Source organism: Haemaphysalis longicornis, unplaced genomic scaffold (genome assembly GCF_048455015.1).
Source record: "Haemaphysalis longicornis isolate Haplotype H1 unplaced genomic scaffold, Haemaphysalis longicornis Haplotype H1 scaffold_3, whole genome shotgun sequence".
In the NCBI taxonomy this organism is placed as follows: domain Eukaryota; kingdom Metazoa; phylum Arthropoda; class Arachnida; order Ixodida; family Ixodidae; genus Haemaphysalis; species Haemaphysalis longicornis.
The window spans coordinates 42,120,851-42,192,939 of NW_027526335.1; positions in this window are offsets into that span (position 1 = coordinate 42,120,851).

Genomic DNA, 72,089 nt, shown 5'->3' on the forward strand with positions numbered 1-72,089 from the left:
ACTGCGCAGGAACTGTGATGGCATGCGGTCACCGAGCTCTTCGTTCTGAAATAGTAGACACAATTTCTGGTCTTCCAAAAGGGAAATCCGCCGGATAAGTTCCGTCCTCAAACGCAGGTAACTATCCTGGCCGGAGGAGTTTCGAGAATGTCGCGGAGCTCAGTGGAGTAGCGGGGGTCCAGATGGGCGACGACGTAATCGTAGGGCGTCCGGTCCTGGGCGATGCATGCCAGGGAAAACTGAGCCTCGACTTGTGCGAATCAAACTTCAGGTGAGTCTGCCAAAAATGGTGGTAGCTTGACGACAACATGGCAGATGTCCGGACTAGCGACGGCCGCAGGAGTGTGAGCGCCAGCGTTGACAGCGACCGCGCTTGAGCGGGACCTTGGGGTGCGTGGTCCGAGCGGGGTCGTGAGGAATCGTCGGGCGAGGGCAGCTCGTTTTGGGTGCGCTGCTGCGTTTCCTGAAGTTGCTACTCTTGGTTTTGAATCCCCTGTAGCTGGTCTTGGACTTGCTGTTGAAGTTATACTTGCTGGGGAAGAGCGTCGAGGGCTTCCTGAACGGCCATGGCAGTGCGAAATGTCCGATTTTCGAGTCACCATGTTGTGGAGTCGCATAGCTTTTATTGCTCCTATACTCGGAGCGCATTTCGGCAACTGCCCCTCGCGGGGTCTGTACACACTCCTCTCTGGCAGAGGAAGCCGCTGGCGCACTCGTGTCTATCAATATCGTCTTTCACACCTGAATGGCGGGTAGGCGTTTTTTTTTTTTGTTTTCGTCGCCGGCGCTCCCTTTGAGAAATACCGGCGCAGTCGTCGCCACACGCTCTTCGGTGCGGAAAATTGGCCGATTAAGTTTAGCTTCAATGAGAGGCAAGGTACGCCTTCTTCGCTACCAAACGCTCGGTGGCACACCCGATTTGTACAGTCGTGACAATAATCCACTAGTTTAAGCAAGAAGCGTCACAACGACGGAATACCCGACACTTCTAAACAGAAACTGCAGGAGAAACTGAGACAGGACATAGCACTTGTCCTGTGTCCTTTCTTGTGTACCGTCTTTGTTTTTGCGCTAAAAATATTTAAGAATCATGAACCAACTATCCCACCAACAAGTTTTGTTTAAAAAAAAAACAAGACGTCCGACTCGCTTATATATCCACCGTATAAAGTCGTAAGGCTCCAAACTTGTAATCGGTGCCAAATATAGCTAACTTACTCACGACCTGATACAAAGGTCGTTAATAACGCTGTTCGTTTCATTCCGTTGGGTTCTAATGATGCCACCATGCAGCATGGAACACTACATTATGCGTGATTTATAGTCTAGTTCCTAATAACGGTCCTTTGTTTACTGCAATCCTTCTAGCTAATTTCCATAACAAGTGCGGTGTTTTGCTACGTAAAATGGTTTCGGGAGCTTCTTATTTCTAAATACCATCGATCATTCCAAAGCCAGTTCGTGACAGTGTACTCGTTTATCTCATTTGGCACAAAGCCGACGGGCGGTTTTCAGGCATATTATTCCGTTCTAGATGCGCCTAGCGGCACAAACCATTGTCGAGCAAATATGACATGTAGGTGCAGTAATGCATCCCAAGCCCGGTAGTCGGATCGATCCATCTGGTTCGCTCCTTTCTTTACCCTTTGCTGGTGTTAGGTTGGCGTTTCAGTTCTGTAGCATAAAAAAAAAAAAAAACTACCATTTAAGTTCGCGTGCGCGAGAGTAATGTGTTTGTATTCTCCACCCTTGAAGGCTCTGCTGCACAACAACGAAGATTGGAACACAGGTGCAGATGCTGGTAAACAGTTTTTCTGTGTCACGACGCAGCACTACCGGTGGCTGCAGGGGTGGTATGGGGGCCTTCTATGCTGCGATGGACAGTACAATAAATTTTAATGCGTAGCATTCTTTGCCGAGTACCCCCACAGCCAGGACAGTGTGACGCCCTGCATTTCCGCAAAAATGCAGATATCGTTGCAGTTCCACCTGTAGTCGCTATAATGGTGTAAATGGGGATAACTGGTCGCCCGAAATTTCAAAAAACCAAAAAAAGAGAGAAATATATTAGAAAAATTACGGAAAATGGCGAAATGCGCAAAGCCCTGCATTTCCACAATAATGTAGATTTCGCGAAAGTTCCGAATGTAATCGTTATAACAACGTAAATGGATATAATTGATCGGACAAAATTTTGAGAAACTAAAAAATACGAAAAATATTAAAAAATTGCGGAAAATGGCGAACGTATAACGCATGGCATTTCCACAATAATGCAGATTTCGCGAAAGTTCCACCTGTAATTGTTGTAATAGCGTAAATGGAGATAATTGATGGAACTAAATTTTATAAAACTAAAAAATAGGAAAAATATAAAACAATTACGGAAAAATGGCGAACCGTGTAATGCCCTGCATTTCCACAATAATGCAGATTTCGGGAAAGTTCCACATCTAATTGTTATAATAGCATAAATGGAAATAATTGGTCGGACAGGATTTAGAAAAACCAGAAAATTGGGATGGAAGAAACTCACACAAAGACAAGCGGCATAACAATGCTACGCATTAGTAGATATTTCTCTGAATTTCTGCTGAATTTTTTTAACTCCACTAATACTACCCAGTGCAGTTTTGAAACGACAGATAAATGAAAACAGAGAGAGAGAGAGAGAGAGAGAGAGAGAGAGAGAGAGAGAGAGAGAGAGGAGAGAGAGAGAGAGAGAGAGAGAGAGAGAGAGAGAGAGAGAGAGAGAGAGAGAGAGAGAGAGAGAGAGAGAGAGAGAGAGAGAGAACTTCACTCACCAAAGGGCTAGTGCAGTTTGATGGCCGAAGACCGCAGTGCTTTCGACGACCATGGCTGCCCGACCCGTGAGCGCCTCCTGGAGATCCTGGCTTGAGCAACTTGGCGTTGCTTCCCACTGGTCGAGGGAGGCAATGAGAGGGAAGGGGTCATATTTGAAGACCCACATGTGTTGCACTGTGGCCAGTTCTCCGCAGTGCTTGCAGTGTGTTGTGGGATAAAGTGAGGGGTGAATGTGATGAAGTATGGCCGAACAAGGGAGGGGTTCGGTTCGAAGCTGACCCCAATGGCGTCTCTGTTCCGCTGATAGGGATGGGTGGACGGGAGCGGCGTTATAATGTTCCGTGATATCTCTGTACGTGAGCAGACTACCACGGATTGACCTGGCTCCCTGGGAGGCAGTGCTGGCATCACAGGTCCGGGACACGATAGCTAGGCCTGCGGCGTGTTCCACTTCACTTCTTCCGATGCCCTTGTGGGCTCAATTCTACACGGTCAGTAGGCGGCTTTTGATTAAGAATTTGATTAGCTGCGGCCTCTGTCATAATTTAGAACGGCCACTTTCGAATCTGAGAATAAGTGCGGTTGGTACAGGGCCTGACTGAAACCAGTTGAAGTGGTTATACTGTTGGCCTCCTCTTTGACTGGAGGGTGCAACGCAAGCGATTGCTATTACAGTACAGAGCTCTGATTCCTTCGTTTTTCTCTCTTCCTGGCGGCTGGTGCTTACGTCAGATATGGTGTTTTGGGAAAAACGAATGTAAGATAGTGAAAACAGCGCATCCAAGACGAAGACAGAGAAGGGAAAACACAAACACAGCGTTTAATTTGTGCTTTCCCTTCTCTGTCTTCGTCTTTGATGCGCTGTTTTCACCAGGAACATTCACCAACTTGACAAGTTCGCCGCACTCGTAAATGTAAGATATTTGCAGTAGCTTGTGGTCTTTGCAGCCGCTACATCTCCAGTGATGCGGTGATATAAACCATTGCAGATGCGAATTTTAGGACGCGAGGAGTTCTTCTTCGTCAGCGCCTTTTCGTGCTTACCACACAGTTTCACACATGCAAAATGTATACGCAATCTAGGGTCGAACGTAGCTTACGCCACTGAACTCAGCTAAAGTGTTCGATATCTACCCTTGAATGTTGCACTGGCTCGCGTGTATGTACCTACATGCCCTTGGATCTGAAGCACGATGGTGAACGTAGAAGCAACCCGTTCTCCGCCACATTGTTAGTACAGTACAGGTGCCCTCAGTCAACCGGAGCGCTCGCTCAGTGCCGCTACCACCATTGCGCGCCAATTTTAAATCATACTTTAGCCTCTCCCACCTGTTTGGCCGTTGAAGGTACGCCGGGCGCTTAACTCACCTGCGAGAACCTGATTCAACTCTGGGACCCCTCCGTGGTGGGTCAGTGGATAAGGCGTTGTGCTGCCCAGCCCAAGGTCGCGCTTTAGATCCCTGGCGCTGTGCCCGTTTTTCTGATGGAGGCGAAAAGCGAAAACGCCCGCGTGTGGATATTTCGGCACACGTTGAAACCCCCTGGTACGGCGCGTATCTTTGCCCAAATGCAGCTTCGGTGCGTAAAACCACAGAATTTTAATTTGATTCGACTAGGGCTATCATTATATCCTAATAGAGACAGAAATACCGCGAATATTTTTTGCAACCTCTTCATGTGCCAACTAATACTGAGAAATGCGTGAAACCACGCGCAATTATTTTGTGGACAAATGTAACGTAATTTTTTCAAGGTATTTAAAAGGCGAGTTATTATACCCGTGCCACACGTACACGAAAAATGACATTAAGTGTTTAAGGCCTCAAGATACCGAATGACATTAATTGGTGCGGGCCGTGCTACACGCGGAAACGCAAAGGCATTAAATGTGTTACGCATGATGGTGATCATGACCAAAAACAGAAATTCACTCATATTTTAGAAGTGTTTAACGTAGAGAAAAACGTCTTGCATGGGTTAGAAATGTTTTTTTTTGTGAAAGAAAACGTTATGAGAAATAGTGTTTTCTAAAAAAATGGTGTGAGCCGTTTCTAAAGGCGGCTTCAGCAGCTGCTGCCGCATGCCAGCGGCAGCCAAATCCGAAGAATTCAGAATGGCCAGTAACACAATTTTTTGTCTTTTGCCGCTGTTTTAGGGAAATTCGTCTTCTTCAGAACTTCGCCACCAAGAGCGCACAAAAAAAAAAAAATCGTCTTATTTGGAAGTTCAGTTACGTTTCCGCGTCAACACTCTGGTGCTGAAAGTTTCGTTAGTTTCATTTGGTGTTCAACGCGTTCGAGAGTAGGCAGATTTAAGGCGTTCGTGAAGGTGAATGAGTTGTGCGGAACTCCTTAAAACCAAAAAATGACATTAAAGCGAATGGCGTTAGATTTCTGCGTGTAGCAGCGAATTAATGCCATTAAAACTTGAGGCATAAAGCACTTAATGCCATTTTTCGTGTAAGTGTGGCAGGGTATTACACGCGTTTTTAGAGCCCTTACTTCACCTATCGCGGTCATGGTTACGCCATTCCTCCTGAGGCTAACATTATCGTTAACCCAGGAAAGCGTCTTTCGTACGGCTCTCGCGGACAAATTTGCTACAAGATAGCAAGCTAGCACACTAGTTTCGAGCTTTTGTCACCATCATCACTGAGCGCTGTTAGTTTTATTGTCTCACCCCTAACTAGGTTAAAACCAGATTTTGAGTGTTCCACACGCCGAATGTGCGCAACGGCTATGCGGCACGCGGTGGTGGAGGGGTCTACGATCAGTTTAGACCGCTTGGAACCTTTAACGTGAGCAGAAATATCAACACACGCACGCTTTCGTTATCCGCTTCCATCTGAAAAACGACCACCACCGCAGCTGAGATTGAACCCACGTCCTTAGGCTCAGCACTCCCCCTTAACTACGTTGCCTTGATTTATATATATTTATTTTTTTAAAAGGGAAGAGGTCTGTGAAGTTCGTTTCACCTTAGTATGACATTGTGCAAGGGAAAACATCCTGTAAAGGGGAACCAAGCTGACAGGGAGGCGAGCAGACATTTTTAATCCGAAAGCATCACTTGAAATTGACGATTCGGTCTCGTGGCCAAGAAATGGCCCACAAACTGGCCGACAGATGACTAGAAAATGGCACATGCTCAGAAAATAAAAGTAGGTTAAGGAGTGCTCGGAGTGACTCCAATTTTTGCAGGGAAGCTCGTATCAACAAACCTAATGTAACTGAGTTGAAAAGAAAATAAAAGAAAGAGAAAAAAAGGACACTGAAGGCAACCACCATGTTGGTTTCAAACGAAAGTCTGACCCCCCCCCCCCCCCCCATAGCTATTTTAGCGTTGGTTTGGTGCCGAAAGATGCAAGATGCCTTAATTGCTGAGAAATTGCTAATCAAATGGGGATCAAATGTGACAAAACTGTGGCTGCAGCCACTGTTTGCGTCACGATGAACTGGTGAAAAAACACTTCGAGATAAAGGGGCCAAATACATGGTGCCCATGGAAGGTAAATTCACGGCGAAAAAAAGTTTCGACTTCACCGATATTCCGATGTTTGCGAGTTCGAGTTAAGGAGGAATTGCTGTATATCCAGCGCATACAAACGGTAAATCTCAGTCATGAACGTGCCGCAAAAGCAGCGGCGACAGTGGTGAGCGGGCTCGAGCCTCCCGCGACTGCTTTCGAAGTGGGCCGCTAGGGGGATTTCAGTGGCGCCCCTACAGGCAGCGATCGCGGAGCATAGCGGTATAGGAGCAACCGAATACGACGCCACCACGTGCCGAGCGGTTTGGTCAGTTTAGGTTACCCTAGTTTAGGTCAAATCAATCGTGCTTTCACCATCTACCACGTACTTCGCAGCTCCGGACCACTAAGCAAACTGTTCTTTCATGGGACCCGTCATCAGTATTGAAGCTTTGTTGACAAGAAACATATTGTACTTTTGAGGCCCCGCGAATGTTGGCGTCGAACAAACCGCTCGTGCGTAGCTCGCACGCTTCCTCGAAAAGCCGTACCGCCGTCCGAAGTAAGGACAAGTAGCGCCATCCAGAGGCAGTCAGAAAAGACGTTTCGTACGCTGGACGTTTTAACCTCTTCCGGTGCGAGTTGCGTGGTATACCCAGTGGCGGCGGCACCTGTCTTCACGTTTTTCCTATTGTTTGCCTTATTTTAAAAGTAAGCTTCGCGTAAGAATGGTATAGTATCCGTGTTCTCGGTGAGCTAATCTATCGATATAAAGCAACTTGTATTCTCATATCAGCGTCCCTTTAACCCTTTGCGACACGCATTAGGATGCAGCCGTCAGAAAAATTTGTAACTGCCTGTGTTTGCTTGTGATAACCAAAATTTCACTTAAAAACCGTAAACAACTCGATCTCATGAGCAGTTAATAAATTAGGTCGTGTCCTAATCGCAAACACGCCATCATAAATGTGACCACCGTTTCCTAACCATTGCTACAATAGAAAACGTATACACATTATTGTGATATGTCGCCCTCATATATTAGGGTAACAGCTTTTGTTTTGCTTTAATAAACGTTTCAAATAAACAGAAAAGGTAACACCAACAACACCTATAGTCTTGACGCGCCGTAGAACGCCGAAACGTCCATGAATGGATGAATTAATTGTTAAAATGGAAAGGAAAGGCCACCAGCAGGCGTGGTTTGTCTCACCTAAGGGTGGACACCGGAACACCTGCTGGTGGGGGGTGTGGGGAATGGGGAATACACGTATACAGGAAAGGGAGGAGAGAGAGAAGGGGAGGATACATATATACAGGACTAATAAGGCCATATATGTACAATATATACAAGCTAAACGCTAGGAACACTAAGGAACCCCCCCCCCCCCCCCCACACACACACACACACACAACACACACAAGAAAAAAAAAGCCGGCCACAGTTCAGTCTAACTGGAGAGAAGGCGGAGAGCCGGGATGAGTCCTGAGGCTTCCAGGTAGGACCCCAGGGCCTCATGGACTCCTTCCCGCTCTCTGGCACTGCCTGGCGGCCACAGAAATTCTTCGAGGGGCCCCTGAATGCGGCCAACAGTTCAGCCCTCCATGCCACGAACTGGGGGCACGCGAGGACCAGATGCGGCAGGGTCTGGACAGTTTATTCTAGTAACGTTGGTCTGGACAGCCGCCCGGCAGTGCTGGCACGACGGGTCTTAGACGAGCTCCAGGTGGTGTTTTCGCTCGGCCGTCCACACGCACCACACGCGGAGGAGGCGCAGGGCAGCCGAGCGTTGCTGTCGGGGCAACCGTGTGGCCCGCACGGGTGGTGGGGCCTCTCCACCGGCCAACCACGGGTCAGGGTGCTGGGCCCGTACATGCCGCTGAATCAGCAGGCGGGCGTCATCCGCAACTGCCTGGACCACCGTGGGCGCAGGGCGCAGCTCGTGGGCGTCGGCGGCCAGCTCGTCTGCCCGCTCGTTGCCCTCCAGCCCAATGTGCACATGGCTTGGCGTCCATCCGTCTTGCTCTCTTGTTGGTGAAGCACTGGTGGATGGTAAATGCGCGGCATTCACGAGATGGCCGCACCGTTACGTAGAGCGGGGAATGCGAATGCTGGCTGAACGGTTCAAGTGGGGATGACGACGACTGTAACTGAGAAAAATTATTTTAGAAGTCGCGTGCACAATTGTACATGCCGTGTCGCAAAAGGTTAAGTAAATTTGGGCCTGAGTCTGGGAATTCAACCGCCGCACCTCCGATGCGAGACGAGCACGCATACCGAGCACCACCCCAGCTCTATGAGTTCCCGCATCCCATACATTCTATGTATTGCACCCCATTCTATAGCCCCGGCTATGTCGATGCTGCGGGGCCTCTGGAACGCTCTTTTGTGTGGTATGGGGCTGCGACTCGCCCAATCCGTTGCATCCTTCTTACGAGCTTTTGGGAGATAGCCCTGACCAGCTCCGGTCTCGACGATTCGCGCCTGCTGGCGTTGAGGCTGTTGAAGCTGGGAGGACTCAAGGGGTCTTTTAAAGCGAGAGCTTTCCAGTGGGACCGATGACGTCCTGTAAGAAACAAATGCATCTACCCATAGACCAGATGTCTGGACACGCGGAGCGTGCGTGAAACCGGGATTCCATTGTGCCGAAACGGTTACTTTAACATCGCGAAAAAGGAACGGTTCTAGATAAGACAATACGCGCATCGATCACGAAGAATAAGTACAATAGTGTTCCTTTACTTCGTAAACCACGTATCGGAGTACATTTACATTGTTCGTAGATCCGTTTACTTAGGGCGCGAAAAATCATGGCATGGGTTCGTTCTTCGTTTGCAATTTGGATCTTTGATGGCTTGACGATCGATTGGACGCACGTCCAGCGAGGGTTGGGCGCTCTTTTAGCTTTTGCTCTTGTTTCAACTTTATTTTGGAAGGGGTTGGTAAATTTTGAGACTCAAGGGTCCCCCCCATCGCTTTTGGCAAAGAACACGTTTATTCCTCCTCTCTCTAGCATGCTAAAGGTGGGCGTAATGAACGCATTGTGACCTTGGACTTGCAAACGTGTGTTAGAGACGTAATTTGAGCGCGCTAAGTATAAAGATAACGATTAGCCGAGTGGCAAAGTACGCTTCTGCTAAGCGCTATATGCTTGACGATGCAAATACGGGCAGTAACCAGTAACTGGTATGCACACCGTGGTACGCCGATCATTGCACAATGAATCTCGAAATCTTGTTCATAGCCTATAAGCATTAAGGTAAAGTCATGTATTGGGCGCGCTAATTGCAATATAGGGCTGATCAGGAGCATCAGAATGACAGAACAGATAAACTAGCGATTACGTGAATTCAAATATATTGGCCAAATCTGGAAGACAAACATCGAGCCCTGACTCGTTTAGAAGGCTGCTTTCTCTTTGTGATCTGCGCTCTCCATTTGCACGGGCTCTACTGACTCTCATATTGCCGTATTTGTACTTGGAGCTCTTATCTGCTTTACATTGTTTTTAGGAGTCGGGGGCGAAGGAGGCCTGAACTGATAAGAGAACACAAGCCCTGCGAAACGGAACCCAGAAAAAGAAGCTCTAATAAGCTCGCGAAGCAAAAATGAGAAAGCAAATAAACGTTGTTGAGAAACGACTTCCATAAGGCTGGGCCAAGCTGATTTCGCCATAGTAGCAGCGACGGTCGTCGCGGGGAAGTATGAGCGTATATATTTGCACAATTTATTAATGGACGGCGCTTCGCAAAACTCGAGCAGGCCGCCAGCGAAGTGTTTGCTTTGCAGTGAATCAAGCTGCACCCACGCTGGTAGCGCCTGCAGTAGGCGCTTTGTTTAAGCGCGCCTAATTCCGAGCTAGCGGCGCAACCTATTCTCGCGGGACTCTTTTTAAACGGAGTCTGAGAGATACAAAAGAATCCGGGGAGCAGCGAGTTCCGCGCGAACTGTGTCGGCGTCCGTCGGTTATTTATCTTGTCAAAGGCCACCGCTTCGGATCTCCGAGGCAGGATCGCGAGTAGGCTTCGCTAATCGAAGTTTGCGTAGATTGGGGAAGAAAGGTACAGCGAAAAACGAACGCCGAACTATGCACTGCATTAGAACTTGTCTTATATTTTCGACTTTCTTTTTTTTTTTTTAAACTGAACAGCGCTTGGAAATTAATGATCTGCCCATTCCCGTTCATTTTGCGCCCCGCGTGTTTTTTACGCGCTTCGCTGCAGCAGTCCCTCTTATTTCTTGGTAGTAAAAACTGCCGGGACGGCAAATGCGTGCTTTGTTCCGACTTGCGCTCTTTTTACTTTTGTTTTCAACCCGGATGTACCTGTGCAACGAAGGGGTTTGCGAATAGACGCACCAAGACAGTGCACGTGCCAAAAAAAAAAAAAAAAATATTACCTAGTATGTGCGGGTCTAATTCTAGGGTCTAAGAAGTACCGGATATTTGGAGCCTTAAAGCGAAGAAACAATTGCGGAACTTTCTACGAGAAAGTACCGCAATCTCAGGAGGGGGAATCGGTGAAGGCATTTGCAATCGCGTATAGTAGAGCCTGACACAAAACCGTCACAAATAACGCTTTGCGTCTGCAGCGCCTCTAGCGGCCGTGCATTTCAAAAACTGCCAAGTTTTTGAAACGTGTTTCAAAAACTTTCTGTTTCCGTCACGCTCATTATGTTACTCTATTCTGTTTTTTTTTTATTTGTAGTTTCAACTGAGGAAGCCAGCAATCCACATAACGTTCGCAGGAACACTCCTAAATGTGCAGACGGAGCGAATCCGGGAGCATATTGAAATGGCTGCTCCTCGAATGCGTTCGCCGTGTAAGACTCCTGCGACAACAAAGTTGCGAGAGAGTCCATCGACTCTGTCTTGACTCGGGGGACTGATTGCCCGGCGGCAGTGCCGGGAACACTTTGTTGATCCACTTGAGTCGGCCGCGGAAATTGTCTCGCGCATCGCTCTTTTCCGCGCTGCTCCCCCCTCTCCTCCGGCTTTTGTTGCGTTGTTGTTGTTGCGGAACAGTTTTTTTTTTTTTTCAATACCGGCGAACGTAGAAATCTAGGTCACCATCCCATTCGCTGCTTGCGCGCGCTGCCGCTGGCCTGGGAGTCACTTAAGCGTCCTTCCCAGTCTCACTTCTCCCTCACTCAGTCACGCGAGATTTCACAGGGCCTCTCCTGGCTCGAAATTAAGGAAACTTCGTCTCCGGGCGCGCAGCGTCGCTTGGATGAAAGGGGTAAGAAAAGGGCCTCCATTCAAGGAAGTGCCTGGAAGACGGATGCGCGGGTCGCTTGCCCGCTCCCGTGCACGCTGCTCGCTGATGCCTTCTCCGCTCCTCCGCCTCCCCGCTGTCCGTGTTGAGAACCCGTGTGTCCCGACTGAAGAGGCCGTGCTCTTCCGAGCATCCGGCCCTCCCGCGCAAGCACATAAGCGGCGAAGTCGAGCTCGGATGCTGGGGATCTCAGTCGAAGCCGCGGCGCGAGACAGAGAGGGGAGACAACGGGACGGAGAGGATGGAAGGAGGAGAAGGAGGAGGAGGCGAATCCCGGTTTTGTTCCGTCTTCCGCGCCCCTTGGCTGGGGAACGCTTGGAAGACACACATTCCGCTCGTTTAACTGCGCGGTAGTCGTTATCAAATAAATAATGCCCCTCGCTACGTACGGGAAATGCTCAGCGGCCCCATTACTTCTGCAGCGCGCCTCGCTCAGATTTTTTTCTCCTCGTCGACACCACGTTTTGTCGTTTCTTTACTTTTTCTCCCGTTGTGGGAACGTAGCCTCGGACCCCGCAGGCTTTTTTTCTCGCCCAGCGCGGCTGCACTGCACAAACACCCTCTTAATAAGGAAGCCCCCGCATGGCCGCACCAAATAGCATGACAGTGACGGTGGTTGCGTTTTCGTTGGAACTAACTATAGATAAGCTTGCACTGAGATCTGGCTGGTTAATCCTAATGTGTGATGGGAAAAAGGGAGGGCAGTACACAGGCGAAGAACAGGCATTGTCATTATCTAGGGGACGTTGGCTCCGCTTCCTTGGCTCCTTGGCGGCGACTGCCGATCGCGGGAAAGGGTACACGGTGGAGAGCGCGCGGAGTCTGCGCCCGGTGTCGGAGGCGCTTGCCGGGCGGCGTCGTAATGCCTTTCAAGAGAGTAATTAGGGTGCAGCTTTGCGGGCTCTCCGGCGCTATTACTATTACTCGAATAATGATTGTATTAATTAACGGGCTACTTAAGGGGCCCTCCGGAGCCCGCAGAGGTGTCGCTCTCCTCCTCCCCTGCCCCTCGCTTTCCAGTGTTTTCCTGGCCCTCTGCTCGCCTCCCCGTCTCCCCTTTGCTCTCTCTATCTCCGCATCCCTCCTAAGATCCTTATACTCATTTCCGACGCGACTCTTGTGACCCAGAAGATGTTCGTTTCTGGGCCCTTGCAGCCACCAGCCTTCCTTTCCTCCGCCCTTGTTTCCGCGAGAAGCGGCTCAAGAGGCCTCCATCCTTCTCTCTTCGTTCGCTTTTCGTATGTCTCCTTTCTTTGCGAAAACGGAGAGAGACAAATGTGTTCGGCCTTCTCTTCCGTGAACATTAACGCTCCAAAGACTATTTTCAAGGCCGAAAAAGAGCGATAATACCGTCTTTTCTTTTCTTTGCTTTCTTTTCCCCCCGAGTTCGGTCAGGCGTGCAAGGTTACACTGGTGATTTGCAGAGAGAACTCAGGCTCCGAATGAGTCACGCCCGTTCTCAAACTTTAGTCTGTCAAAGGGCAAGAACCAAAATCATCCCGCATGTGTTGCTGCGGCGTTTTTTCGCGAGCCTTTCAGATTTATGATCGTGATGAATTCCCTGCACTGCGGCTGAGATCTGACGGGCGCAATTCTTGCGATATTTTTTTCTCGAAACACGTGCATTGTGAATGCACGTACGGGCGACTTGTGAAGTCGCCCGTATGTTTCTCACAATCTTCTTTGCGACTGAGTTTCAACAGCGCAACAAAGCTTCAATTTTGCAGCTTTTAAATTCTCTGGCTTTTTGCGAACGCAAAGTTGAAGCACCCAAACGCGATATCCTTTCTACGTTGTGATGGAGTGTTTCACCAGTGGCAAGGATTTACTTGTTTACCCTTGTTTTTTTTTAAACCTAACTTGCCAGAAGAAACTCGGTTAGCTGAGTTGACCCGGTGCCATTCGGGAGAAGCGGCGTAGAAGATTACTCAAGAACAGGGAAAGAAATACAGTGTGCACTTGCGATTCTCAACTAAAGTTTATAGAACAAACAAATGCATAAAGTGCGCACACGCGTTTCTCATTAAAATGATGGAAAGAATTTGGTACACACTACAAGTTAGTGAGCTTACGAACAAATGGCGCCATAACCAGTATAAAGTCCGGGTGTTGTTGCGGATTCGTCACTGATTAAAACACTGCTTAAAACACCGCCGAGATGTAAACTCGGGGACCTCCTTCTGTAATAATAATTGCGATTGTTATTTCTAGTATGCAAATGTTTCTCAATAAAACCTGAAAACCTCAAAATCCTTAAACCTGAAAGGTCCGAGACGACAGCATCCTAGTCGAACGTGTTCAAGCTCACGGTGCACCTCAGGCAACTACAAGCCCTATTTATATGCAGCGGCACGGGTTGAAGTTCTTGCCGTGCCGTCTGGGTCTTTTGACCAAAATAGAACGTCTGCTTACTCGAATGTGGAAGAATTAGACTGCGAAGCAAAATACATGGCCGGTCGCTCTTCTATGTTCTCGTCAACACGGACAACATCTATCGAACACCGACGGCTTACTCTCCTGTGATGCACTCAGGTCCTCGTAAGACACGCACAAGCGCAAATCCTGCACTCTCCAACTCTATTGGGAAAACTACTCGAGAGACCCGCCAAGAGGCTCAACTGTGTCACACTGGGCATTCCAAACTCCGCCGGGCGCCTGCTTGGAGTGCCCTCGCTACAGCGCTGTACGGGAACTGCACTTCAAAGAACTTCGTGCGCTGAGGCCGCAGTGCCGCCGGGACTTGATCAACCACTCCGTTAAAAGAAGTGCCAGCAATGCTGTTGGCCTTTTTGAGTCCCGCCAAGTGGCCAAATCAATTAACACGGGAAAGATTTCTCTCCAAAAATGTTTCACTCTTATAGTTCCTAATCGATCACACCATTTCGTGTATCTCTTTCTATATTCACCGTTTTTGTATCACGACCTGAGGCCGAATTGATGTGGAATGAACGTATTGCAGTCAACGAATGTATCAGTCCGCGCGCTCTGCTAGTAATCTTGCTATTGCGTGAGGAGATTACTGTGCTGTGTGAATCCGTACTACACTCACATGATGTGATGTAGGTCGCCAAATGAGAAGATGATGATGAAGAAGGTGGCCTATCGCGCTGTTTCAGTTGTGGCAAACACAGCGTTCACTCTCTCTATAAATTACGTTTTGTCGCGAAAATGAAACAGCCATGGTCTTGCATGACAGGCGCCGTTTTCTGGTTGTTTGTACTACGCTTCACCGGGCGTTACTGAAAAAAAACGAAGCTTTGTTTAACCTGTCCGTCGAAAAAAACACGCTACAGGTTCGTAAGCAGGAACGCATGGTCATTCGATGACGTCATTACCAAGATTGGTGCGCTGACAGGAGGAGGTACCTTACCATGGAGTCTTGTGCATCGATGCGTACGGGCTGGAGATTATGGTGACTGCTCGCAATGGCTGAATATACACTGGGGCCCGAAAGCAGACCTTGCTTAAAAGGACTCTGCAACACTTCCGATAAACGCTTTCACTCTTTCCGTCGCGTCTGGAAGCACTGCGAAAGCTATAGTTATCGCCAGCACGCAGCGGCACTGCGTGATTTGCTCGACGCAGCAGACACACCTTCCATTTCTCCTTTGCTTTTGTGGCGGTCTTTTTAAAGTGACTGTCGAATGCGTTCGTTAGTGCAACTGGAGGAAAGCCGGCCAATAGCCGCCACATGGCCTTTGTGACGTAATTCTAGTGGTAGAAGAACGCCAAGATCGGGAAGGAGAGAAAACTCTTTTGAGATAGTTTCTAAGTCATCTGATGGGCATATAGCAGTAATTTTGGCTGCGGTACTTCGCGACCCCCTAATCTAAGTACTGGGTGTGTTGGTTGACTATGTTCTGCAGGCATTTAGGATATAGATATAAGTGGAAAAAATTATTGCACCGTTCTTTTTCCTCCTTTTATACTCGCAGGTTAATGATTTCTCCTTTCCGCTTACGTTCAAGGAGTCGTGTCGGAGTATCGCGGCACAAAAGCGGCACTCATTGCCTTGCGCACTCATTGCCTAGCTAACGCGTTATCATTTCAGTTATCTATGTTAGGCGTAACAAATATATGCCAATGTATTTCCGAAACAGTTTGTACCAGCACTTATATACCCCCATTTTTTTGGCACATACCAAAAAAGCCTTCACTGCGGCTTTCTGTTGATCAAAGGAAAAAAAAAAAACGTCTGCCAATTTTTAACTGCGAATTCTCTGACAGCTATATAATAATCGTTATCATAACCTAATCATCATCGCCATCATGATCTTTATCTTGGTATCCCTATGTGAGGATCTCAATATAAAGGCCGTGTCTAAAGTTCCGTGCGACGGTATTATAAGCACTCCATTAAATCGATCTCCGCCGGCGTTTCGTAACAAAGTTGCCGTGTCTGGTAGTACATCGCTCTAGATAACGCAAAGCTAGGCAACTTAACCTGAACATAACATAACGTAACAAGACGGAACGCACATAAATAAATCATTTAAAACACCAAAACTAACCTAAGCCATAAAAATCGTAGTTCAACTTAAAGATGAAAAAAGGGAAAAATTAGGCAAGAGCCGGTCTCGAAACACCGTCCTTGGGATCAAGGAGCTAAGACGGATCCTCTACACTACAACGATAGACGCTTTAACCAGTGCTAGCGTAGTCTTAAATATTCGAATATCGTCGGACGGCACTCTAGCCATGCCTGCAAGCGATCAGCTAGAGTGCCGTCGGACGGCACTCTGCACACTGCGTAATATAAATGTGATTATTGGCGTGCGAAGGACTCATTTCAAATACTTCGTTGATTATCCTTACTCTATTGGCCCATCCTAGTGAAGGGGTGGAAATTCCCTGTGTGAACCCTCATTTGTCCCTCGCTATTTTGGCCACTGAGATATCACACCTGCCGTAATAGCTGCGTAATCTCATTTAGCCCATCTGTTGTGCAGATACATCTCCAGGACAGGATTAAGCCGAGCCCACAGGTAAGGTTTCAGGTCGGACAACGAAGGGAGCAAGCCGCAGCCATTATTATCTACCGCAGCAATAAATGAATTCCTTGAAATGAGTTGAAAAAATACTGTCGCATTCAAGGTAAGCATTTTTTATTCTGTACTTGTCATACAAACGCTCTGTGTTCCTGGGGAAAAAAGCCCCTGGGCTCCAAAAACGGAGCAAATATATATTTTGAATGATGCCACATTTGGTAAAGGGGGAGAGTGCAACATGGAGATTAAGGTGTGGTACGGACGAAAAGATAAGGATAACCTGATAACCACGAAGACTATGCCACCCTCCACCGCTTTCACATGTTGAAATGGCTAGACAATGTTACGCGGAGCAAAAACGCACTTATACCGTCTCGCTACATAAGCACTCCTAGATAGGATTATCCCAGCTGGACTTTGTCGAAGTTTACTCACTAAAATGCTTCCTCTTATTCAAAGCTCCATTGTTGCAGAATGACACCGATAAAAGACACTGTTGCACTGCCCCATTGTTGCAGAATGACACTGCCATCAACTCTCCCGTAGCATTATCGCAAGGAATAGGCCATATAGCTAACTTTTTTTTGCCTCTGAAAGCATACAAACTTGAGCAGGAAACCGCTTCGTTCCTGCCACAACCATTCTTATTTTTCTACGATACTTTAGCTTGCAAAGACCTCCACCCGCTACGCCGTAGGTATACCGTACCGGCGTATTAGACCTGACAAGCGAACAAAAGCCCCCGACGGGCCCTCATTAATTGTGACAGCGCTCACTTCGCTCGAGTAAACGGGCACCCGGCGCGCCAACTAGTTAGAGGTTAGGCAAACAGCGGTGGTGCTATAACGAATCCGTCTCCCGCACCAGCATTGCACAAGCTCGCACAACAGGCGCAAAGGGACGCTTGCACCAGGTCGTCACGTCGCTTTGCTCTCGCCCGAGGCATTGTACGCAGACCGAAAGAAAGGACGGCCACAGAAAAAAAAGCTGGAGCGACGGAGGAAAAAAGAAGGTTTTCGGTGAAGAGGGAAACTTTGGATAAAGATGAAGCACTCGTCAAGGCGGGGCAGATCCGTGCTGTACTCCTCCAAGAGCAACATCACGACGGACATAGGACCGTACCACAAAAGCAGCGCTTGCGCAAGATGGAACGCACCTAAGGTTCGTGTGCATGCGTGCGTGCACCGACGAGCTTACAACACGAGAACGGGGCTCTCCATACGCACCTTTTCTTTCCCTTATTCTCCGCGGGACTCCCAGCGCTGTTCGTAATGGCAACAGCGGGAGGTTGTACCGCGAGAGGCGATGACCGAGCGGGCTGAAAGCGAAACGAACTGCGATAAATCACGAGATGCTCACGTTTATGCGGGAATACTCGATGGGACGCGAAGGAAGATGGAAGTGCGAAGGACGGCCCAACGCGCAACACCCGACCCCTTTTCTTGCGCGGGATAAATTTGTTTCTGTATTTCGTTGCTCGCGCCTTATGTATCTTTATCCTCTCAGCGCAAGAAAAAGTGAAGCAAGGCCGGAGAAAGAAGCAGGTAAGAGGCTGTAAAATACACGCCCGAAAGTATAACGACTAACAAGCGACCGGATGGGGGGTGTGCATAAGGTGCACGTCTTCGAGAAACAGAGTCACCGAGGCAGAAGTGAGAGAGCCAGGTCATTCGCGCCTAAGCACGTCGTTAAGCTCGAAAAAAAATTTCCGGAATGTCTCCGTGCGGACTGTTCGTCCTTGGCGGGAATATAGCGGTTCGTGGAGTTCCTCTCCTCGTTGCAATGACGACTTCCTCGCCGTATGTCTTAACGCCCCGAGGTTGTCAATGTTTCCCTCGGTTTCTTTTTTGTGTGCGCGACAATGTAGTTCGGCGCCTTTTTGACGATTGGGAAGTGGGCCGTAACGTTATGTTTCGAGGTAGGGTGAAAAGCACCAATTCAGAAAGGCATAGAGAAGGGCTGATTATCTCGGACTGTTGCACTTGGTTTTAAACGAAAAAAAAAGTGTTGGTCTGCATGCTCATAAAACTATGTGAATACATTGGTGTTTGAGTGTGTTTTCTTGGATTTACCTTTTTCTTGTGCTTTACCTCACGTATATACAATCCTGAAATTTATTTTTCTGTCTAGGCTCTTAGAATCTGCGGCACTTTTATTAGACTCGCACTCGTTTATTTTCGTCCTTTGTTTTTGTCTTGCAATACTTTTCTTTCTATTTGATGTTCGCTCATGACTGTACGATTACTATATTATTCAAAAGGCCATTTGTTGTTGACACTTTGAGCACGCTCCCGGTGCTCTTCATTACGTTACCGGCACTTCTTAATAATCATCACGCTATCATAAGTGCTACCTCCGAAGAACTCGGCATTATCATCACATGCACGTAATCATCATCGCCGCTTGGGGGGTTCCTCCGCCCGAGTGCCAGAGTAAACCTATCACACCTACTATCATCTTTAAATAGTAATAGAAAATGTACTTCTGCGTCTGCAGATATAATGTGAGAACGTGCATTATCGTTTTGTGGTTAAAAGAGGTGCTAGGCTTCACGGGCTTGGTTTCAAATTTAGCTGCGACTCAAAATTAAAAGTTTCGTTCGCGAACCTTTTAGGTAGTTTGTTGTTCTCTGTATAGAAGGCAAAAACAGTGCGCTGGCAATAACAGTATTTTTTACAGAAATCTAGGCAACAAGACCTCAATTCTGTTTTTCGGGTACAAACTTAGAAACAATTCCAGTGTGTTATTTTACAAAATTTAAGCGACAGCTTATCTCTTGTTTCAACCAAACACACTATAACGACATTGTTTGGGAACTTTGGTGTTCCAAGAACTTTTCGCTCTGATCAGAATTTCGTGACAGCTGGTTAAGCACCTTACAAAATACGCCAAGAAATTTTATTTTCACGTCGGGGTGTTGTCCGCAGATACAAATGTGCCCTGGTTCATTGCATACAGCCATATTTCACCCCTGTTTGCCCAAGTATTTGCGCTTGGAATTGCAAACGGCGCTTTTGTTTTCACATTCCATGCGATTGCGGCTCTCAAGAGTGTCGTCACAGTAGCATTTTTTTAATTCGTATTCTTGGATTCTTGTGAAAGCTTTGCACAACATACCGCGACGCACACCACAGAGATGACGCGGTGCATTAAGTACGTCGTTTTTCAGCCGCAACGCTGCAAGGTACCGTTGTGGATGAAACTCGGAAACATTTCAGGCGGATTTCCACCGCGTGACCTTGACGCGACACTCGGTGGTGTGGGCGGTAAGAGACAACGAATGCGTTACTTATCCCTCGGTTGGCCCGTGGTTAAAACTTCTCAAGGGAAATTAGGCTGTATATCAGGCGTTAAAGTGTTAAAATAACATGGCAGAATAACCAATGTGGGCAATAGGCAATACAATAGCATACAGCCACCTGATAGGCCAGCCGAGTGGCTAAGGCAAGCACTGTATTCAGATAAAAAGTGCCGGAGAGCTTCCTGCGTGCCCTCATCAGTACTTAGCTTGGTCTAGCTATGTATCTACAATCATAGCTTGGGGCCATGAAGACGAAATGCAAGTTTGGTTCATTCAAAAGATTGCCTCGTTCGAATCACTCTGACACCGCTTCTAACGTCAACTTCGCTCAAATAAGCTGTATATTTAGGAAAAAAGGGAATGGCCATGCGACCCACTAGCTCATTTCCCGCAACAGAACCTATGATGTCATGCCAGCCAGCTCTGCGATTGGCGGAGGCCACAAAAAGCAAACGCAAATTAGGCTGAGCTTATAAGCTTGCAGAACGAGCTATTTGCGCTTACATTTAGGGCACATTCTTTTGAAAGTAATAATAATGGTGGGAAAAACAGTGGAAGTTACGAAAGAACACGTAAACATAGAAGTACCAATGCGCACTGCTGTTGGTACTGTGTGCACTATGCTTGATTTAGCTGCACAGGACGGCGGGGCTTTGGGGTTGTCTCAGACGACACTGGCCGTTTGACGCAAGCAACGGTGTCTTACGGGACCATATTCGTCGAGCGAGCACTATGTTTCACGAAACGATTATTTTCTCTCTGAACAAAAACAAGCCAGGTTTAAATACGGTCACAAACAAACCAAAGGCATGCAGAAAACGGCTGGCGCGGTATGGTGGCGCCATGTAGGTTCACTAACGCTAAACAAGGCTTCGCAATCGGCTGCAGAGCGGTCGGTTTCTGTGATGTCATTGCAGACCACTAAAGCACACGATTTTGGCGGGAAAATCAAAATTTTAACTTAAATTGATTAATGTCTCAGTGAATAAAACGTCGTTTCTATCCGGACAAGCGCTGAGGGCACTTAAAACACGAAACTTTTGAATAAAACAAAACTTGTATTTTGTCTTCATGGCCCCTTTAAGCCCCTTACAGTAAGTGAGGTGATGTGACTGCTGCGAAGTTGGCCATAGGAACCAGCTAATCACTCCGCTCACCGAAAGAGGGAGCCAACTTAGTTTTTGACGACCGTTGAAACTGCCTTCTTGGGGTTGGCCGCACATGGCGCACATGTCCTTTCAGTTCATAGTGCGGGCGTTGGCTTCGGATTTCAGGAAGGTAGATTGTGGAGTTTGATTTAACTCAGTTTGCAGGGATAAAGCGCCACTTTTTAACCATCTTTCTCTCAAAAAAGGGACAGACCTAAGAAAAGCCAAGTTAAATCTATAGGGAAGACCACCAGCTCCGCTGTTTCCTCCGTCTACGCATCTAAATTGCGAAATTGGCCGAATGTTTTTTTTTTTTTTTTTTTTTTTTACACCAGGTCGATTTCTGCAAACCTATTGCGTTCTTGAGAAGCGCGTATTGCTTACACTCGCAAAATTCTTTTTGTCAAATCACCTGATACGCCACTTTAAGCACACTTTTTTCATCTCTGTGCAAAACTCTCATCCAAGCATTTGCGGACTTTCGTTTAGATCATCGTTATTGTCTCACTTTAGATCGTCTGCGTCCGGATTTGTATTGTTCGTACAAATAACGACCACTTATCTATATTAAACCGGCGTTCAATCACATTGATGTGTTTGTGTAGAAAGACACGTCGCTGAGCTTTAACTTCTTTCCCGACTAGCAGCGATATTGGGCAATTACTTAAAACTGACGCCAAAAAATGAGAAAATTTGTAGCATATTTAGAAATTGCTTCATAAATGTGTCATCACTGGTACTGGACGCGTAATTCTTCTGTTTTATTGAAATTCGCGGTTGGTTACTCTCGGCCAAAGAAAAAAAAACAGGTTCTACGTTCAAACAAGACGATTCATATCAGATAATTACAGAAACATGCTCAGGACGGTGCACGTTTAAAACCAGAAAATAATTTCATTTTGAAACGATTTTATCTCGTGTGCCACGTCCGGTGATATGCGCATTACCTGAAATTTCCATTACGCAGGAGGCCGTGTTTTTGCAGCATGAGTAAGGACGTTTCCTCGTATTACATTTCAGTGTGACGCTTTTTTTTTGTTGTTCGACTGATGGTTGAAAAACTTTAGCAAGAAAATTTGCAGCGAGCACGTTTCACAACGTTGGCACTGATACGCACTGTTAGGGCTCAAAATGTGCACCTTTCTAGATATCCGAAGTGAACAACACGAGATAAACTGCCGGACAGCTTTTGTGGTTATCACCGTAAGCATCCGATATTTCTTGATATATACGATGAACAACTGGATATTGATGTTGACGAACGAACAACGCACTTCTCCTTGACGTCGCCCTATAGCAACGTCCCTAGACACGCGCTCTTTCGTTCTATGGTCTATCCATGTAGGTACGGATCGAAAGCGAAAATTTTTGCCGACATCGACCATGAATCGCTCACGCAGTTAAAATAACTTGTGTCACCGCCATAAAAATTTTGCGGTCAGTGTAGTGAAGACATCCGAAGGCAGCATCGTGCGATGAAGGGCCCACCGGCTTTTTGATTACATCTGTGTCGGGTTTAAATATTGTCGCAGCGACGAATCACTTTTGCAGAATGCTTTGCCTTCTTTTGAAAATCGTCACTAGGGGCACTGCTGCTTCTACCACGCGGTGTACGAGCTTTAATACGCGCGTGAGCGATTGATTGTAGGATTTAACGCGCCGACGCAACGCGGGCGATGAGGCGCGCCGTAGTGGAGGGCTCCGGATTAATTTTGACCACCTGGGGGTCTTTAACGTCCGCCTAAATCTCGTACACACGGGAGTTTTTCCTTTTCGTCTCCATCGCAACGCGGCCGCCGCGGCCGGGAATCGAACCCGGGTCCTCGTAATACGCGCGTGAGCGCCGCAAAGGTTCATTTATTTGGACGTTCTGCTATAGCCAGGCGTTGTTCCTTGTATGAAATTCCGTTTCCCTTTGGCTGTAGTTCCACCTAGTGCATTCAGGGGCACGCAAGTCAGCAACGGTGGCCATCTTGGTGTTTAACAGTGTTGCGAGATTGCCTCTTCTACGGCCTCGCCGATAACTTCTACCCGGTCGTCTGTTAACAACACTGCCGAAGATGCATCAAAATGGCATCTTCGTATGCAGTTCTACACGTGTTATCGTTGATTTGGGTTCGGAACGACGTTAGTCGTGCAGCCGCAGAGCAGGGAGGACAAGCTAAATTTTGCACAGTTTACCTACTGAAAATGCACGAGCAACAAAATGGCGGTGCCCATGAACCGTCGCAGTGTAATCAAGCGTCACGTGATGCGAACTGACCAATGATTATGGCGGCGGCACGGAACAATAGGAGAAAAGAGTGCCGATTCTCTGTAGCCTTACCTGGTGACACTAGTTCCACCGAGCTCGCTTTATTATGCAGACTCATACTCATATATCGCTTTGAAAAAGTTGCTGACGAAACCAAGTTGCAGTTCTAGTATAGGCACACATTTATCTGCAATCGCAGCTAATGCATTCCCAAGTTATGAGCACCTGACGTATTTTTGCTTGATTATATATATATTTTTTCTTCAGTGAAGTTTCGCTCATTACTTTTGATTCATCGGGTAACGTTCAGTTGCGTAACTAATAACAGGGCAAGCCAAGTCTAGAGCGCAAATTTGAACTCCTGGGTGTAAAGTGAAACTCCTTGCATCTGAATTCAATATTAGCTGGAGCACTATTCCTCGTTTTTATCCCCCCTCAGTTGTGCTCTACTCGCTTCGGGTTTCGCTAACAATTTTCACTTACTCTTTCCGGTCAAACGAAGATGTGGAAACTGAGAGCGAAATGAAGCACTTCGTCTTGCGTAAGGGGTTTTCTTTGTTGAAGGGCAAGGGCTAAGAGTTGGCGAACACGCGAAGATGCCCGCGCGTCGTCCACGTAATTTAGAAAGGTAATGAGAGCGTTGCGTAAAGCGCTTTCTTACGCAGTGCCCCCTTCATGTCGGTTCCATTATTCCGTTATTATTGCGCCCCCGCTACGTTCTGAGGGAACAGATTGGCTAGCGAAGGGCGTTGCGCGATTTCCCACGGTCCACTATAATTTAGGACTTGGATAAGAAGGTTGCGTAAAGAAAACGATTGTGTTTTTTATTTGCTCGAGAAGTTCTTAGCAGCGGATTAAAGGTAATGAAATGCGCTCAGAAAACGAGAAAAAGGCACAAAGCTGCGCTTCGGAGACGATCAGATGTCGTAGTTAAGCTTCGCTTTGTACTTGTTGGGGGATAGATGAATTTTTTGACCACGTGAGCGTTCGTCTTCGTCCTGAACGAAACAACAATAATACCGCAGTGTATTGCGTGCTTTTTTTCAATAATCGTTCCTGCGGCGTAGTTAGGAGGGGCACTTCGATTTAGTTGTGAGGGACCACAGCTTTAGAATAGATGTACCGCCGGTGCAGCGTACATCTCGAGTTTGACTCAAGGGTTGCTTCCCCGCACGCTTGGTACTCACTTTCAAATGCTAGTAGTGTAACGGGGACACTTGTTAACGACTTTGTACGTGCGTTTGCAAGATCTTAGCGTCGCTGTGTACACACGCACGCACGCACGCACGCACGCACAGCGCGCATCGCGCTCTCTCGCCGCGGTCGGTTCGCGTTTAAACGACATATGTGGTTTAAGCGCGAACCGACCGCGGCGAGAGAGCGCGATGCGAGCGCCCCACCTGTTCTTGCGCGCGAACCTGACGCGGCGAGAGAGGGTGTTGCGCACGTCCCCACCTGTTGTGCGCCCGAACCGAACGCGGTGAGAGAGGGCGTTGCGAGCAGAGAGAAGGCGAGGAGGACGCGGGGGAGAGGGCGCACCTCTGGCCGACGGTTGAATGAGTCAAGGATATAAGGCACGTTCGTAACCTTCCGTTCTGTGTCGGCTTTGTGGCTCAGTTGGTAGAGTACCGTGCACCTTGCGTTCCGCCCGCAGAGTCGTAGGATCGAAACCTGGCGCCGGCAAGTATTATTTCCTTATATAGTGTAGGGGGAGCGATGCCGGACGCGGACTACGGACGCCAACGCGGGTGACATCGTGAGTTACTGAAATGCTCTGCATTTAAAACGCAAGCCACAGGTTTCGTAAATAACATTACGGTTATTATTACAAACATTACCCCATTTAAAAATGGATGAGAATCATCTTCACCAGTAGTTTATACTAAATATTTCAATAAAAGAACAGGTGCTTTTGTTACAACATTATTACGCAAAAAGATGGCACTGGTGTCACTTATTAGTTGACAGGAAGGTAGCCTGCATCGTTGCTGACTTCGATGCCGTCTCCTCGAAGCAGTCCTCGTTGACTGCTTCGTTGGTATGGGAACGGGGCTTAACATGGCGGACTGTCCGCGAAGAGGGCAACGAAGCAGTCTAAAGGGGAAATTGGAACGCAGCCTTAGTTCACCGTTACCCACAAAATCGGAGTTACGATCGGAAGGAGTATCAGAAGAATACAAGAACAGGGACGGAGGGAGGGAGGGAGGAAGGGCTATTCAAACGTCCTGTCGCGCGAAATTTGTTGCGGTAAATGGACTCTGACTTATGCAGCTACAGCACCTTTAGAAAAAAGACTTTTCGTAGGCGCTTTAAAGTGCTCGCAGCGTTTATGTGCTATGCCCAGAGATGGTAGCAGGAATGGCAGCATCATAAACAGTGCATGCGGATGGGTGACGGTTTTAGTACCGCACAAACTCACAACACGTCTGCAATGCTCGATGTAATTATAACCGAGATAATTTTTTTTTGTTTAGTAGCTACTGCCACTTAGGCCGAGAGTTTTCTTTGATGCATTGCATTTTAGGGTTGCTATATACAGATTAATGTGGACCCGTCTGGCCACCAATTCACATAAAGAAAAAAGAAACCCACTCAGGATTTTCTTCGAAATTAGAGAAACGAGTCTTCTCAAGAGGGCCAACAACACCGCTGGAAAAATCCCGGGCCGTGCCCACTAACGTGAAACCCGGGAAAGGGCAAAGCATGCAGTGTATAAGTGTATTATTGGCGCCTTGGGGTTTTTGCCCACGGAGATAAACCGTTGAGGGTAGAAGTGTACAGCTTTGCTGTAAAAGTCTCGTGTCTTTGAAGCTCGAGGCGTTGGAAAACGAGTGTCCCGGTGTGTTTTTTTAGTACGCGTTTTTCCCATGGAGATGGAACGTTCTGGTGCGAGGTGTTGGAAAAAGTGTGTCCCGGTGTTTTAGTACCATGTTTACATGATGCTACGACGACATGAGACGACGACGACATGGGACGCCGACAGCATAACCCCTGAGGGGCTTGGCCCCTAAAATAGGCCGGCAGAATTAATCGAGATCTTGACTGCACATGACCACACAAAAAAAGCAACTTATTATTAGGTTATAAATATAAAAACTAAGAATATACATAAAAATAAAATTTATAAAGTGTCATCCAATGACACCTAAAACAATCCACTAAAATAGCGTTTGCTTGCGCAACGTCAAGTCTACTGTCCAATACTTCACACTTCCGAACGTATTTAGAATGGCTTATATACAAACGCTATGCTTTCCCTAGCCTGACCTAACCTAAAGTAACCTGACCTGACAAACCAAACGCAAGCTGGCCTAACTTAATGTTCCGTAACCTAACCATATGCAACGTTATCTAAGCAACAGAATCAATAATTTAAAACGCTTAAAAACCAGAGACCTAACTAAATCAAGGAAATTATTATCAAAACAACGACAACAACACACACGATAAAAGCACACGAGCACCGATATCGAACCTTGACCCTTCGGCTACCGAAGCATAGACGTAACCGCAACACCACTATGCCATACATTCCACACCGCGCCAGCCCGGCCACAAAGACTCGAATGACGTCAGACGGCACTGTAGCCGTGTGTGCAGCGCTGCTGTGGAGCTCCGCCTGACAGCATTCTAGGTGCTCACTATTTAAATCGCTGTGTGCATTTCCCTGGCGGCTTTCTTTATCCGCTATTTTTTACATAACTTTTTCACACTGCTTATGACGAAAAATTTTATTTTATGCTCTTTGGTCTCCAGCACCACAAGTAGCTTCACACACATCAAGTGCTGATGGAACCATTATTTTTATTCTATCGTTGCATCTGCTCTTAGCCCGAACAGGCAAAGTCAAGCTGTATAATTTAGATTGATGATGTTTAAACTGAATTTTCATCTTCTATGTGGCGCCATCTCATTATTTTAGCCAAACTCCCCTAATTCCATGGCTGTTTTAGAGTTCTTTCCCGCACTAGCGTTGTTTGCGTGGCAGAGCACGCTTTACAGGGGCAGAAACCTGGAGATGATGGATTGAAAATATGCGTACTGCATTGTTTATCCTTTTCAGGCCTTTGATTGAGAAGGCCGAAGGATATACCGTATTACATGCTACTGACGAGGCCTGTGGATTTAATATAGTGATGTAGAAGTCTCACCCAATGCCCCTTTCGATCAGGAGTGCAACATGAAGAGCGGCTGGAGGTGGGGGGGGGGGGGGGGGGGGGGAGGTAGACACCTCCCGCAATGTTACTGAGAGCTGCAATTTTCCCACCCCTCATTTCTGCCTTAGTTTGCTCATGCGCTTAACAGACCGCAACAATATATTAAACTGTAAAAACGAAAGTGAACATCACTGAGATGCAAATAAAAGTTATAATGTTTTGGCTCAGGCTCTATTTGCTTCTATGTTTTTACCGGCAGCGTATAACGCCCCCTGAAAACGATTTCTGGTGACGCCACTCCCTTCGATGTTCGCCACCGGTTTCGTATTGTGACATTACTAGGCTGGGGCGCTTCGATAACTAAATGTGAGGGATATCCGTAATCTTGGAGGGTATCGCACTCCCGCATGAAATAGTAGAGACAAGATAAGGAATCGGCGAGGTACAAGCACACACGGGAATACCTTCATGGTATCTTCTTTCTTTGCATGCAATTTTATTTTATTTCTAGTACGTGAATAATTCTGGGTTATATACTTAACAAAGCTCTGTCAGGGACCTGCAGGATTTCGAGGCGTTTGCCTGCATTCACTAGGAAGTCAGGCTGGCTGCCATCTCGTGGCTCGTGGCTTGTGACTACTAGAGGAACCACGTGTTGATCGGCGCGGCAAGCAGCTTTGTCTTATATTTCAAACCCACTCTCTGTACCAAGTCGTGATATCACCATCACGTTCCTTGTGAAAACATCTTGCGCGTTAGCGGAAATGTAGCGTACGTTATATGTGAAGCTTATCTTTTGCATTGTTGATTCACCATTCACCGATATGTGCCTGGGATGGGAGCTTTAGCTATCACTGTTCAAAGTTCATTTCGCACGCATAGCGGTGATTTCACCGTCTGTCTTTTTTTCCTCTCGAAGTTTTGAAGTTCCTGTCGTTGTTATTCAGCAGAAACGGGGAATGAAACGCTACGAGATATTAACATTCGTTGTAGACAAGCAAAGGAAAGTGCCCGCTCGGTACTCATCATCATCATCATAATAAATAAACGCTGCTTTTGCTCGTATGATTAAAGGGCAATCCTGCGCGCCAAGTGGAGCATGAACTACATATTTTACTGCGTTCTTTGATTTCAGGGTTAGCGATTGCGTCGTAGCCATCTTTCCGTAGGGGCAAAAAGATGCGCACAGATTGTCGGAGTCAAGCAGTTTGCACCCGTAAGCGTCCCTCGGCGGCGAGGTTAAAGACCGATCAGGACGCCCCGAAGCGCGATGTACGCGCGCGCGCAGAACAAAACTAGGCGCAGGCGGGAGGGGAGCCGCCAGCGGGTGATGGTTGCGCAGTGCGCGCCCCCCTGGGGCGCTAAGCCTCGCGGGGCTTTGGGCGCTAAGCCCAGCGGACTCTGATGCCGAGAGAGGAAGCGTTTTGTGACTCCGCGAATCCTCGAAGAAGAGCGGAGGGTGACGGCGGCGCCATCGGGCTCGAATTATTCGCCGGAGAGGGAGCGCTTCACGACGCGTCGGGGATTGCCGCCGCTGCAGCCGAGACCGGAGTGCTGGCGTGAAAGACGCGCTCGTGCCGAAGGTGAACCCCGGGATTAGGGAGGCGCGCGTGCCTGGTTTCCCGCTCCGGATTCCGAGATGGCACCCCGCAAAGTTTGGTCCAACATGGGTTCGGGGGGTTATACGAAGGGTGAGAGAGAGGGGGGTTAGTCGCTGCTCTGAAAAGACGAGCCTTTTGCAAAAGTTTGCTGCTCCGCAGGCAGGCAGCGTTGTTGTTGTCGCCGCGCTCTTCTGATCCCTGCCGCAGACGTTAACGCGGCGTCACTACTCTTCCTTATACCGCGTTGTGGCGTGGCTTTGTTGGCGGAACAGTGTCGTCGTCGTCGTAGCGTGGCCTTTGTTGCTCGCGGAACTTGCGGCCCGCTTCCGGTGTCTTTCGCAGCGGGTCTCGCTAATTTGTTCCGCACCGTGGCCACAAGAGCGGACCGGAAAAGGGGGGCGGGAGTCCCGATGGACGTTTTTCGGTGTCACTCGCATTGTCGTAAGTCGCGGTTTCTCGCCCCGAGGCCACGCTTTCTCGCGCTGATGAGGAGAGGCTCTAAACAGTGGTTTTGTCCCATGGTGAGCCGTCCAAAGCTTATGTTACTTGGATTTCTACCGCGTTTCGTGAATGTCTTTCGGCCCCTGCCGCTTAGTTCATACTTTGGCGTCAGCCTAACCTTATTAAACAGTGGCGTAAAAAAGTATTTTGTTATGAATTCTTATTCGATCGTAGTATGAAATGGATCGGAGCTAGATAGTGTCCCGCATACAGAGCGCGCTATCGAGTCTGGCTCCTGCCATACCTTACGTTAGTGAGATGTGCCTCACGCCTTGTCTCACGTCCACGCCATGCCTTTCTTTCTTTCTTTCTTTCTTTCTTTCTTTCTTTCTTTCTTTCTTTCCCCATCTAAATTGCGTGGAGGGCTTCCATAATCGCATAGCCGTATTGGTCAGAGGTTTGTGTAAACATGCATGCCGTTCTTTTGCCCAAGGGTAAATGCAGCATCTGTAATATCGGCGCAACTGTGCACGAAGCCTCCCGTATTTTCTAGTTTATAACTAGCCTGCGCAAAAATTTGCAAAGGGAGGAGATGGCGTAGAGGGCAAAACGGAAGAGGAAGGAGATGACGTGGGTATGCGACGACCCGATGTTTGGAATGGAATGGTTGACTTTATTATAGGAGGAGGCCAATAGGCCCTGTTGGGGGACATGGGAAAAAGGGTAGGGGAAGGTGGTTCATATGAGTCATTTCACTGCACTGTAAGGGTTCACTTAGCACGATATGCACAGTTGAAGTAGTGGCGAGGGTACTCTAATAGGGCGAGCCTCGGGGTATCCAAAAGGAGCCATTCAGGAGCCGCCACAAAGGGTGCGTTTGGGGGGACATCTAGAGAGTGGGTGAACGATCAGCCATCATACTACTTTATGGAGACCTGTTTTGAGACCGAATTCTGTAATTTGCTGTAAAATTTGGGCGTTGTTTCGGACATCTTGGACATGTTCTTCAGAAGTCGTCGAACGTACTTGCGTTGTTAGGAAGTGATCGCGGTCAGTTGAGTTAGCTGAACAAGCCCATATGAGGTGGAAAAGGTTCAATGTATTGTTGCTGCCGCAGTAGGGGCACCGAGAACTAGCAAGGCCGGTGCCTACGCGTTGTCCATTTGGAGATGACGCCCGGAGGGTAGGCCGAGTCAGCGTAGATTTTATTGGCAGGAATTTCTCCTGTTCTTGGCAGGGACTGCAGAGGTGCAAGAAAACCAGGTGGTGAGGCGTCGGCAAGTTGTTGCCGGCTGAGGTTCTTAATTCTACGGTATTTTTGCTGTCAGTCCAATTCGCATGCCTGTTAGGTCTTTCTTGGATGAACGCGGGAACCATGGGAGGATTGCGTGAACACTTCCGGGCAGCATTATGCGCCGATTGGTTTCCGTCCGCTCCATATGTGTGAGCAGGAGTCCAGACCAGGCGTATCCTGAACCCTCCGTGAGTGAGGTCGCGAATTTTGTAAAGAAAGTTAACTAATATAACGCTGTGAGACTTAACGTCGTCAACCGGCAAGCGCAGCTCAACGAAAGTGAGTGCATATAACGTTGCTTGCAAGTCGTAAGGCTCAACTTGAAGGTTGCTTAACGTTAAGCCTAAAATCTGGAGCATCGGGGCTAACGTCAAGCTTTTTGAGATCAAACGCTGTCAACCCATTGAAAATGTACTCGCACGTGCAGCAGCTGGTACCGGTTGACGTCATATGATCTTTACGCGAAACGTAAGGTCGCTCTGGCACATACACACCGGTCACTGCTTTTATTCAAGAAAAAGTGGTACATGCTAATCAACACACCCTAAAATGTGTACTAGACAACTCTTTGTAAAAATCATGCACCCTTACGTCTAACGGTAACGATGGTTCAACGCGAAGTCTTCTCGTGATGGGTTCTTTGGTTGGCTAATTCCACACTGCGAGTACGTGCTACTCTGAAGGTACGCACCACATTTTTAAAGTACCCTCAGCAGCTATCGGACGTACAATTGCTAGGCCTAACGTTTGGGTTTGGGGTGTACGGCGCGAATCCGGTACCGGCTGCTTGGCGTTCGTTTCGACCATGTCGAAACGGAGCAATCGGATAGACACCGGCTGCATAACGCGAGAGACCCAGGTTCGTATCCGGCCACGGACAGTTTTTTTCTTTAACTTCACCCACGACCATTCGTCATCATCATCGTCAGAGAAAGTTGGCTTTCCTGCAGGACGTATCGGCGTACCACGGTATCAGTGAGGACACTAAAGCTTCGCTTTAAAAGTGTGTATGCTACTGCAGCGCCCGTTGCGACAGACTTTGCCTCCCGGAGTTCCTTCTGGGGCATGCAGTCCATGAATAAAAAAATCCCACCATCACTTACTTAGAGCGCAAACTTACTAGGACACCTAACAATTTTTTTCCTGCACTCATATGCACAGGGGTATAACTGATCAACGATTTTAAGCCGGAATGTATGCTGGTTTCGCACAATATTGAAGGCAACGGCCTTTCTTGGGATACTTAAACGGGACAATTTTCGTCTATTTTTTTTGTCCCTCAATCGAGCCACCCGTCCAAAAGTTCAATGAATTTTTTAACGAGACGTTTATATAAGCAAAACATTTCCAAATTACTAAATTTGGTGACAATGTCCGTACTTATCAACGTTATTTGTAAAAAAAAAAAACACTAGGCATATTTGAGGTAAGAAATCAATACATAACTGATATTTGGATTGTTTCTTCAATCAAAAATACACAGCTGCCTAGTTTTTGCGATAGCAAATAAAAAAAATATGCCTTGAAAAAAAAAAAAACGTTTGACGTCAAAATACAAAAAGCGCTAGCGGCGCTCCCTCGTGGCAGTGTTTCAAGTTCAGAAGTAATTCAATGATGGCACGAGCAGTAGAACGCGGCAAAATTGAATTGATTTGAGCAAACCCCTATTGTGTTTATTGTGGGAGGAGCGAAACGGGCGGGGAAGAGCTTGAGAGGTGGGCGGGAAAGATTGATTGAATAATTGATTGATTGATTGATTGATTGATTGATTGATTGATTGATTGATTGATTGATTGATTGATTGATTGATTGATTGATTGATTGTAGGGTTTAACGCACCGACGCAACGCAGGCGATGAGGCGCGCCGTAGTGGAGGGCTCCGGATTCATTTTGACCACCTGGGGATCTTTGATGTGCGCCGAAATCTCGTACACACGGGAGTTTTTGCTTTTCGCCTCCATCAGAAAAGCGGCCGCCGCGGCCGGGAATCGAACCCGCGACCTCGTGCTCAGCAGCACCTGGCGGGAAAGAGAAGAGATGTATCTACGTGAAAGTAACGGCAGCAGGAGACTGTCATCTTTCGACGACAAGTGCAGCGAAGTGAGCAGATACGCGGCCAATTTTTTGTTTTTCGCGGAGCCCAACAGTCTGCACATAATTTCTTTTACTTCGTGATTTTATTATTAAAACAAATTTGTTAAATTGGGCTGATTTATTGGGCTAAGATTTTTAATGACGTGCAGCCTTATTATGCATGCTATTCAGAAGAGCTGGCGGGTGTTTTATCGTGCGAGCTTATTGAAAAAAAGAAAAAGAAAACTGTGGTTGATTCCTCTGTCATAGCAATCGGTAGAACACGAAAGTGAAATGTGCAGCGAAATCTGCAGCTGAGCATGATTTGCGTGGTGGCGGCTGTCTTGTGGGTGTGCTTGGCGAGTGACGTCCTGCTGGCGGGTCGCTTCGGCAAAAGTGTACTGGCGTGATTTCAGTGATGGATATGACGTCAGTGAACTCTTGGTGTATTCCGGCACAAAACACTTTTGTGTTAAGATATAAAACCCGAAAATGAAGAACCCTAAGTATAAAGTACTCTTTAGTACTAAAGGTTGCTTCCCCGCACGAAGACGCTGTGTGCAGGGGTGCACCCTTTACAGGCCGCTGGCTTCGTTGTACTGGCCTCACTTGCGTGACGGATATGACGTGAGGGAAATCGTTGTGTATCCCGGAATAAAACACTTTCGTGTTAAAAGAAAAAAAAGGTTAGAAGACCGAAGGGAAGTCATGAACCGAGAGAGTCAGAGCTCAACAGGCAGTCTAAAGTAGGTTAGAATAGTGAATGAGGTTGCAAAAGTCAGCTACACCTCCCCAGAGAAACCAGGCACTGCAAGTTTTCGAAACATCTTTCCTAACACATCGTATTCTTCTGCTCGATACTCTCCCTTCAAAACGCGTTCACCTGAAGAAGGCTTTTATCACATTGTTTACACCAGTACTATCGCTGTCCAAACGCAAGGAAAGACCCCACACAGACCTGTTCAGACTGCTTTTAGTACATACGAGCCCGCGAGCGAGGGTGTCAGCTTGTATGTTGCCACAGTATACAAATGCGCACAAAGAAAGCTCTAGCACATTCTACACCCTCCGTTGAACGACGGTGAAGCTGCCACTGCACGGATACTTCGTATACCGAAACCATGGTGATGCTCTACCGTTAAGGAACCGTGATCGGTCACCAGTGAGTAACATAAAAGCGTCGCCCTCATCAAATATCGCAATCAAGAAAGCCGACGCGTAACACCTACAAAAACAAAACAAAATTCGCTAAACAAAAGGACTCGGGCAAATAAGACAAAAGAAGCGGGAAAATAAAAAAAAGAAACGACGATAATAATAATAATAAAAAAGCAAAGGCGGGGAAGAGATATTGGGAACCGAAGAACAATGCAGGCAGCGTGGCGGCGCGATGTTCCGACCACCTGGTGAAGGCCGTTTGGCGGGCCCATTGGCGCGGCACTCGGGCTTCAGAAAAAAGGAGCAGGCAGATTTGTGCGGCGCGCTTAACGGACCAGCCCTAACGACACTGCCCGCCCTTCTCCCTGCGGCCAGCGCGCCTCGAAGGAGGCACCCGACGCCACCCATCGTCTCCCGCTGTCGCAGCATCGCCCCGGGTTTTTGTTTTCAAATGGTGGCACCGCCCCTTGCCTATTACGGGAAGAAAAAGGAGATAGTTGAACGGCAACAAACCCTGCGACGTTCGTCACCCCGGCGGTCGTGGAAAGAGAGCTCCCGCGCGATGGGTCTAGTCTCACTGGCCGTATATAAATATACATATAAATATATATACACAATGTACTCACACCGAAACCTGCCAATGCTACCGTTCCTGCCCCCGTCTTTGGGGGGATACGCGAAACGCCATGGCGACCTCCGGTGCCAATAACGACTTTCGTAATGTTCGTATAGCACAGCGTCGTTTGTTCGGGGATTGCCCCTTGCACTGGTCTCCCTGGCCCTCCCTGCCGTACTCTTGGTTGTTCACTTATTTCTTCCTTTTCCTTTTTTCCCCGCTTTGCTTCCCATACGACGCGTTTCGTACTTTCTGGAGCGGTGACCTTCCCTGCCTCTCTTTATTTTTCAGCTGTCTCCTTTTGCTGCAGTGTTTTATAGTTTTATAGTGGTGGTGGAAATAATGGTTCAATGACAGCGGTGGCGAAGTGCTGTTTGTTGGCATTAGCCGAGCAAATGCCCTTGCAACGTGCTCTAACGCAGTAGAAAAGGCGTAGCGCGAACGAAGGCTCTGAGGCTGTTTGAACTGCCAAGGAAAGGCCCGATTGAAAACGTGGGCCGAAGTTACGTAATTGAAAGCAGGGTTTCGTAACGTGGCATAAAGCTGCGCTGTAAGAACCCTCTAGGGAGGGTAGCGGTGCCGGGGTAAGCCATTATATAAATTCTGATTTCCGCAGCTCGTGGCAGGGATTACAAGTCCCTTGATTCGGACTGCTTGCTTTTCTGGGGGGCGTACGAGTGCACTTAACGAGAAATAGCCAGTGTTTTGTTGTGTGCTACGCGAGCCCTGCTGTGTGCGACATATATCTATCATGACGTCAGAACTTTGATGAAAGATTTCCAGGATTTGGCCTGCGAGCCTTTGGTGTGCCACGTGAAGCCGACACAGATTAGCGGTGCCATTGCGAACGTCGAATTTTGTTGAGACGTTCACAAGAAACCACGAGCCAGGAATAGCCTTTTCTGGTCTTTCTTTTAACACGAAAGTGTTTTCTTCCAGGGCACACCAAGATTTCAGTGACGTCATATCCGTCACGGGAATGACGCAGTACAGCGAAGCAAGCGGCCTGTAAAGGGTGCACCCCGGCACACAGGGTCTTTTTGCGCGGAAGCAACCTTTAGTATTAAAGAGTACGTTATACTTAGGGCTGTTCATTTTCGGCGTTTATATTTTAACACAAAAGTGTTTTGTGCCGGAATACACCAAGATTTCACTTTATGCCGGATTACACCATGAATACACAATGATATACCAAGATTTCACGTCACGGAATGACGCCAGTACACCTTTGCCGAAGCGACCCGCCAGCAGGACGTCGCTCGCGAAGCACACCCACAAGACAGCCGCCGACCCGCAAATCATGCTCAGCTGCAGATTTCGCGGCACATTTCCCTTTCGTGTTTTACCGATTCCTATGACAGAGGAATAAACCGCAGTTTTTGTAGTACTAGGTCGCTACCAGCCTTCAATATATATATATATATATATATATATATATATATATATATATATATATATATATATATATGGGTTTAAGATGGGTTTATTGCGGAAGGGAATGCGGCAGGATGCTCAGAGAAGGCAGTCCAAAGCAAGCGGGGCACACGGCTGGCTCTCACGTGCTCTTCTCGCGGTCCACGCTGAAGATGATGCCTGTCCAGTTCACCGGTGCTTCATCTTCCTTGCCGTTATTGCACGACGGCCAATCTCCTTGCAAGGGTAGGAGATAGCATAGAGCCTTTGACCACTGTCACCTCTTCACACTACAATATATATATATATATATATATATATATATATATATATATATATATATATATATATATATATATATATATATATATATATATATATATATATATATATATATATATATATATATATATATATATTCAAGGTGGAATTTTTCTCGACTTTGATTTCTTTATTCCTGTTTCATAGAAAAATGAAAATCAAGGCATTCGGCGCTATAAAGCGCCTTCAAGCAGCCGAATAGCACTGGCAATAAGGAATGCATCTTTGGTGTATACATACATACATACATACATACATACATACATACATACATACATACATACATACATACATACATACATACATACATACATACATACATACATACATACATACATACTGTAACGAGAAGTACCCAGTAAACCAGCGGCTTAAAAACCCGTACCTCGCACGAATTGCAGTCACGTCGTGATCATCGCCTTCCAATGGCACGTTAGCAAGTTCTGCCTGTTCTTAGTCTTAGGTCTACTTTCTCCCCTTTTTTTCAGTGATAGCCTCCAGCTGGTTTGGAGTGCCTACCGTCGACGCTAATTTTATTCATCGACCACTAAACGGTCGTTACAGGGCCGGGGTCACGTCTACAAAAAGGGACGCGGAGGCAAGAAGAACGGGGCCCCCGTCCGTGCCCCGGCCGTATACATCACGCGCAGGCGATCGGATGTTGGCGGCGCTTCGGCAGCGCCGCTATTGCGCTGTTGATGGGTGCACCCATTGTGGAGACGAATGGCCCGAGGAAGAGCCCAACAAGCGCCACCACCGCTCGCGGCGCAATCATTCCGCCTAAGCGCGCTAACCCTCGCCTCCGGTAACGAGCGTTTTCAATCTTGGACCCACCGCTGCTGCCGATGCGGCCGCCGTCTCCGAACGTGATTAATTCTAACGACTGGCCACAACACGTTTCTTCATCTCTCACTTGGAGTGAGCCTATTAGTATTAATGGCCAGCCCCCGTCGGTCGCCCGCCGTTAGCGGCCCCGAGGAACCAGCAGCCGCAAAAATTGCCCCGCCGTAACAGCGCGAATATACGCGCGGTGCTCACTCGACGGCGGCTGCAGCGGGCGCCGACATCTTTTTTCCTTGAGGAGCCTCGTTACCTCCGTCGGAAGGCAAAGATTAGCCGTCGCGAAGTGGCCGGCGGGAAAAAAGGGCGAATAAAGGAGCGTGTGATGCGCTGGAAATGAGAACACCGCTGCGGTCGGGCAGCCCGTAGGCGCGACTTGTGCTCGAGTGCGGTGCATTTATCACGGTTAAGGCGGCCTGCTTCTAATTGACTCCGCGACGCGCTGTCCCACTGTCGGACTCTGCTGCCTCTTGGGCTGCGTACTCTTCCGCGTTGCTCGTTGGTCGTATACGCTTGTTTTCCACCCCAAGATGTGGTCGAGATGACACGACACTGGGCCGCGTCACCGGAGTTTGCCGGAAAGGCGCACTACCAGGTGCGTCGCCGGCCTGTGCCCTAAATCGAATTGTACTCGCACTTCGTTCCACTGCTGTTTTGTTTCTAAGGCGACAGCCTTAAAGAGGCCATTGAGAAAGAAAGCAGGCGTCGTCGTTCGCGTCCGGCGTTGGCGTATGTTACCTAGAAACGGCTCCCGCGTGACTGCGAAGCGTTTCTTATGACGAGCTTGGTTGGCATTAATAAAAACACAAGTACAGGAATGTGTTGCTAGGTAACGACTCGTGGAAAGCCGAGAGTGCAGCTATGGATGCGAGGGCTGTGTTCGATGGCAATCAAGCACGAACCCCGCAGATTTCGCACAGTGCCACAACAGCGGCAATTGCTCGCAGCGCAGAGTTGTAAGGAGCACTCAGCGGTGTTAACTTGGACATTAACGCTTGCGCCTTCACAACTGCTGAGAAGTGCGTAGGTATCGTCGGAGTTTTTAACGGCGGAGCTGTTTAAGCTTTAGTTCCATGCGTGCTCGGCGTGGCTCAAAACTCGGCGCAGCAAAGTGGAGAGTAGGTAAATGCTAGGCCAACAAGTGTGAGGGAAAGTGGTGAGGAAGCGACGAGTTCGACAGCAGGTGCGTGGATTGGCACCTAAAGAAGAAGAAAAAAAAACTGTAGTTGATTTCTCTGTCATAGGATTTGGTAAAACACGAAAGGGAAATGTGCAGCGAAATCTGGAGCTGACTATGATTTGCGGGTCGGCGGCTGTCTTGTGGGTGTGCTTGGCGAGTGACGTCCTGCTGACGGGTTGCTTCGGCAGATGTGCACTGACGTCCTTTCCATGACGGATATGACGTCGGTGAGATCCTGGGGTATCCCGGCATAAAGACTTTCGTGCTAAAATATAAAACCCGAAAACGAACAACCCTAAGTATAACGTAATCTTTAGTACTAAAGGTTGCTTCCCCGCAAGAAGACCCTGTGTGCAGGGGTGTGCCCTTTACAGACCACCTGTTTCGTTGTCATATGATCCGTCACTTCCGTGGCGGTTATGACGTAAGTGAAATCTCCGTGAATTCCGGAACAAAACACTGTCGTGATAAAATACGCTTTCCGTGTTCGGAATCGAGCCTGGGCACCTCGCGTTATGAAACCGGCGTCTCCCCGATCGCGCTGTCATCGCATTCGGGGAGCTCACTATTTCCTTGGGGTTCGTAGCGCTGGCATTGGCTTTGGACTTTGTCTGAATTAAAGTAGATAGATATTCATGCGAGGAAGCGCACGTCGAGAATCGTTTGTGCCTAGTGATGAAGTAAGCTCTAATGTCTTGTTCCGTTTTTTTTTCGGCATTTCGACATTATGTGCGTGAGGTTGACCTCGAGTGAGTTAGCTTAAACGCAACTAGGTTTAGAAATGGAGAATGTGCGGCGTGTTAGATCTCATGCGAAGGGTTCACAAGTTCCGTCCAACGTACGTTGTCGCCATTAATGACTTATTTCTCAGCATGGTTGGAATGCGAAGAAAGCTGGTGTGGCTGTGATAACAACTATCTTTTTCGACGTCTCGCCGATGGATGAGACAGAATAAATAAACGAACCTCAAGTGGCTGTGATTTGCAGTGAAAGTTACTTTTAAGATGAGAATTATTAGCAGCTTACTTACCCGCCACGGTGGCTGAGTGGCTAAGGCGTTGTGCTGCTGAAAGCGAGGACGCGGGTTCGATTCTCGGCCGCGGCAGCCGCTTTCTGATAGAGGCGAGAAGCAAAAAGGCCCGTGTGTACGAGGTTTCGGCGGACGTTAAAGATCCCCAGGCGGTCAAAATTAATCCGGAGCCCTCCACTACGGCGCGCCTCATCCCCTGCGTAGCGTCGGCGCGTTAAACCCTACAATCAATCAATCAATCAATCAATCAATCAATCAATCAATCAATCAATCAATCAATCAATCAATCAATCAATCAATCAATCAATCAATCAATCAATCAATCAATCAATCAGTCAATCAATCAATCAATCAATCAATCAATCAATCAATCAATCAATCAATCAATCGATCGATCAATCAATCAATCAATCAATCAATCAATCAATCAATCAGTAGCCTAATTGTGTAAACTCGAGAGCTGCCCTTAGGCAGTCAATGAAACAGTACAGGCTAAAAACAAGAGCGAGGTGTGGCAATATTTTAGCACTTCTCTTGTTCTTTTGTGAGCCACGAATTGAAGATACGTATTCTAACTTAACGGGCTATTTCAATGCCATGACTTGAACCCGGGATCACTGAAAACACCTAGTATTCGACGAATACACGGAATTCTGCGATGGGATATGGTGAGTTTAAATTTGGTTGAAAACGCGCTAACGCGCAGACATTTTTAAGTGTCTGCATTAGAGGTGCCTACATAATTGGCTGTTTGGCTATTGTAATGAAAGTAAATTTCATCATAATACTTGGCTGAGACTTTACCCACGGGTTTTAGCAGCACGTATATACGTTGCGAAGAAAAAGCAGGCTATTATGTAGGAATAGTCAACTCTTTGAAAGGGAGTAAATATGCATCCTATCTGAATTATCTGTCACACGATATCACCAGCGTACCCAGCGTCACCTGTGGTATGAGTTAAACGAAAATGTACTTTACAGTGATGTTCTTGTTGATTGATTGATTGTACGGTTTAAGGCGCTGATGCAACGCAGGCAATGAGGCGCACCGTAGTGGAGGGCTCCGGATTTATTTTGACCACCTGGGATCTTTGACGTGCGCCGAAATCTCGTACACATGGGAGTTCTTGCTTGACACCTCCATCAGAAAAGCGGCCACCGCTGCTGGGAATCGAACCCGCGGCCTTGTGCTCAGCGGTTCAACGCCTTAGCCACTGAGCCACCGCGGTGGGTAGTGATGTTCTTGTGATGCGTATCTCGAATTAAATGCGTGTTTAGGATTTTAATATAGGCGGCCTGGTTTGAAAAAACAACTTACTTCAATACCTCAATTTTATCATGCTTTCTATCATGCGTAGAAAACGTAATTATTTTGTTATTATTTAATGTTTTTGATTTACGAACCCCTCTTAGCTACTTTATCGCCGCCTGCCTTGGTTCCTACGAAGCCACTGTTTGAATTTTATCCTATCTGTTTTTTACCGTACCATCACAAAATCACCGCATCCGTATGTGTCATGTTCATAATGCATGCGCAGAGAAACGGTGTCTTCAATAAACATAATTTTCTCTAGTTTAGGTCCTGTGGAGCAACGTTTGTCATACATCACCTGAGGTCGGCGGGCTCACTCATCAGTCCATTCACTCAGACTCATTTGGACTCAAGCACATGCGTGAGTTTGAGTTTAAGTGAGCGTTAGGCTAGCGTGGCGTGGTGAGTTTGAGCTTGAGTAAGCTTGAGCCGAGTGAGACTGAGTGAGTTCTGAGTCCATTCTGCGTTTTGAGTTCATTTTGAGTTTTGAGTCCATTTGAGTTCTGAGTTCATTTTGAGTTTTGAGTACATATGAGTTCCACGTACGTTTTGAGTTTCGAGTTCATTTTGAGTTTTCAGTACATATGAGTTCTGAGCCCGAGTGAGTTCTGAGTTTTGCGCTTGCTGTGAGTTTGAGTTTCGAGCAAGCGCAGATGGGCTGCTCAGCAATGAGTCTGAGTTTGTGTGGGCCGGGCCAACTTTATCGAGGTATGTACATCACGCACACCACGAGAACATCTTCAATATATTGTCACGCATGTGGAATGTAGTTAAGCTAATCTAGTAACTCCATCCTCCAAGCTTAAGAAGAAGAAGAACGGGTACGTTCGAGGAAGAGAAGAAAGAAGCGGGGACCTCTCGACGGTTTGGACAATCGGCGCACCAGTTTTCCCTCCGCCTCAAGAGCCAACGTTCCGCAAATAAATCTGTCCCGGACGTGACAATATGTTCAATACGAACACGTGGCACTACGCTGCTACACTTATTTTTGTTTTCTGTTACAACTCCTCACCCCCCCCCCCCCTTGCTTCAACTCCCGCCACCAACCACACACAAAACATAAACTAGCTCTCACAGCTCGCACCGACGGTCGTCACAGAATCAGTCGACGCCAACAGTAGTGAAAGCAATACAGCGCGTATCTAAAAAGCGATGCCGTCGCTGGCATGTCATCGAAAGTAACCGAGGCAACTGAAATGCCTAAAAATAGTTCACAGAACTTCAAGAGTTCATTTTCCCGCGTACTTTCGTTTACGTCATGCAACATCGGCAGTAATTTCTTTCGTGTAGGCAAAGTTTGCACTTTCACTTTCTACCTTTGTCGTCGTCGTTCGGTTACCCCACGAGTCCACAGGATATTCTCTGTCTCAGTGTTTAGCTTTCCTCGTGGACGACCCATTCATCCCACTCACGAGAGCAGGAAGAGGCTTTGTTGGGGTGCCTTCCACGAGGGGTGAGAGGGGGCGAGAATGAGACCAATTGGGGCGTCGCCATCCATCACTGGGACCAATAAAAGGAAGATAAGTAGTTTCCCGGCCATGCACCCCTTATCTCCGCTGTCCTCCGGGGCTCGCGACGCGTTAAATAACTCTTGCTTCCCGCCACACACCGGTGACGACGATGCGCTTATAACAGCGGGACGCCTCATCAGGTTTTCCGCCCACGCCCATACCAATGACGCTGTTGAGTGGCCGCTCTTCTCAAGGCCCATCCTCCCCTCTCCTGCGTATATTTCATTTTTTGGTGTTTTCCGGAAATGGCGCTCAGAGCTATTCCGAAGTTATTTTTTCTTGGCTGTCACTTCGGACCCTTGCTAAAAGCGTTGCAAAGGGGAGAGGTATTATATATTAATTTACTCCGGAGGTTATGGTGGCCAACACTTCGTCAACTTTGTTGAACGATGTGTGAAGTCTAAAATGTGAAGAACAAGTGCAATATTCGGTATTTGGATGAAAAAAAAAAAAACCGCGTGAGTCAGTGCAGAGTGGCAGAGTATTTTTAGAAGTGGAACGCTCATAAAACCGCGGATTTCTCGCAGCTAGACTTAACAAGGGTGGTGGGCAAAAAGGACAGATAGAAATGGTGCCATTCTGAGAACGTGCTAAAGTTTCAGGAATTGAGGAGCTGAAGTTAACTTCAGCGGAGCTACGCCGTATTTTTTAGCGAATTGCGTCAAGTGTGTGATGTAAAAGACACTTTTTTGGAGGCTTATTTTCAGTTGAATTCAGAACAGTTTTTGAACGTAGGCTAATGTATATGCATAAGCGCACCGAGGATACTATTTTGGGAAATTACAATCAAAGCTTTCATTTTGTGGCGAGGTTATAGAAACTCATTTTCGCGTGTTACGTACTTTCGTGTTTGAACGTTTTGTGATTTCTGGGTGATCGCGTGTTTATTCTTGAAGTGCAGTAGACATGACATTTTTTTCTTTGCAACTATCTCTAAATTGATTAAGCACTTATACCGCTGACTGTTTTCACAAGCACCAGCGTTGCGGTCCCGGTAACATTCTATATCGCCACGCAACACCACATAGAAAAAATCTGATTAAGGGCTGGGTCAGTGCTTCGTATTGATTGTAGGGTTTAACGCGCCGACGGTACACAGGCGGTGAGGCGCGCTGTAGTGGAGGCCTCCGAATAAATTTGCACATCCTGTGGATCTTTAACGTGCGACGAAATCTCGAACACACGGGCGTTTTTACTTTTCGCCTCCATCAGAAAAGCGGCCGCCGCGGCCGGGAATCGAACCCGTCGTCTTCTGCTCAGCAGCGCATCCGCAGAGCCACCGCGGTGGGGTGTCAGTGCTTAGGGTCATGGAAGCCCTGCAATAAAAATGTCGTTAGACTCAAAGCAACCAAGCAGTAAAATGGAACTGTACGTAACCGGAGAACAACAACAGCAGCAGCACCAAAACACTCAGTGTGATAACTTCATTCTTTCTGTGCTTCCAAGCCCCCCTCCCCCCCCGAGAAACTCGCAGCGGGAACGTACTTAGTACTGCCAAGCGACGTTGTTGGTGACACCACCGGGACACATTACGTAGCATGAGAAGTGCATAGCGTTGATTTGCATCTGACTAGCTACTCTGGCTTATGGCGTGGAGGGCGATTGCTGGGCTGTTGCGCAGGCATAGGGCGCGGGTGCTTTCCTGTACGAGCCCTTATTAGATCGAAGCTTTAGTGTCGTCACTGATGCCGTTGTACGCCAATACGCCCTGCAGGAAAGCCAAATTTCTCTGACGATGATGATGGATGATCACGGGGGAAGTGAAAGAAAAAATTGCCCCGCATTTCCCCGAGGGGAAGAATGTGAAAGTGCGAATGCAGGAGTTGAATTTGCGCGGTTCGGTAATGTTCGCGAAAGAGAGATCACACACACACACACAACTACAAAGAAAGAAAGATGCATTTATTCACAGACACCTATTTGTGTTGTCGTTGTACTTGATTGCTAGAGCGGATCTCAGCTTTGAAATTTCGTGTCAGTACTCCTTTAAGCGGGTGCATTAGCCCTTCTCACGCCCGATTCCTGGCCAATCCCCCACGTGGGTATGTGCCATGCACAGACACCTATTTGTGTTTTCGTTGTACTTGATTGCTAGAGCGGATCTCAGCTTTGAAATTTCGTGTCAGTACTCCTTTAAGCGGGTGCATTAGCCCTTCTCACGCCCGATTCCTGGCCAATCCCCCACGTGGGTATGTGCCATGTCAGCGGCCAGGCAGCGCGCGCCCATCTCCCCCCGTTGCCAAGGAAGACGAGGAGATTCCTGGCCAATCCCCCACGTGGGTATGTGCCATCTCCCCCCGTTGCCAAGGAAGACGAGGAGCGCGCGCACCCGCAGCTGTTGCTATCTGGACGGACGGCGGTCACCGGAATTCAGGGTCGCTTATAAAGTGCATTCGCACTTAAAAAACTGGCCGCGTATCTGCTCCTTTCGTTGCAAATGTCGTCAAAAGACGATAGTCTTTGTAGACATTTGCCAAGGAAAGGCCCCCCTTTGCTTTCCCGCTCACCTCTCATGCTGTTCCTGTACCGTCGCGTTCATCCCGAGGTAAACACACTAAAGGTTTGCGCAAGGCGATTTGAATTTACCGCGTTCCACTCCTACAGGCTGGGTTTCTCGATGCCAGCGCTGTAGTACGGCGGAGACGCGCGTGAATGAAGGCGGCCGACTACAAGGTTTATAGAACCGCGTGGCTATGCTCCACGGGCGTTCCAAGCAGAACGTGGAACCTAGCTAGTGGAGCCTCTCGTTGCTGTTTCATATTTTTCATATGCCGCCAGGAGGCGGCGGTTTTCTGCAGTAGGTGTAGAATATCATTTGTTATCGAAAAACCAAGCATCCATAAATTTTAATAAAGGAACACTGTAAATATCCCTTGTGTACTAATTTCCTGTCTTATATTTGCGTAATGTCTTGTTCTTGTTCAACAAAGTTGACAAGTACGAACATATAAACCGGGCTTAGACGTTTACATTTGGCTGTGAGTATATAAGACTATTGCGCAATATCAATTTTACGTTGGCCGGGTGGCTGAATCGAGTTACGGACAGACAGACAGACAGACAGACAGACAGACAGACAGAGACAGACAGACCAAAGTTTCTGGGTTTAAGTAGCCCAAGAAAGACTATCGTCTTTAAAAAAAGAAAAGAAAAACTCGTGGCTGGAATCGGACATGGGTACCTCGCGTTATAAAGCGAGCATCTATCCGATTGCTCAGTCTCGACATGGTCGAAGCGAACGTCAACCAGCAGGTACCGCTTCGCGCCGTACACCCCAAACCCAAACGTTAGGCCTACGGAATGCAAACCCGAGAGCTGCTGTGAGTATTCTAGAAAAGTGGTGTGTGCCTTCAGTGGGGCTTTTCGATTTACAGTCTCGGACTCACCGCGGACTCCCCGAGAAGCAGTCCGGCATTAGATTTTCCCATGTATCCCTATGGCTTCGGGGAACCCTCGGAGTACCCGCGGAGTATCCGCGGTGAGTCCCAGACTGTAAATCGAAGAGCCCCAGTGTGGTGCATACTGGAAGTGTGGCATTGGCCAACCAAAGAACCCATCACAAGAAAGCTTCGCGTTCAGCCATCGTCGTCGTTAGTCGGAGGGGAGCAAGATTTTTGCTTCGTCAGCAGCAGGCAGGCTTGCCGTTGCTGCTTCCAAGTATGCGCTAGAAAGATTTAGAACGAGGAAAAATAGGTGTGAGAAATTTATTTCTGTTCGTATGCCAGGCCATGTTTCTTTGCTCGTCACTTGCATTTGCGAGTATTTTAACTACTGAACGACGACAGGCAGTGTTCAAGATACGGTGTTCATAACGCACCTGTACCTTTGATTGACTCAGTGGGAAAGGTTTGGAGCTTTCCCGCATTCAGCAGCGTGAGCATTTTGATTTCATTTAGCCCTTAGTTTAACGTTTAAGAAAAACTATTTAAGGCGAAGAGACGCGATGGTGGTGCACTAGGATTGAAGATGAATTTTTAAAATCTCGCTTTATGAATGCCCTGAGCTCCAACCTAAAGCCGAATGGCATCTCTCTAACCAAATAGAGTGGGAGACTGCGGTGACCAGCTCCGAGCCTGAGACCCAAATTCAGGCCGTGGACTGGTCTTTGGAAGTCGCCATGAAGCAAGGTCTTCTGGCCCCATCACGGAGTCAAGAAGAAGCCCATCATTAGTCAAACTCAATGATTGGTGACTAAATAAAGTTGTTCCTCCTCCTCATCTCTCGCTTTCGACTATAACTTTGTATTCGCTCTTGCATGCAGTGTATACGGAGTGCAAAGATCACGTTCAAACGCGTTAATGACGCCGCAAAAAATAATAATACACATATATAGACCTTTTCAACTCCTCCTTCCAGGGAGCTGCCATTTTATCAGTGGGCTGTGCTAGCGGCCAGTCGGCATTGGCGCAGTCGACGGGAATATGTAACTGCGCATGCGCAACACAGCCCAGGACTTGTTCTAATCTTATGAAAGATTAACGCATGAAAAGGTGAACAGGTTAAGCTCAGAATAACCTGTTTCTGGTTGCTGGTAAACGAATGTTTACGTTCCGCAGTAAATCACGAAGAACGATGGAAGAAAAAAAGTTCTGCACACGACACGCAATATCGACATGAAAGCCACTCAAATGCGGCTGATTAGCGCAGCATAAAGGAGCGCAGCTTCAACTTTGAGCTTCACGGGCGAATGGGCGGCCCTGTTTGTTCCGGTTATTGCTTGGCTCTCTTTCGTCCTTCAGTAACACCACCTAGTCAAAAAGGCCTGAACCTTACCCAGAACATATCACCGTCAAAGGTAAGGTGTTATTCCAACCTCAATTTCAAGCGCGTCGTGCTGACGGCTATTTAAACCTGGTTATCCGCGCCAGCAGAGCCGTACTCTGTTTTATGAACCAGTACGCTGGCTTTACGATCTCGCAGGTGTTGCTTGGCAGTAATGCGGCGGGGAGAGGAAGCAGGCGGTATTTCGACGCCGCCATACTCCATTAAAAGTTTGAAGGCCGCAGTGTTATTAATTTAACGCCCTTTGAGGTGAAAGTTGTTAAACAGCAGAAAAAGAAAAAGAAAAAAAAAACACTCCCCGTCCACTGCACTGCGCTTACTTTGGCTTCTGAAGTGGGGCGCTTGACAAAGAAAGCTAAAAAAAGAAATAAAAAAAATCGTCGCGTTGCCTTGAATCAATTTTGGCGTTGGACAAGCGCTGAAGTGGAATCGGACTCTCGCAGCCGTGGCCTCGTAACGCGCGTTTAGGTGGGAACGGGGGCATGATAATAGAAGAGCGTTTGCACGCCGACCCAACGCTGGAGCAGCTGAGAGGCGCACTGCGGTGTGGTTGGGAGAACTCGGGGTTATTAATGCAGTTCACCAGGCATGTTTAATGTATTCACGGAAGCCTTTCACATGCGTGTTTTTTTTTTTTTTTCACGCAGAGTTGTTACTTCGTTGGTTGACGTGGTGTTTAGTTATAGTCATTGTCTGCGTAAACAAAGTTATTCACCCTAGATTTGATTTTATTGTTTCTATAGATTTGCATAAGATGACTGCAAACGCTACAACCCCCCCTTCCTCCCCCCTCCAGAAATTTATATCTCCCAGAGAGGCCGTTCCCGCGCTGCGATTTTTTGTTCGCATATATTTTTACCAATATTAGCTTCGTAATTTTACAATAAGCACTAAAATGGGCATTTCTTTTTTGATTAGCTCGCAACATGCAAATTTAAAGAAATTGTTCCCCTCTTGGAGAAGTTAAGTGGTAAAATGATTTTTTTTAAGGCTACTAATCTAGTTTTACAGCACGAATAACTTGCCGAACATTCCGAGAAAGCAAAAATGACCCACCATATACTTTAAACCACCTCTCAGTCCAAGCCGTTATACAGGCGCCCGTTACCGCTACTGACTAAACTTCTCATTTCTCTCTCTCTCTCTCTCTCTCTCTCTCTCTCTCTCTCTCTCTCTCTCTCTCTCCTCTCTCTCTCTCTCTCTCTCTCTCTCTCTCTCTCTCTCTCTCTCTCTCTCTCTCTCTCTCTCTCTCTCTCTCTCTCTTCCAAACCGACGATGCACGCCTTTGGCGGTGCCTAAAAACCCAACCATACAACACAACACTCCTACACAACATATCACAAACCACGTACCCCTACGAAGGCCATCCTGTAGAACCCCCTGCATTACGTAGTACCTAGTATCGGCTTTCCAGTACCATCCAAATGCCATCCCTCCCCTCCTTGGAGCTGCGGGAGTGTGAGCTGGCCAGCTGTCTGCCAGAGACGCCGATTAACTCATGGAGTTTCTTACAATATTGTCACGAAACCAAAGACGATGCAGTTGTCGTCAAGGGAAAGAAGTTTATTGGAGCGAACTTGTGCTCCCCTAACAACTCAGAGAATACACAGGCGGCGAAGCAGCAGTCAACAAAGTGACGTGCGCTAACAAGCGTCGGCGAGTCTAATACCGCGGCGTCTGCTCTGCAGGCTTTTTATCTTTGGGCGCGCGTGGTTCTCGACCCGTGGATTCCCATCCAGAACATTGTAGATCAAGGAAGATTATTTTACGCTAGTGACGTTAGGGCGAAACAGTCTCCTTATCTGAATGAGATAGCCCGTGCGGCACAAAAATAAAGAATGGAACACGCGCGTCGCTTGGGACGCAGATTACAGAGCCGGGCGCAGCCGGGCAGTAAAAACAAACAATAAATAAACAAACCCGTACATGGTTCGCGGCAATATACAGCAGAGAGAAATCTGGCGCTAGCGTCTTTGCGGCTCACATCAAAGCCGTGTGTGCCGTCATTGGCCGCTATTACATCATGCGCTCACCTTAGTTTCATCATTGGCTTGGATTGAAACATTTGAGTGACCGCAAATTTAAATAAAGTGCCACGAAAACGCGAAGAATAGTGTGCAATTATGTAAGTGGGAAATAAAACAGGCTGTTTTAAAATTAGGAAAGAACGAAGTAAAGCGTGTTTTTGCCGGAACGGTGGGGCCTGCTTTTCTGCACGCCAAGGTGGTAGTTACGAACGATGTTATTATTTGGGGGATACTCATTAGAGACTCTTGTTTTATTAATTTTACCATTATTTCAAATAACAAGTTGTTTGGAGAGTCTGAAAAGTTTTTTAGCGTGCCTATGAAAACGTAGCCTTCATGGTAAACCGGCGCACCGACCGTCAGCTACAGTTTAACAGAACTTGCTGCTGAGCGAGTTGGTTTATACTTGAAGAAAAAAGAAAACGTGCCGTTAAACAGTCGTGGACGATGACACGATAGGACGGATACAGGCGCCCGTTTCTGTCGTATCTTGTCTTCGTCGAAGTACGTTTTGTTTCTTTTTTTCGTCAGCTACAAATTTCGCGGCGGCATATTACCCGCTCAGTCATACGTCCTTCGACTGCTGCATGACCAGCATCAGGTACGATCACGCACTGCCTGCTGTTTCACCCAACACGGCTACCACAGAACAGGGAGGAATTTGTCTTCCTCGTAGCTCGTAGACGTGTTAATGCATAGTGAAGAAAGCAAATCTAAAAAAACCGCTTAAGAATCCAATTGTCACGCCAAGCCCAAGCCAAAAGCGGGGGTCTTCCCATAAACCCTCACGACGACATGGATTACCCGGCGCAGTTTCCTCTCTAGTATACTAAGAAGCTCTATGGGTTAACCTTGTTTGTGCCTCGCGCAACAGCGGCTGCCATGGCTCGCGGCTTTCTGAACTAGGGAGGCCATCCACAACACCATCTATCACTCTAATAAACGTGTATATTCATCATCATCATCGTCGTCGTCGTCGTCGTCGTCAACAACAACAACAACAACAACAACAACACTATCACACCAATCTGAGAAGAAGACGTAGTTGGTTTTCGTTGCACCTGTTTGCCACGCAAAACGGAAATACGTGTGAAGCCTGCCTCCTGTCAAATTATCAGGGAAAATGCCGGCGGAGACGTAGGCGCTGGGGATCAGACATTTCAAGCAGTAAACCGCGAAGGCCTTGGATGCTTAACTTCTCGCGATTCAACAGACCCGGGCTTCTTCTATCACCGATGGTGGACTCTACAGGGGCCACCCTACCACTGGTAACTCCATTGTTCAGTTCGGGAGTAGGCGCTCTGACGACAAGAGCCGTAGTTGGAGTTGGTCCTGATTCCGCAGCGTATCCTCGCGGATGAGTTCCCAGCCACCTAGGTCTTTCTTTTCTGAGTAGAAGCGAGTGAATCAACTACCCTTAACGTATAAAATATTTCCATCGCAATTGTTAATCGGAAAAGGGACGCATTATTTTTTACTTTCTCTTCCAAAAAAAAAAAAATAACTCACCGTTGCAGCAAAGCGTTTGTTATCTCTGAGGCGTTGCGTTCAAATTTATTTTTTATCTTCATAAAAACAAGCAAAATCAAGTCTTGGAAAACATTTTTATTGGAGTTAAAACGCGAGGCCTCATTCGATTTTTAGTCAGCAAATGGTCCTTCAATATGTGACGTCATTCATGCTGTTCTCTTTTGTTGTTAGCTTGTGAAAAGGGGAGCAAAAATAGTAGCAGAAAAACATTCTGACAGCTGTTTTCCAGCAGGAAATGAAGAAAACGGACGAGAAAAAAAAAGCGGGCATTAGAAGCTTGAGCACGAATGACCTTGAGTATAACTGCACGAAGCTGTGCGCCGTAAATAAGTAACCTTAGGCTCCTGTGTGCTACAATGTCAGTCGTCAGAGCAATCAAACATGCGCAAATTTGTAAAGGGCAGCGCAAACACTTATAACTGAAAAACGTAAGCTGAAACCTAAACTTCATTATGCATTCTCAGCATGTAAATGTCTAAAATGCACAGCTTTCACCATTTTCTCAACTTGGGGAGTACGTTGCTTTTGAATAAAATGTTCAGTGCAATGGGGAATAAAAAAGAAGCCGTAGATTAAGGACTAATTATATAATGCATCGTGCTTCGCGTTCCAAATGTGTATTGTGGCTCTAAAGCGGAATTTTGAGCACCGGAAGAACATCAGTACCTTCAACGACAAAAAAAAAAAAAAAGAAGTGAAAAGACGTTTATTCGACTGAAAACAAGGTAAAGTGCGCAATAATTTTATTAGGGGGACTGTTTTTATAGCACATCTAAAACGAAGATCACCCTTGAATGCGATAACAATTTGCTCGTAACGAATTCAGAGCTAGAGACATCGAGTGCTGCTGCGGTCATGTAGCGTCCAGCCCAATGTCAACTACAGACACGTTGATCGCAAACATCTGTGATTTATGATTTCGGCAAGATGGGATTTTGGGACAAGATTGAAGATGGCGCATTTACTGTGCCGCTTTTAGGCCTTCCGGTTAATGGAAGGAAGTCCCGTTTTTTAAGCAGTCAGCGAGCTTAAACGCGGAGTAATAAATTTTTATGCGGAAGAAAGAGAGAGAAGGAACAAAATAAAGCTAGCCTTATGCCTACTAGGGGGCGCGGAAAAGCAAAATAAGAAAAAAAAATTGCTTTTGCTTTTTTAGCTATTTGGCGTCCTTTTTGCTTGGTAATGAGGATTTTGAATAATTTAAGACATCCCTTATAAGACCTTGCACGAGGGACGGACGGAGGCAAGATTACACAATGGACGCTGTGTAAGTGACAGGCCGCCGAGCTGGCTAAGAGTATTTTTCTTTTGATTTGGAGGGGGGTAAGGGGGGCTGAGAGAGAGAGAGAGAGAGAGAGAGAGAGAGAGAGAGAGAGAGAGAGAGAGAGAGAGAGAGAGAGAGAGAGAGAGAGAGAGAGAGAGAGAGAGAGAGAGAGAGAGAGAGAGAGAGAGAGAGAGAGATTGCTTTCTTGTTGGTACGTTTAGATTTGTCCAGCACCGCAACTAGTGGTTAAGTATAGTGGACCGGCGGGAAATAAATCTAGGCAAAGAAAGCTAAGAATGAGGCAGGGCTGGTAGGAAGAATGAGGCGAATTTAACAAACGATTCGGGTGGTTGTTTTCGTCATTACGCGCCTCTCCTTTATTGGCATGTTCAAAAGATGCCGTAACCATAAGAAGAGAGGAAACGTTGAGAGAAAAGCTCCTCAGTCTCGTCGCTTCTGCTGCTCAGAATCGGCTCTAGGGCGAAGGCTGTTCCAATATGAGAAAAGGCGTCGGTGACGACGTGACCGGAACATGGCCATAAAAATACATCGCGCCAGCTCCCGACGAGAGGGAATAAACGATAGTACATCGGGGAAGAAAGTGGACACGTGATCTTACCTCCGTCGCCTCACTCAGCGGCGCAGCGGTACAAAACTTACATAATACAAACAACGCGAAATGGCGGTAATACGGTGCGCATTCGTTTCCCTGTATACAGTACAGCACATTTTCACGATTTTCAACGCTCATCTAGGAGACGTACTATCGCACTCAATTTGACTCGCAACACGCCAACACGCAGTGGCACCGCGCAGCGAGATATGCGAGAACCAATAAGAGGGAGGATTAAGCTCTTCTGATAATTGTAAGCACCCCCGTGTGTTCTACTCCCGGTGACCTACCCAATGCGCAGCGCTCCAATGCGCCCGATGTATTTTGTTAGGCTGAGCATTGTGATGCCACTCGAAAATGGTGACACGTGAAGGGTTCTTTTCTACTATCGCATTTAGAACTTTTTATCAGCTATCATAAATTTTCATTGCTGGAGCGAACCAAATTATCTATAGTATGGGCCAATAATCACGCAATATAGCTAAAAATGGGGCATTTTATAGCGGGAATAATTGCGAAAATTTCAAGCACACACAAGAAGCAACTTCGAGCAATTTAAACGTATGATAACCGATCTACACTTCTTAAACGATAATAACAGGAGACCGCCATGCATCACAATTCTTGATCCGTTGCACGAAGCTGCGCGCAACCGCACTACATTAGGCGCATTTGAGCATTGCGCAATCGGTAGGCCAAAGACTCTCGAACCCGGAGGGATGCTGGATAAACGGAAAAGCGGAGCCCCTCTTTATTTAGTTCTCGAGGTCTTCGCTGCGCGGATCCACCGGCGTCACAGAAGCATCTCCAGACGATGCTAGCGTGTTGCGAGTCAAATTGAGCGCGATATTACATGCATTTAGTAGTGGTCTCAGATCTTTACTTGAATAAAAACGCCCTAAGGGTGAGGGAGGCGTTGTGTTGGACTCGTAGATTGTCGCCCGCACCCAATGGTTTTCGCAAATGTTGGGGTGTTTTAATTAACAGATAAAGCTTCGAGTAGTAATTTGTGATTCGACCACCTTGCTGCGACAGCTCATTCAACGTACATATGTGTCGCCCCGTATTTTACGAAATGTGATATGAAGACGTGTTAATGACTTGCGAGGACGCAACTTACTCGGAAAATTCGCCTGGCGGGTGCACTGAGGGGCTTCTTTCACCCCACGAAGAACTGAGGCGCTCGTTATGTGATTTATGTGTCTTTCTCCGAATCAGATACACCGGGGTTATATATTGCACTACATATACGTGGACGCATGTGCATTGTATCGTGGCCATTTTGTACTGTTTGTGTATTATGAACACAAGTTTACTCTTCTGCATTCCGGCGTTGTAAGTTAACGTGCACGCCTACTGTGTACAGGTGTATACGTTTTATGAAAATGTTGTTGCTATATGCAGGTGTATATAACGTCATGGAATATCGCTCACTTGGTGCACCCGCGATCTTTCAGCGTTTATGTCCTCTCCATTGTATTTTATAGCGAAGCGGTATGCCGCTGCCCCTCAAATTGCTCTGTCGTGCGTGGTTTGACTTGGTGGCCAGCGCCACTTCGGCAACCAAGGCGTGTCTGTCTGTGACTCGATTCAGCCACCCGGCCAAAGTGAAACGAAAGCTGCGCAATTGTCTCATATACCCACATCCAAATCTAAATGCCTAAGACCGGTGTTAATGTTCATACTTGTCAACATTGTTGAACAAGAACAAGACATTACCCAAATGTAAGGCATAAAATCAGTACATGAGTGATATTTGCAGTGATATTTTATTAAAAAATTCACAGATGCTTGGTTTCTGCGATAGCAAATAAAATACTACATCAACTTCAGAAAACCATCGCCTGTTGTTGCCCGCGCTAACTGGCGGCATTTAAAGAAATTAAACGGCAACAGCAACGAAAGGGTCCACTAGTTAGGTTCCACGTTCCGCTTGGAACGCTCGTGGAGTAGGGCAACGTGGTTCTATAAACGTTGTAGTAAGGTGCTTCGATTCACGCGCGTCTTCGCCGTATGGCGGCGCTGGCATCGAGGCACCCGACTTGGAGCAGTAAGACACGGTAAATTTAAATTGACTTGAGGAAACGTCAGCGTGTTATCTTGGGAGGAACGAGACAGGAGAGGAACAGCATGAGCGGTGATCGGGACAGATAAGGCAGGCATTTACTTGGAAGGAGCGCCAGTCGACTATCGTCTTTCGTCGACATTTCGAACGAAAGGAGCAGATACGCGGCCAATTTTTAAAAGCGAAAGTTTTCTTAGTGGGCTTGATGGCATCCTGCGCAAAAAAAAACAACAACCAAACTAATATTTCCTTATAGACCGGTTGGTCGACCGAGAAGCTCTGATGAGGTCTCTGGACACACGGCGCGTGCGTGAAAGCGCGATTCTATTGCGTCAAAACGGTTACTTGAAAATCGCGACAAAGGAACGGCTTTAGATAAGACAACACCTGCATCAATCATGGAGGAGGAATACAATAGTATACATTAACCTCATAAAACATCGTTTAGATTTTTAGATTTAGATTTAGATTTAGATTTAGATTTAGATTCAGATTTAGATTCAGATTTAGATTCAGATTTAGATTTAAATTTAGATTTAGATTTAGATAGATTTAGAACATTTGGATCGTTCGTAGATGCGCTTGCTTAGTGCGAAAAAAAGGTCGTCGCATGGATTCGTTCTTCATTTGGATGCACTTTCAGCGAAGGGGGGGCGTACTTTTAGCGAACGTTTTGATGCACTTTTGGCGCACTTTTGACGCGAAAAGTATTTCGCGCTTCTCTCAACATTCTTTAGGAATGGATGGTTAAGTTTTTTTTAAACCCCCGCCAGCAATGACTCGCGTAATTTCCGAAACGCCTAAATCTCCTTCCCGTTTCTGGGGTACTTGCGTCCGTGTAATTCTATCCTCTGTTTGCGATTGGTATCCAGCGTCACGCGGACGACTTTGTAGTGAAAGGGACGTCCGTGTGGCCCCACCCTGGAGAGTCTACGCCAAGTTAGGAGCCGGTCGAGGTCAAGTGGGCTGGAAAGGAATATTAGCAGGATCCTGGACTTCTTCCATCGTGCAGATCTGGCACCACGTGCGTCACCATTGACAAAGACCAATACGACGTAAAAAAAAAAAAAAAACGGGTATGTCAACTTTCACGCCTACCCGCCGCGGTGGCTCAGTGGCTAAGGTGTTGTGCAGGCGAGCCCGAGGATGCGGGTTGGATTCCCGGCCGCAATGGCCGCTTTTCTGATGGAGGCGAAAAGCAAAAACGCCCGTGTGTACGAGATTTCGGCGCACGTTAAAGATCCCCAGGTGGTCAAAATTAATCCTGGGCCCTCCACTACGGCGCGTCTCGTCGCCTGCGTTGCGTTGACGCGTAAAACCCTACAATCAATCCAACTTTCACCCCAGGTTTAGCCACCAGGGCCAAGGTATGAAAGCGGTTTACTGTGTCAGCAAAGTACATGGTTCAGCAACCGAATCTATGCTGCGCGAGCTCTATGACAATAAGGTCTTATGCATGCGCTGGGTATGCTGCAGACGTTAACGCACCTGTTGGCCCGGACGAACAGCTAACGTTTTTTAGTGAACCTTTCGATTAGACCCTCGGATGTGTTGGGATATTGTTTATAACACCAAAAAATTTCAATCCCGAACTGTATTGGTTGAGAACCAAACGTTTACTTCCCGAAACACTTTTCAGGTTGAATGTCACCTGAAAAAGTCAAGCTTTTTATTTTCTGCCTAACCCTCTATGCCCCTTAATTTTACTCGTACCTCTCTGCGAGATGGCAGCAGATATTCAACCTGTAACCATTAAAAAATGCTGTTAAAGTTTTATCGCCGTTGCTGGAGTCCTTACAAAGTAAGAAATTTAGGGAATTATTTAAGGAACTACGCTAAACCCACCTTGTTCCAGGGCTTCCTCATCTACCTCGACGGGAACACAAAATATGGCACTAAAAAAATGGAGAGAGGTGTGTTCGACCATTCCATTTATTTCCCGCCGCTGCATAATTTTCTATCCGTCGTCCTCTTAACGCAGCTCTAAGCTGACCACGTGTCGGTTCTCTTTGGAGGGCTCTCCTTTTTAATCTCCCGCTATCGGCGCTTCTTAGCGGGCCTCTGTAAAGCTCCTTCTTAAGAGCGAAACAGCCCGACCCGATCAGCTCTTGCTCGTTCTTGTCTCTCTTTCTCTTTTTCTTTTGATTTTGCCTTTTTTTTTTCTCCTCCTTCCGCTCCGTGTGCTCGCCTTCGCGGCCTCCGCTTGTTTCCCTTTAATCCCGGCCTGGGCAGTTCCGAAGCGCCTGTAACCCCGCGTGATGATGGCTCTGCGTCGTCGGAAGCGGCCCGATGAGATCGCTTCGTCCGGCTCGTTGGCGCGTAAGCACCGCTCCCCACTGTCCCAGTTTGGACGGCGGCGGCGGCTGTTGTGAGATTTCCCTGGAGAGGGGCGACAGGGCGCTCCTCGCGTTCCGAGGCGCGCCTGCAGGACGCGCATCTCGTCTTCTTGCCTTCATCGGCGGAGCATAAGCGAACCGCGGGCTTCGCGCGCGGTCGCCCCTACACACGGCGCCTGCCCTTTCAGGCCCCCGGTTCCACCCCCGGGTCGAACGAAAGGCAATCACTCGGGCGGTACGTTAGAGGGCGAGTGCGAGGGTGTAAGAGCAGCCGAGCGGCGGGCTCTAAAGTAAACAGGGCCGCTGGCGACGCCGGCGAGCGGCATGATGATGTTGTCTCTCGCGGGTTGCTTTGCCCTTTAACAGTCGTCCTTTTTCCTGGGGTCCTCGATACTTCTTGGACTCTTTCTTTTACTCTGACTCGCGTTTCGTCGCTGCACGCTTTCTGGCTCTCCTACTCGGTCTCTCCCGTGGCGTGTTTCATAGGATGAGTTTCGCTCTACTGGCGCGTGAGGGGGCTCTCTCCGCTCGTCTTTATATATTCGCGCTCTTTCTGAGACAGGCGCGCCGCAATCTCGACAGCCGTGCAGCCAACGCGGATTATAGCCCGGCGACCAGCAGAGTCTCACCCCGTCGTGCCACTGTTGACACTCACCAGACAAGGTTGCGTGAAAAAAAAAAAAGTAAGAAAGAGTACGGAGTTCTTGTTTTCCTGGAGCAAAGGCGATGACGCTGCTTCGAGCGCTGCTTATCTCGTGTCGTCGTCTTAGTTGCTACCGCAGTAGCTGGCTTGTCCGCGAACTGTGTTTGCTCGTCTGTTTGCCCGGCGTCTTCTGGTTGGGAACGTGCGTCGCGGCACGCGCTAGCAACAGGCAGGGGACTTGTGGCGCGTTCTTGTTTCTGGTTCCAGTGCGCTTTCTTGTGTGGTCAATCGTTTGAGTGCGACTTGTAGCACTCTCCGTAACAGTTCTTATCGCAATTTGTTCTGGTCGCGCGCGCGCCTTTTTAGGTCACGCAAACACGCACGTTGTGGATGGATGGAAGCACTTACTGTTTTAAAACCGACATCTTGTCGTTGTGGAAGTCCAGCGTCGCGGCATCCAGACACCGCTATTCATAAAGGTCTTTTTGTAGCGAAGATGTCTGTGGGATTTATGGAATTCACGAGGAAAAACGCAATATGGGCTTCCATATCTTGTCCACATTGCATTGTCTACCTGTCCCGTGACACTTTGTTTCATACTGCCACTGAAAAGATATCTTCCCTGCAATGTACTTAGGTTTAGGTCTCAAGCCGGTTTTAAGGCAATTGGTGTAAGTTTGGTCAGCTTACAAAGTCCAAGCGCACACTGATGAGGTCTTAGGGACCAAGTTTACACCGATAGGGTGTAGGGACCAAGCTTACACCTATACGATCCTAGAGAATTCATATTTTGGTATGCGATGTGTTATATTGCCTATAAATATGTGAGTTGCCAGCAATGCAATTGTGTTGAGATGCGAAGCCTACTGTAACGCAACCGGTGTGAGCTTGGTCAGTTCACAAAAAACAAACTTACACCGATAAGGTCTTAGAGATCAAGCTTACACCGATAAGGTTATAGGGCCTCCATATTTTGATATTGCTTAAATAGCACTTAGAGCCTCCATATTTTGATATTGCTTAAATAGCACTTAGAAATTGTCTACCCAGCAGCGCACTTCTGTTCAGATGTGAAGCCGACTTTAAAAAAAAATCGGTGCAAGCTTTGTTTTTGTAAACTGGCTTTCCCTCATTATACTTCACATAGTGAAGCCTACTCGTAAAAAATAACGCAATGCGAACAGGGACAGATAACAGCGACGCGGTTGTAATCGCCGGCGACGTGGCGATACTAATTCGGCATGGCATCCGGCGGCCATGCCGGTGAGGCAGCACGTAAGCGACGAACCAGAGCCGCTGATGCATATCGTGAGTCAGTGAATGCCGCAGAGCGCCTTCGGCGCCAAGGTGCCAACTTGTAAGATTTCGGGTACCGAAGAGACTTTCTCGGTAGTCATTTCAGCTCGAGCTGCAACTCTTGCGACAGACCATGGTTCGATAGCGAACTGATCGCCGACTAAACGGGAAGCACCCCGTCAACAGCTTCGCCTAACCCCCACCGGGGAATTTTTTTTTTCTCGCATGAAGTGTTTACGAAAGCTAGAAGATTGCAACTGGATGATAGGTTTAGCAAGGCTTTTCACATAGCGATCCACGCAAGCTGGTCAAGCCATTCTATTCTAAATTGACGTCAAGCCCTCCACTAAATAATGCTTTATGACCAAGGACGCCTTTAATGGGGTGGGCGCGCCACGCAACGGCGCCGCGCAGCCACTGTCTCTATTGGTGCATTGAAATCGATCAGGCGTAAATGAACAGAAGGGAGGTCGCTAACCTTTTCGACGAAAAAAAAAAAAGAATCGTTTTCGCTGAACTGTACTCGAATATCTGCTAAGTGGCTTGACGTCTGCGCCAGAACCCACTCTCAGTGTATACTGGTGGGACGTGCGGTCGCCTAATTTTAGAATGGAACACATTCTCCTACATGTGCACCAGCTCTTTTCTCATAGTTTGCACGTGGTATTGACCCAGAAATTGTCACTGTAGCGTCGTGTTTGAATGTCTCTGACCCGTTTGCCGGTTTTCTGTTTAGACATGCTATTAACGGTCGCCAAGGCGCAACAACCTTAAATCAGTAAAGGAATATTTGCTGTCTCGTCTGTTGACTGCGGATTTGGCAATAGAGCGGATACAATTGACCACTGCTTTGTTTTGTGTCGAGATTCTGTGTTCTTTCGGGGCATCCTGCAGTGGTCTTAAAAGGAAGATAGAGACGTCGCATACAGTCGTATTGAAATCTTGCCTCTGACCAAAAACTGTTTCGTGTCCATGATCTTTCTGTTCTGCTTGGATTGTTCAGCCTGAAAGAGTGTCGCATGACCGACCGCGATGCAGAGAAACTTCGGGTGACTAAGCCCGCTTTCTGCGAACATTGTGTGCTTGTGCATTGTGCGTAAGCAGTTAAATTAAAATGAGCAAACTTTCCTTAAAACGTGCGTGCGTTTCCTTAACATTTAATTTATGCGTCAGCGAACGTACTATTGTTAGAATGGCGTGCTAGCTTTAAGCTTTCGGGGGTAGTCTTCTATACAGTAAAGAAAAATGAAGACACGTTTAATGGTTTAAGCAGAGGGGCCTAGGCTCAATGCTCAAAATTAGTGTCCCGTTTTTCGGATCGGTGCTTGATCGCGCATGCGCCGTGATACTGGTAAGACACACAACGGCAAGCACGGCAAGCGCTGTGAAAATAAAAAAAAATTCTGCAGAAATTCACAGAATTATATGCTAATGCGTAGCGTTCTTAGGCCGCCTCTCTTGAGTCCAATTTTTTTGTTTTTTTTTCTAAATCCTGTCTTACCAATTATCTCCAATTACGCTATTATAATGATTGCAGGTGAAACTTTTGCGAAATATTCATTATTGGGGAAACGCAGCGCGTTACACGTTTCGCCATTTTCCGTAATTATTTTATATTTTTATTATTTATTTAGTCTTTTTTTTTTCAAAATTTCGTTCTACCAATTATGTCCATTTACGCTGTTACAACAACCACAGGCGGAACTTTCGCGAAATTTGCATTATTGTGGAAATGCCATGCGGTATGCGTTTTGACATTTTTCGTAATTTTTAAATAATTTTTTTATTGCGTGACTTTATTTTCCCCAGTTTTTTTCCCTGAGCTGACGTATAGTAGTTTTGCAGTGGGACCAGTTAGTTTTGACTGAAATTACTTGTAATCCTAGGAAGATTGTAGAAAAAAATTCTTAGTCCTCCCTTACTACATCATTGTCCTCTGTATTGCAAACACTGCTGTCTCTTGTTTTTTTTATCAGATGGGAAGAGGGGGGGGGAGACAGCAATAACAAAACTATTACGAAGTACCACGGCAATAATGATGAGGCTGACAGTGTATCCGGATGAACGTTGTAGACGCAGTCTTATATGTAATAAGAAAGGACTGTGTTTTGTTTGTGAATTAGTGAGTTGTGATACGCAAGTGCTAATGATTTGAGATATTGTATTAATTTTTTAGGTGATGGTAGACTATGTAGTGCCATGTTATAGTAAGGAAGGTAGCATAGCCATGCAGAAGGGGAAGACTGCGATAAATTTAAAATGCCCGGCTCATGCAAGTCGGTGGCAGCGGAAGCATCTGTATAAGGCGGCAAGTAGTACACTGTGATGGGAACCGCAAGATAGGATGCTTTGCGTGGTACAAAGACAATCTCTGAAATTATATCACCAAAGCTGTGGCAAGAGTCTATGAATGCGCCTCTGAAACGGTCGCGTTTCAATACATCATGATTTCAATACATAAAACCTTTGTTGCCGCGCACAGTCACCTTGCGTTTCATTTTTTGTTATGTCATTCCTGGGAATATTTTTTGTTGAGCTTGTTCGATCACTACAAAAAAAGTAGAAGAACTCGGCAAACCACTCCAGGTGATGGAATAAAAAAAACGCTTAAAAGGACATATGCAATACGCAAGCGCTTAGTTTATCGTCGTACAGGGGGGATTAAAAGAAATACGAACAACGGAGCACACAGTCTCCGCCGCATGCCGCACCGTCTGGCTGCACTGTCAGTAAACTGCATGCATGCGTAGTTCATTCAGAGCGTTTGAGAGTGTGGCCTACTGTTAGGGGAAATGCTTGATAAAGAAGCGACGCCGGCCATTTATTTTAAAGCGTCTTGTTATGCTGTGTTGCCACTGAGCATCCTGTTATCTACTCATTTGGGAGCCAAGCGCGCAGCAGGCTGATTGCAGCTGGAATGATGCCCTTCAACGATAATCCTGCTCCGCGGCGACGCAGCGTGAAAATCCGCCTCAAAATGAACGACCGGCGTCAGTTCTCGATCAAGCATTTCCCAATAACGTAGGCCACACTCTCGAACGCTCTCGAAAGAGTGCGCATGCAGTTTACTGACTCTGCAGCCAGACGGTGCAGTAGGCGTGGGAGGCTGTGCGCTCCGTTGTTCGAATTACTTTTAATCCCCCCTGTACACAAGTTTACTACACTTATATGATTCGCCAGTTGTAAAGCTGTTAGCTCTACAAAAGGCATCGGTTCCAGAAACTTGTTTCAAAAAAGCGACCGCTTGCTCTTCTTTCGGCGTCAAAATGAAATATAGATGTTAATAGATGAAGCCAGAAATAAATATTTTAGTGCGAAAATTTAGCTTCAGCGCCGTAGAACGACACCACAAAAGGTACAATCCTCGTATATGATCATTACTTTGGATTTCGTTAAATGCGTGGCTGCAAAAAGTGGTTTCACGCGTCATATGTTGCCGTGGAACCGCCATTTTTTACACTTTCTTTTTCTCTTGCGAAGACGGGGGAACAAAAGGCCGCCGAGAAGCCGCAAAGTATTTTGCAATCGGTTTCAGGATTTGTACTGATTGCCCCCCGAACATATTACGGGCTTTCGCCAAAGCAGATAGCTCGTTTCACGAACCACAAAGCGCGTCATTGCCTTCAAATATTGCGCAATGGCCGCTATAGACACGTGGCCTCGCGTGATCATCCATGTGCCGCGGCTCGCATTAACTTAAAAAAGAAAACAACGAGGTCAAAGAGGTTGAAGAGCAGCAAGATGATAGCTTATTCGTTACCGAGGGCGTTCATCCCGAAAAACCACAAAAAACTGAATGCGCTTTTCACGCCATGTGTCTTGCGGAGATTTTCGCAATGACCGATCACTTAGAAAAGATATCTCTCTGTCTTTTTGTCTTCCTATCTCCCTTTGACAGTCTTGTCATCATGTAAGCGCGAAAAAGTTCCCGGGTACGCCCCAGACGAGTATTGGTATCGATCTCCAAAAACGTTTCTACCTTTGTCCTATTTCTTGCTTTTTTACAGAGTCGTAAATGGCAGGTTTTACCGTAAATTCTTCATTACATCCTCGCTTCCAGCTTTTTTTTTTACTTTCTATGTCTTCTTTTGGATTCTCGCGCCACCTCTTCGTGTCACCTTTTTATCGCCGCAGATGCGTTCGCTTGCCGCTCACGAAAGCATTACCTTGTGTCGGATCCCTCCGGGGTGGCACGTTTCTGTCTGCCCGTTTCGCCGTAAAATACGCAATCAAACGCGCGGCGCCAATCTGGCCGCTGACGCAACCGTAAGCCGGCTTGCTCAACGCCTCCCGGGAGCACGTTCGGCGCGGAGACCGTTAGGCCCACCAAACAAGCCCCGTGGCGTGCGAAGGAGAAGCGAGAATATCGGCACTTGTGCTGCGCTCCGGGTTTAGACGCCGCGCTAAACAGGCAACAACCAAGGCGAAAGAAAACATCCCACAAGAGGAGAGAGAGAGAGCGAGAGGGGGGGGGGGGGGGGACGAACTAGTACACCGAAGCACGCCCATTTTAAAAGGGGTATTGTGAAGCGTCTCGCGGCCAGAGGTTTCGGATTCTCTTTCAAAGCCTGTTTTTCTTTCGTCACTCGCCGCCTCCGTAGCGCAGCCTTGCCGAGAATGTTTTTCTCAGCCGTATACCGAGCTCCCCATTAGCGGCGCTTGCAGGTGCGAGCTTTTTTCTCCTCTTCAACCCTGTGAAGAAAAAAGCAGGTGCCGCAACAAATGAAAGGATACTTGAAACTGAAGCAGCTCGGCTGCTCGAGTGAGCGCTCTCGCCGCGTAAGCACCACGGACTCGTTGCACTGGTGCGCGATCCCTCGGGAACACAGCACGCGAACGCGGCGTCCTTTGTGCCGCGTGTTCGTTCCTCCGGCTTTGCCAGTGGTGGCAGTCAGTTTCAACCCTCGTTTAGCTGGGAATATTCAGACACGTGGAGGCACTTTCTGAGATGCTGCCGACGCGTGCGCGCCCAATAAAAAGCCACATTCTGGTACCTTTTATGAACTCTCGCCATTGTTTCTCACAGCCCACGTGCGGACAGTGGTTCCCTGGGGAATTCAAATATTGCTAGGACATTTCGAGGGAGACTGGAAAAAAATGTTTGGAGAGTAGCTACGGGTGAATGAGGTGTATACGCGTGGCTTATCCTCTACCACTTTTGAGAATATGTAACGGAATTCAGCTTCATCTTCGAGCACACACTCAGCACGATATACTGCTGGGTGAGAAACTACGGGGGAAAGGAGACGCAACAAAGAACGCTGCGAATTTCGGCTGAAGCTATTTATTAAATTAACTTCGTGACTGAAAATGTTTATTGGATTAATTTGGGTGGAGTCAGATCAGCGAACGACAAACCAGCACAGCTCTGGTACCTCCTGGTGACCTGATCTACACCAGAAGGGCTCATTTACCATTTTTCAAGCCGTTCCGATATTCTTATGATGTGGAAAAAAATGTTCTAGGGACCCGTTAAACCGCTGATGCTGTAAAAAAAGATGACTCGCATTGATCTATTATCAAATAATTGTCCGGAGAAGCTGAACCTCACTTGATTGGGTAGCGAAATGACGTCCTACCTGTTTCTTTCTGTATAGTGGGCGTAGATAGGCTGGTGGTGACGACGACGACGACGATTATGATGATGATGATGATGATGATGATGATGAGGAGGAGGAGGAGGAGGAGGAGGAGGAGGAGGAGGAGGATGATAATTGCATATGAACGCCTTGGAGAGCAGTGGTTAATGATGGCGACGATGATGACCACTATAAGCCATAACGTTTATATGGACAACACTTTGCTTGTCGGTCTGCATCATGTTCTACGGTAACACTTCCCGTGGGCGCTCACAGGCTAACCCGCCGTGGTGGCTCAGTGGCTAAGGAGTTGTGCTGCTGAAACCTCGTACACGCGGGAGTTTTTGCTTTTTGCCTCCATCAGAAAAGCGGCCGCCGTGGTCGGCGCACGTTAAAGATCCCCAGGTGGTCAAAATTAATCCGGAGCCCTCCACTACAGCGCGCCTCACCGCCTGCGTTGCGTCGGCGCGTTAAACCCTATAATCAATCAAAATCAACTCACAAGCTACCCGAGTTGGGGAGCTAGAATTTATGTCCTAAGAAATCTTGCTAAAAGTGAGAAATGCTTTCTGAAAATGCTTTCTAAAATTGAACAAATAAAATACGAGGAAGCCTGCGTACTGCTTAAGGGTTCTGAATGCGAAAGCATCAGTGTCCAATTGGCGATCTGAGACCCTTTGATTTCTCCGCACGTTCTTTGAGGGGTCCCAGTGCCGCTTGTGACGATTTGCTTCGCGATCCGCTTTCAGTTTACGCTCTCCTACGTGTCGCACCTCTGCTCGTTCCTGCCGTCGTGCATTGGAAGAGTTGATGACCACGGTGTATTTTGCTGCCTGGCTGTTCGCTTGCTTGGCTACCTTCTTCCGCTCCTTCACTTCATCTGCGGTGTACGGGTGTGAATAGCCACTTTTTGCTACTGCCCAGTTAAAGCGCAAGCTATGAAACACCTTGCGCTGTGGAGCGCTATGGAGTCAGTTTGCTATTACAGACGACGACTGGAATGCCGGCTTTTTTTGCTCGATTAACTGGTAACTGTTTTTATCATAAAAACTTTTCTTGCGATTAAGGGGGAAAAGAGAATGGGGAGTCATAGAAAACTATCACATCACAAAACCGTGGAAAAAGAGAAATTACGACTCCGACACTGCTAGATTTTCTTCCAGATGTTGCTAGTCTCGGCATAAAACCATCAAAGAGATTTTTTTAACGCTAGAGCATTGTGCGCTGTAATAGCTAATAATCGCGCCAGCTGCGTGCAGACCGGATCATGCTGGCTGTAGTGTTTTGCCTGTAAAGCGTACTTTGACTGCTCGGCACGGGGGCATGCAACAGAGCCAACTTAAGTTGGAGAGGGAACAACTTATATTATGATGGAAAGTAACAGCGCAATAAACGACGAGGGACACAGAAGAAATTCACAAGATGGGAGATGGTCTTGTGAAGGTATGGCAAATACCCTATATTGGTACTGGCACCGCGGAGGAGCGATAATTGTTTCTTTACCCCTTTTAAATATTTTGACATCAGTGGTGCATGAAGGCAAAGCATTTTATCGAAAGCGGAAGTGAAACAAAGCTTGCTTTTGTGGCACTATGCAGCCCGTTTGGAAATGCTTACGGGCTGAAGTTTGCTCTCTAAACATCAACGTCTTCAACTCTATTTAGGGGATGTAATTAATTATCGTTTAAATATTTTAACGTCGAAATAACTTCATGCGATAACGAGATGGAACCAGGCGGAGACACGAATATGAGCCCAGAAGGGTCTCTTTTTCTTCCAGCTTCTCATTTCTCTACTTTGTCCTGTCATGTTGTTAGTGCTTACTTAGTTCTTTATTTGTTAGTGAGAATAAACTTCCTCAGGTGAATATTTTTCTAAATTTCATTACCTCACTGTTATTTTTAGAAAAAATTTTTAACGGGGTTCATCAGTCTTTTTTTTTTAATTCATATTGATGAGAGTGGTAAAACTGACTGTCCTGACCATGCACGTTTCAAGTTTCATGGGTTGGCGTCAGGTGGTGCATACTATATCAAAATCCACGTGTTAGTATGACCAAATTTTATATTTGAACGACTGCACACGCAACTTACGCCATAGGAGTGACGCGGTACGTTTAAAACTAGCTGCCAAGTGTTGCAGAGAATAGTCAACTTAAGAAAAATTCTATCGAACAGCCCGCTTCGTACGCACAGTTGTAAAGGTTTTTTTCACTCTCTTTGTGCTTCAGAGTGCTTGCTCCATGCATAAACATATAAGAGGTGAAGGCAGGTAGCAAGGTCTGGCAACTGGCCCTATGCAGCAACTACAAATGCATTAACTACGTTTGCTCAGGTTTCAATCAAAAATCCACTTTTCTTGCAACGACTTGCAGCTCAACAATTGCAAAAACCTCCAAAGAAACCTTTTGCCCAAAGAGACATTTCAAACGTTTTTTCCTGAAAAGTTTTTTTTTTTGTCAACGTGTGCGACCTTTCCACCACCGGCTGTGTGCGCTGCTCGTCGACGCTCTACCTGTGCACTTCATTTTTCTCTGCCCATTTTTGGAACCGAAGCTTTCCCTCCGCTTAACGCGGTGTCGAGTCCGGGCTTTCAGGGGCAAGGGCACAGCGAGGGCTCTTCATCTAGCGTGACAGCCTCCCAGTCAGTCAGCCGGCGCATCACTGCTCCACTCCACCCAGTACTTTTGCTCGTTTTTGCACGACGCGGAATAGCTGCCAACGAGGTCGGTGAAGGCAGTGGTGACACCGCCGACGTGGACGCTCGTATAGTACATCCCCACGCACGAGTTTTGTACGGGGTATCTCCTGGTGGGCGATTTTATGGCTCAGAAAACGGCGCCACGTTCCCATCACTTCTCTCTGTCCTCTCTCGCGGCGGTACCTCCTCTCCCTCTTCAGAGGTACGTTACAGCCATGCCCGCGTGTGAGCCTCGAAACTATCCCATAGCTGTACTCTTTTGCCTCCTTTATTTCCACCACCACCGTTGCGCCAGTGGTCGAGCCACGCCTTCTCGTGCTTTTTTTTTTAGCTTGACACGCCGACTTTTGCTTCGTTATTGATGCAGCTCAGAGGAGTGGAAATCAGAATGAAAAAACTGTACACTGTCACAGACCCCTCGACGCGCCGGGCTGACGCACGAGTAGCTTCAAAAAGAAAAGGACAAAAAGGACGCAGGCGATTACCTCGCTCTTCGGCTGCAATGGCCGGCCGTTACTCGGAACGGCTTCGCCTTCCCGAAGTGGACGGCCTAGCGGCGCTGTCGTTCTTGCAAACTAGGAATTCGAAGCTAAATAGGCGCGAAAACAAAGAAAAAAGCGAAGAATAGAAGAAAAAAAGCGCTTTGGACTGGCACTTCCGAGAACGACAGCAGCGGCGCTCGCGAGTGCATTGTCTTTCCTACTGCGCACTGCTTTGCGAGCGAGAACAACGGCATTAAAACGCCCGGCTCTTGTTTTGGCCTCGCACTTTGCGTTGGTAAAGACACTCGTTGCCCCCCCTTTTTTCTAACCCCTCTACTCTTCGTCGTTTCCGCTTTATCGTACTTCCTTCGGCGTCTCTAACGCATTCACAGCAGAACGGCAGCGAGATCGTCGTGTGGATGGCGGCTTGAACCCGTGCTCGTTTGAGATTGCATGTATTCTTCATTCCTTCCATAGTCGGAACTACGCGCTCGACCTGCTTTCTTTTTTTACTTTTTAGGGCAACGTAAATGGTCCGTGGCGTATTTTCAGCGCTGGTCTACGCGGCTATTGATTGAACGTACAAAGGCACCGCCTATAAAAGGAGGAAACTCGACTTTCCAAAGGGCACGCAGTATAAGCGATCTCGGGCGCATTTGCATTGAAGGCAACAGGCCTCCCGTCCGGAGGCCCAGACTTTCCGGCAGGCGAGCGGAGGCGAGTGATGAGGATGTTTAGAGAAATAAATTATATATCTCCCGGCCGCGTTGGTTGCGCAATGCGACGCGACACTAAAAGCCATGACCCCGTACGTAATGCGATGTATTTCAATTATTCAGGCCGTGGTTTAAGCCCTCTCCTTCACCCCCCTCTCTCTTCCTGTCTTCCTCTTTCGTGGCACTCTGCATGCTCCTTCCCTCGTTTCAGGGTGCTTTCTTGCAGCGGGAGGCAACTCTAACGAATATTTAGGATGACTAGGTTAGGCTAAATGGCGTCGTATGTTAGCGCTGTGTTAAGTGTCTACTTAACCGCGCTAATAAAGCTATTTGGGGGCACCTATGTCTACTTACGTGCTTCGAAGGAGAAAGCCTGGCGACGCTTATTCACGTCCACCGTCGACGGTGTGGCCCTGTACTATTGTGACGGGGACCCTTAATACACGTCCAACTGTCGAAACAGCAGCCACGTTTTTTTGCCTCCTCACTATATTACTGTGTCAGTGTAATACAGTGAAGGTCCACCCACACCCACCTAATTCAAATTCAAATGCAAATTCAAATTCAAATTCGAATTCAAATTTAAATTTATTTCTCAACATGTTGCAATGTTGGTGGTCGACCTGGCAAAAAAGCTGTCGCTACACCTTGACGGGATCAGGGAGACAAGTTGGCAGCTCAGTGACGACTGTAGAAAGTACAGTTAATTTAAGAAAGGGAAAAATATGACAGTGGGCTTTTTTCTGAAAACATTTCATAATAATTGACCGATAAATGTCAACATAAAATACCGGGCCATAAAAGGTTAAACCTGGGGCGGGGCATGAAGTGTATGTGTATTCTTGGCGCCTTGGTGTCTTTGCCCACGGAGATGAAACCATTGCGGGTAGAGGTATACAGCTTTGCTGTAAAAGTCTCGTGTCTTTGAAGCACGAAGCGTTCTAGCGCGGGACGTTGGAAAACGAGTGTCCCGGTGTTTTAGTACCGGGACTACATGAAACGACGATGACGACAGGGGGCGCCGACAGCCCGAGCCCTAAGGAGCTTCACCCCTGAAATACCTGCGTCACGGGCTCGAACGCATTTGTTCGGCGTCACATAATAAATTACAGGTAAAACGGTAGACCGGACAATTTACGCATATTTACACAAACAACAAAGTAAGAACAACTCAAAAACAATTGTTTCCGACAAAAAATATTGCATAAGAAAGCGCGTGTTGATGTTCTAGGATTACTTCCAAAGCCCTGTAGTTCATTCAACATGATTGGAATGTTTACGCCAATTATTGCCAAAGGTAACTGGTGTGTGGGCGTGGAACGAGCCATTGTCCGGGGTTACGAGTTGTGTAAGTGCTTCCTTGTATTGCTAGGACAGATAAGTGTATTAATAAGTGCACAAACCAATCATTTGAAAAGTGTAACTGATATAGCAGACGGTAAGAATAAAGCTGCCTATTATTGATTATTCTATTCTGTTGAAATAATTTCCCAGTTGGATGTAGGTACGGGACGCTATTTACGCTTCGAATAGCTTAGCAGGACTCTGGTGCGAGTTAGTTGGTTCATGTTCATGAAAAAACCCAAACAGCGCGAACGAAACAGGACCGAGGAAAGAAACACGTAGAAGACAAACGGGCGCTGTTTTTCTTTCTTTTCTCATTGCAGTAATGTGCTAATATTTTTCTTGATTGTCGTGCCCCGAACAAGGTGCAGTAATTCAGGCGGTATCGGGAAAGCGAATGATATATTTGTAGTTTAGTGTTCACAGGGAAGAATTCACGGCATCGGTGCAGTGCGCCGACCGCGCATGACAGTTTTTTTTTTTGCCAGTAATTCAACGTGGGCGTCGCATGTCATGTGAGGCGAGAGAACCACCCCCAATACTTTGTGCTGCTTGACGACGTTGATTCGCGAGGTACCCAAAACAAAGTGTTCCCATATATTTACATTCATATTTTCAGGTGCGAATGAAATTCACTTGGTTTTTTTTTCCATTAATTATCGAACAGTTTTTGCTAGACCACATGTGCAAATTCGTTAAGGTGGAATTGGCGGCGGAAAACAGGCAACGTACATCAACAGAGGTTCGTTCTTCATAAACTAGTATCGTCTGCATACAACAAAAATTTGGCTCGTATATCTATAGCAATTGTACCTGTTGAAACTTTATCATCATCGCGGCACCGATGAGATTATCATCATCGGTGCCTGTCATCACGCGGGGGCAGCTCCCGCTCGAGCTGCTTCGCCATCGTCTAATCGCCATCGTGTAAAAAGAACTACCATCGTATCCCCCAGACGCCTCGGCCCTTGGTCTTGCCTCCTATTTTATAGTATTATTGACAGAAAACTGGACTAATACCGGTCCAAAAACACTTCCTTGCGGCACACCACACCGTATTTCCTTGAATGATGACTGATAGCCATTGTGTACCACACATTGCTCCCGATCAGACATATAGAATTGAATGCGCTCGTGGGGGACACCACGGATTTCAAATTCGGGAAGTGTTTGCAGAATATTTTCATGAGGCAGAGGATTGAATGCTTTGCTGCAGTCGATGAATATTGCAAGCGTACGTTTCCAACCTTAATTCCCCTTTATCCGACTAAAATTATTTTAATATGCTGTAATCCCACCTTAGCCCACCCTATTCTCTACCTTAAGCCGTCTTAACCCATCCTAATTTACCATAATCTATTTTAATTTATGTTTGTACGTGGTGGCAGGACAACACTGAGACGAACGATGCGGTGATGCGATGGGGTGAGAGAGAGAGAGAGAGAGAGAGAGAGAGAGAGAGAGAGAGAGAGAGAGAGAGAGAGAGAGAGAGAGAGAGAGAGAGAGAGAGAGAGAGAGAGGACGATCTTTAAGGAAGTCTGGCGATCTTAGCCGGTCTAAAATGCCTAACTTGCTACCCCACTTGATGACGTGATGAAGATGATGGCGACGATGTTCAGGAACTTGATGAGGCGACCAGGTGAGGTTACTAGCAAATGTTACTCCAAAGAACTTGTGGGTCTTGACGTATGGAACTGCGACCCCTCCAACAGTGAGGCCGTAGCGCGTAAGGTCACGCTTTGTAGAGGCTATCGCAGCACATTTGTTCCCTGAAATCCCTAATCCTCGAATTTCCAGAAATGCCGCAATGGAGTCGATTGCTTGCTGCAGTCTTGACCGCAACACTCGCCTATTGCGGCCGGAACTTCATATGCGGTGAAGCGATCTATTTACATTATGTATATAGCGGCCATGACAGAGCTCGCGCCAAATGCACGCCAGGCACTTGGTCGTCGTCGTCATCGCTTTTGGGTCAAGGCGCTCTGAGGCAATGCCCACCTGAGTCCCATAACAATCTTAATCTTCGTCACCACATCTTAACCCACCGTAATCCTATGTTAATCCACCTTACTAATCCTCACTTTCAATCACTTATAAATTATTAGAGAAATTTGTAATCTGTAATGTCTCTTATACGCGGTTAGCATGCTTGAGTTCGTTTCAGAACTTCCTTGGGTCACGGGATATTTTTGTAGCAGATTTTGTACCGCTCGTGTTGACGCCAAGGTCGTTGAAGGTCACCTTTCTATGAGACATAGAAAGCCTTAATAATCTCGAATTCTATATTGAAGCAACTTCTTAGTCGCACAGCATTTTTTCGCTGCCGTCTCTGTCATGGGAGCCTCTTACTTGAGACGGGTGTTTTTTTAGCGCTTTAAAGACGATAGTCTTTCTTGGGCTACTTGCACGCAGACATTTTGTCTGTCTGTCTGTCTGTCTGTCTGTCTGTCTGTCTGTCTGTCTGTCTGTCTGTCTGTCTGTCTGTCTGTCTGTCTGTCTGTCTGTCTGTCTGTCTGTCTGTCTGTCTGT